This window comes from Peromyscus californicus, unplaced genomic scaffold (assembly GCF_007827085.1).
Source record: "Peromyscus californicus insignis strain IS unplaced genomic scaffold, ASM782708v3 Scaffold_5__1_contigs__length_169319896, whole genome shotgun sequence".
NCBI classification, from domain to species: Eukaryota; Metazoa; Chordata; class Mammalia; order Rodentia; family Cricetidae; genus Peromyscus; species Peromyscus californicus.
This window is the reverse complement of record NW_026294573.1, coordinates 101,670,762-101,741,847: the sequence shown is the minus strand read 5'-3', so window position 1 is coordinate 101,741,847 and position 71,086 is coordinate 101,670,762. Positions and strand designations below refer to the sequence as shown.

At 49.5% G+C, this 71,086-nt stretch overlaps 2 protein-coding genes across 3 annotated transcripts; one reads left to right on the top strand and one right to left on the bottom strand.

The window, feature by feature from the left end:
* The first annotated feature begins 39,509 nt into the window (after window positions 1-39,509).
* Window positions 39,510-44,368, top strand: Aldh1b1 (aldehyde dehydrogenase 1 family member B1). Of its 2 annotated transcripts, none has more exons than XM_052716021.1 (2): window positions 39,510-39,608; window positions 42,171-44,368. In XM_052716021.1, the coding sequence occupies exon 2, from the start codon at window positions 42,191-42,193 to the stop codon at window positions 43,748-43,750; it is 1,560 nt and encodes a 519-aa protein (XP_052571981.1). In that variant the 5' UTR covers window positions 39,510-39,608; window positions 42,171-42,190; the 3' UTR covers window positions 43,751-44,368. The 2 variants fall into 2 exon arrangements, with proteins under 2 accessions (XP_052571981.1, XP_052571982.1); XM_052716022.1 differs by lacking the exon at window positions 39,510-39,608 and adding an exon at window positions 39,646-39,868.
* An 8,281-nt stretch (window positions 44,369-52,649) lies between these two features.
* Igfbpl1 (insulin like growth factor binding protein like 1) lies at window positions 52,650-68,748 on the bottom strand. Its single transcript, XM_052718252.1, has 5 exons — window positions 68,242-68,748; window positions 57,520-57,629; window positions 56,692-56,808; window positions 54,746-54,903; window positions 52,650-52,970 (listed from the first exon to the last, which is right to left on the bottom strand). Exons 1-4 carry the CDS (start codon window positions 68,675-68,677, stop codon window positions 54,754-54,756), a joined length of 813 nt encoding a protein of 270 aa, XP_052574212.1. The 5' UTR covers window positions 68,678-68,748; the 3' UTR covers window positions 52,650-52,970; window positions 54,746-54,753.
* Window positions 68,749-71,086: the final 2,338 nt, after the last annotated feature.

The window sequence follows — 71,086 nt, the reverse complement described above, 5'->3', positions numbered from 1 at the left end:
GTCTGCCCCCTTTATAAGAACCCTTGTGTTGAGGCTGGAGAGACGACTCAGTAGGTAAAGAGTGCTTGCTCCACCAGCATGGAAACCTGAGTTTGGAGCCTAAAACCATAAAAGATCCAGGTCTGATTGCCTGTAAGCCTAGCGCTGTAATAAGTAGAGACAGGAGGATCACTGGGCCTTGCTGGTGGGCAGACAACTTAGCTGTAGCAGCTTCGGTTGAAGACTGTACCTCAAGGGAAAAAGGCATCTCATGCCCTCCTCTGGCACAGCCACCATATTCTCTCAAATGTAAACACATACACCACCACCACCATCACCACCCTTGGAATCACATTTGGGCCAAGCCGGATAATAACAGAATAATGTCTCCATCTCAAGATCTTCACAATCACATCTGTGTAGTACCTGTGGTGGTTTGAATGAGAATGGCCCCATTCGCTCATGTGTTTCAGCGCTTGGAACTGTTTGGGAAGGATTAGGGGGTGTGGTCTTGTTGGAAGAGGTGTGGTCTTGTTGAAAGAGATATGTCACTGGGAATGGTGGGATATGAAGATTCAAAGGCCCATGCCAGGCCAGTCTCTCTCTCTCTCTCTCTCTCTCTCTCTCTCTCTCTCTCTCTCTGGATCAGGATGTAAAGCTCATAGCTATTGCTCTAGCACCATGCCTGCCTGCTTACCATCATGATGATCAGGGACTAACCCTCTAAAATTGTAAGCCAGCCCCAATTAAATGTTTTCCTTTATAAGAGTTGCCTTGGTCACAGTGTCTCTTCACATCAACACAACAGTAACTAAGACAGTCCCTAATGCCACAGAAGGTCATACCCAAGATTTGGGCCATCAGGAAATGGCTGTCTCGGGGAGTGCTAATGGCAGTGTCATGTAGCTGGGACAATGGGCAACACAGAGATCTTTGTGATGCTGATGTTTGTCACCTTGACTACAGTGTTGGACACCCAGACCCTTCACAGAGGACCCAGTGCACACTCACAAATGGTTCCAGGGACTCTGGTGAGATCTGGGTAAGAGCTAGTGGTTACAGCAGGTCAGTGTCCTTATCATGGCACTGAGCCACAGTTTTGGAAAATGTCACTATTGAGAAAAACTTGTCTGAAAGCTCACTGTTAGAGTGTTAGTCTGCAGGTATTGCCTAAAAAATGTCCACGTTAAGAGTATGACCTAAGTTCAGTACCCAGTGCCAATATCAGGCAACTCACAACCACTTGTAACTCAGCTCCAGGGACCTGGCGCCCTCTTGTGGCCTCTGTAGGAACCTGCAATAAAGAAGCCCAATACACACACACACACACACACACACACACTTAAAAATAAGATAAACTTTTTTTAAAGTGCTGCTCAGCATGGTAGTGCATACCTGTAATCCTACCTCCTGAAAATTTGCATATGCAGGGCCAGCCTGGACTACAGAGCAAAATTTAGCCTCAAAACCACACGAAAAAAAGAAAAAGAGAGTGCTAAGCTGGGGCTATGGCAGAAGCTCACTTGGTTACTGGTCCCGTACCCTGGAGTCTCCCAGTCTTGCCTACCACTGCTGCCTTATGTCAGGAGGTGAGTTCACTTTCCTGAATACAGGGGACATGGCCAGGTACCCAACCAAGCAGAGCCCATTGGAGTACACTCCACAGCACTCCACTAATTTAGAATCAGGACACAAGAGAGAGCCATCCTGTGTGTGGCTGCTTTGTCCCATAAACACAGCACCTGAGCATCTGCAATCTATCTTGCAGAGGGAGAGACAGTTGTGTGATAAGAGCTCCCATGCCGAAGAGAAGCAGACAAGGTCTGGAAGAGGGCACTGGCTTCCTGCCAGCTCTCCACAGCTCTCTACAGGTCCTCTCCTTCAGGAGCACTGGCATTAGCCAGGGCTTGGATTCCACAGGATTCCTTTTGTCTTTATACCAATTCCTCCTCCACCTCCACCCTCCTGGGGTAGCTCACGCGTGGGGTGGCGGGGGCGGGGGGTAGCTTCTGTGATTCATAGCAAGGGCTCTGCACCCCATGCCTTCCCCAGCCTTTGGACACCGTGGGGAGGAAAGAGCATGTGTTATCCCTCCAGGACCTAGAATGAAATTCAAGAAGCCCTTTTTATCCTGGATTTTGAACCTCACTCCCGCCTCTACGCTCCCGACAAGCACACACTTGTCAGCCTGCATGCAAAAGGAGGGGGCAGTTGTCAGCCTGCATGCAAAAGGAGGGGGCAGCGTGCTGCCCCTAAGCTCTCTTCCCTCGCAGTCTCTTCTCTGAACTCTGCCCCGTGCCATGCACACACTAGGGTGTGGCGCCTGTTCCTGGGACTGGCAAACACCACCCCCTCTGTAGCAGAGGACAGTCTGGGGGAACTTGGGTGAGGCTTAAACCCTGTCACATCTCAGAGAAAGGGAGAATGAGAAGAGCCCTCAGCTCCCCCGGGCAACCAGGAAACAATTTGCAAGACGGAATTCAACAAGCAATGCCAACAGGACCATAATGACCATATTTATGGGAGAATGAGGAGGTCTGAGCTCGGGTTTTCATTATCGTGTGTACAAATGTGATCTTCTCTTCGCCGCCCTCCCGCCTCCCGCTCCAGCGGCAGCTGTTGGCTGGTGCGTGGTAATTTGATGTAAATTGCCCCCAAATATGGTAATTCCCTCCTCTGCCAGGGGAGCTTGAAGTCACAAACCTGGAGAGGTTGGCAGCAGATGTTTTCTTCCTGCTCTGCAGGCTGCTGGTGTTGTGGAAAAATGGCAGCAGACCCAGAGACAATGCTGCTTCTGCGTCTTCCTGTGGGGGACATGCCGTGGACTCAGTGTCCACACCTGTGAAATAGGTGCAATGCCCCATCTGCTTGAGGTAGCAGAGAAGATAAACATTACTCCACATGCTATGTCCCATGCCATGGACTGTATAGTCATTGGTATTATCATTTTGGATCTCAAAGGTGGTAGGTACGGGGGGCAGGGGGCGGGGGCTGGGAAATCAATGTCCACTGCTATCCCTTGGTCCTCAGTGGTGGCTTCCCAGGGGCAGAAAATAAGAATAAGGTAAGTACAGTGGGATTGAACGTGTAATCCCAGGATTTGAGAGGTCGAGGCAGGAGGATACCTAGGAGTTTGAGACCAACCTAGGCTACTTGGTGAATTTCAGGACAGCCTGAGCTCCAGGGTGAGGCCCTGTCTTAAAATAACAAAACAAAGATAAAATAGTAAACCAATAATGATTGTGCTAGGGAATGCCTAACCAAGAGCAGACAAAGCTTTGCTACCATTATAACCTAATGTCTCCCTGGAGTTTTTAAGAAAAAAAAAATCAATACTTCAATATGTAGATGAGCAAGCATGGCCAATTTCCTCAGAGAAAGACAATGAGGGACTTAAGGAAAGATGTGTTTTTCTCCGTTTTCTTTTCTGTTTTTCTTTAATCAAGAGTGAAAGGCACACTAAAACAACCTTGCGATGGCTTTATTCCAGGAAAACTACAAAAACCAGAATGCGTGGTGTGGGTGGCACTTCCAGGAGAGGTGATCTACCTGGGGGGGGGGGGGGTTGGAGAGTGAGGGATGGCAGCCTGCCCAGTGTGGACATTATGTGGGGCCAACTAACAATGTGTCCCCAAAGCCAAATCAAGATAAATGATGCAGGTGTCCCGCTAATGTGAATTTCTTTCGTGAAAATTGTCCAATAGAAGGGAAGAGGCCCGTGACAAAGAGCTGTGGGGATGTTTGGGAAGGAGGGCAGAACCCCTCCATGGCCGACAGGGAGGCAAGCCAGGACGATGCTGCATAGTGCACTCTGAAGCTCTCTGAGGGTAGCTGTGTTCTGGGGAGGGGACGTGCCATGTGAAGTTTAGGGTGTAGTTTTAATCCAGAGAAAGAGGACAAAAAGATTCTTTATATCTTTATATCCAAGGAATGCCTGGATGCCAGAGCCAGGACAAAAAACAGCAGGTGCCCAGCATGAGGCCTTCTAGGATTCAGCATGAGACTCTGCCTTTCCTTTGAAAAGATCATCACAGGGAGTGGCCCCCAGCCTTAGACGGGCTCTGGGAAGCTGCTTGGGTAGGGGGACCTGGAACAGGTGAGAGCTCAGGGGCAAAGATGTTTCTTATGACCAGAGCCTCCAAACTGTGGCCTGGGCTGGCTCCTTCAGAAAGCTCAGCGGCTGGAGGTATGCAAGCACAGGTTGGAACAGTCATGCATGACTGCACAGTGAGATTATATGTCTCCTAGGATGCCGAGATGATACTAACAAATGCCTACCCATTCCAGCCCATATGTCCAAATAGCCCCAAAGGAGAAAGAGGCAAATTCATTTATTCATGAACCACGGGGAAGGAAAGAGAGGGAGAAGGAAGGGAGGATAAAGAAGGAATGAGGGAGAGGGGAGGGAGGGAGGGAGGGAGGGAGGGAGGGAGGGAGGGAGGGAGGGAGAGAGGGAGTGGAGAGACAGGGGAGAAGAGGGGAGGGAGAAGAGGTAGGAGGAAAGAGTGGAGCTGGGCACACTAAGCGTAATCCCTTTGTAAACACGGGCAGAAACTTGTCTTCCTAATTGAAAAGCCCATGTGGGCCGCTTAATCCAGTCCATGTTAATGAGACCAACCACATTAAGGCGGTATCGACTGCAGTCGTCACGATGCCAAGGAGAGACCAGAGGGACTCTATCCACAGGAGTGCGGCCAGGACAGTTCTGGTCCTGAGGACAGCGGCTTGCCGCGTGTATGTTCTAACATCCCGTGGGACAGGCAATCCAGTCATACCGCAGGGACTGAAGGGGCGTGAGGGAGGGGGCACCCCCATGACCCGGGTCTTGTCCTCTTTAAAGGAACAAAGTGACCCGAAAATAATATGATAATTAGTAAGATAATGAGGTAAAAACACTCACCCACGCAGTGTGGCCAAGTGCAAATGTGTTCTTTGACTGATTTGCTTTTCTGTTTGATGACGTCAAGGATGTCATGACCAGGACAAAGCTGGGCCTCCAGGTGCTGGAGGTGAGGTTGGGCCTTGCTCTCAGCAGAAAGCCTCTTATCTGAGATAAACAAGGAAGCCAGTAGCAAATGTGGCTGTGAACCAGAGCCCAGTCATTTAGACCTTGTTGAGGCCTCATTGTCCCTCACCTAGACCTCATGACAACTGTGGGCTTCTTTAGCCCGTCACCCTCCGCAATCTGCCCTCCACCCGGGGCTACCAGAGTGTTTTCTCTGGTTCTCATCTCTGCTCATGCCTTGCTCCTACTGAACACCTCCCATGTTCCCCTCCACCCTCTGACAGAGCCCAGTGGCGTCTGACTTCACTTCACACAGGCAGCTATTACTGCACGGGAACTCTTGCCTCAAATCCCTCCCTGCAGCATGCACCCACGGCCCCTCACTCACCTCAGGGCTGGACCATAGCTGCCACTCCCTGGCCAATAGATGGAACTCCATCATCTGGTTCAAAGGATTTGGAAAGGTCTGGTATTAGTCCCGCTGCACTGTAACCAGTGTCCAGTTACAGAGCTGTTCATGTAAATGACCTCATTTCACTCTCCATGGTTGTTTGACTCCTGGGAGACCGGAAGTCTCAGGCTCAGGAGGCAGGGACTCTGCTGAGCAAGTTCAAAGGCACAGCTGGCAGTTCCCAGGATCCATAGAATTCCTCTTCTTTTACAAAAGAGGAAACAGAGGTACAGAGAGGTCACAGATCTGCTTGCATCCCAAAGCCACTGAGTGATGGACAGCATGGCTCCAGCTCCATCATCACCATGCTCAGCCCGCCCAACACCGGGCAACCAGCAAACTGCCACGCTGAAGCTGTTCTTTTGACCGGTCATCATTCTCCATGGGCCCCCAGGAATGGGATTTTTCTGGATCATTATTTACATACTGTGACAGGGAGCTGCCATTGACCCAGACAAGGGATGGCCTATGATTGAAGTGACTCCACAGTCCTTAAGGGGTGTCCCTCTTCTGGGGGCAACTCTGTCCCTGTGTGCACCAGGTCTGTGATAACTAATGGGACCTGGTGGCAGAGAAGGACCTGCATCCTAGAACAGGCTCCACAGTTGAGCTCTGGTGGAGTGGAGGGCTCTCAAGAGGAGCAGGGTGACCCTCCAGTAACGTGGGAAATCCCAGGCCGCAGACCAACAGGCACCTCCAGGCATTCGCTCCCATTTTTGGAGAAGTTACCCCACGGCAGGGGTCAGATCTGGAGCAGTATGCACTCCAGCCTCCCATCAGTACCTTTGGTCCAGTGGGAGAGAGACGACTTTCTATCCAAGTCCCAGCTATACCGCACAAAGCAGCCAGACCTGGGGTGGCCCTTCTTTGCTTTCAAAGAAGAGATTGGCTACCGTTTTGCATGCAAGCCAGAGACCTCATCTGGCCTGTGTTCAGGTGGAAGGAGTTGAAATGTCAGTTTCCCCAGGGTTTGACAAGGTAGTAAAAGGCGTGTTCACAAGAGAGAGAAGGAGGAAGCTGGCAGCCTTGGGCCTCTGTGGCTGTTTCTCAAAGGTGTTGCTTTGAAGCATTCAGGGTAGAGACGTCCCAGAGGGAGCAGCCTGTGCCTGGCCCGTGGTCCCCAGGGTGATGGTCGTGTATTTCTGCCTTCTAGATTCCTCCTCCCTCTCCCACCGTGGCACGTGCCTGCAGATCCTGGCAGGGGGCCAGCCTGGACGTGCTGGTCACTCAGCGGCTGTTAGACGAACTGACTTGTCTGTGTACTTCACCCAACACTCAGCTTCATAGTGATCAAATTCTAACACGCCCTCTGTTATTTCCCATTTTCTAAACAATCGTGTGATGCCCTGACTCTTCAGCAAATTTCACACAGCCTACCTTGACAGCCTCGTCCATCCCTCCTGTTCCCACACTCCTCCATCTTAGCTGATTCCTGATAAAAGTTTCCCTTGTTCCTAAACATGGTCTTTCCCCCATGCTGTTCCCAGGGGCTGAGTGCTCTTCCTACCTCCTGCTACCATCTTTCAAGTCTCTTCTGCACGGCCTTTGAGGCCAACATTTACCCATATGGATGATATCAATGTCTTTGTTTATCTATTTGTCTTATGGGCTCTACCATGAGGTGACCATTGGTGGGACGGACACTCACCCTTGGTGTCATCTTCCCATCTGTGACAGGGCAGATGAGGACCTATACATGAGTGTGGAGTCCCTTGTGAGCTGCGAAGGACGGGAAAGATGGCGGAAGGTCCCCTGGATCCAGTACATCTGCTGCAGAGAGACACTAGAGATTTGATCTCTATGCACTAGGTGCCCGCCCCCCACGCATGCTGCCAGCCAGCCGGGGCTCTAGATGGGTCAGCTGCACATACTGCTATGAAACTCAGAAAAGACGGGTGAGTTGGACGTCACTTTCTGAAGCCTCTCTTGGCAGGGCTGTGGAAATGTGAGGTCTCTTCCTAGCAGGGTTCTGCTGTCTGTTCTGCACATCCCTGGGTGCTGGGACAGTGGGGGAAGGGCTGAAATGTCTCATGTTAGTAATCAGGGTGAAACAGACAAAGAGCGGGGCAGAGCGCGCAGAGCACCATTCCACTGGTCAAGTGACCGAGGAGCAAGGCAGGCAACTCGGCCGACCCTATGACTTTGCCACTGCAAAAGAGGACACGAACAACTGTTCTTGTAACTGCCCCCTGGACAAAGACTGGCACTGCAGTACGGTAGGTAGGGTGCTTGCTTGCCCAGCGTGCATAAAACAACAACAAAACAGACAAACCAACAATGAACAACAACAACAAACCCTAGATTCCATCCCAGCGCCACATAAACCTGGCATGCCGTCAGACGCTTGTAAAACTCCGGAACTGAAAGCGGCAGGATCGAAAGTTCAAGGTCATCCTAGGCTACATGATAAGATAAGTTCAAGGCCAGCCTGGGCTACATAGCAGATTCAAACAAACAAAAACCATGAAGGGGTTGGGGTGAAGCGAACTGCTTCATTCTCATTTACAAACCAACTCCACAGTTAGATTCCCTTTCCACCAAGCACCTGTTCTTGCTTCTAAATCTCCACACCGTGGCTGTGTGTTGCCAGGGAGCCACAGTTTCTCATCAGGACAGAGAAATCTCCTCCCCACACAAAGAACAACAGGATTCTGGTAATGAAGACTGCTGCTGTGTGCTGTGAGCAGAGGGGCTGGTACCCACTCAGTCACAAAGCCAGCCTGGCATGCCAGCCCTGACCACATGGTGGGCCCGAGGGACAGCCTGTGCACCCCAGGAAATGGTCCCTCACGACAGTGTCGGGAATTCCGTGACATCTCCTGACTTTTAGAGGTAAAGAAAAAAGGACTCAGAGAAGTGAAGTCACCCATGAAAGGTCACACAACCAAGTGTGTGATCAAGCTTCAAAAGGAAGTAAGTCTATCTGGCTGTTGGAAAGCGTGCCCTCGTAGGTGGAGTCTCCCTTCAAGGTCAGGCTGGCTGGACTCCACTCTGTGGCAGGGCTAATGGACACACAACAGAGGTCTGGGGAGTGCAGGTCGGTGAACTGGATTGCACCTGACACTTGACGCTCGCTGATGGACAGGTGACTCACATCCCTGCCTCGGTTTGCATTGTCCCTGTGGTGGCTCCCGGGGAGTGGGGCAGACACTCTAAATGTTCCGGTCCCAGCGGGAGGCACGAGGGCAGACTCTTAGAAGGAATTAATAATACCCAAGGAATTCCTTCCGAACAGTGGGGGGGAATAAAGATTCTTCAAAAAAGGCCTAATAGCAAATTTTCTGGATTTTCCAGCTAATTTGAAGGTACCTACTTGGAACATTTTCTTGTCAGAAAAGATTTTAAAATACATTCATTCAGTGTGACATGATAATTGGGCCTGGCTGTCTGATGAATGCCTTTTATCTCTTCCTTGAGCTATTGTTCAGTGGGATGGAGCCAATGGGCTGCACTGGGCACTTTGTTAAATGCACCAACAGAGCCACAGGCGATGATTCTGGTCACCGGAGACAGCGAGGTCTCAGAGGTGCACATGGAAGCTGATATGACCAAGTGTCCAGAAGTGGGGGGGCATTTAGTGGTTAGAGAAGGCATTTCCTCACTGTGCACGTGAGAAGACCAGAGTCTAGGGAGGAACAGGGAGCTGCCAATGTCACTCAACTTGGGGGTGGCTGAGGCGCTACCTGGATCTGCATTTCCCGAGCCAGACTGACTCCAGGTCCCTGTGCCTGCCTCAGGAGGGGTCTGTGAAATAAGACACAGCAGTGGGCAGCTTATATCTGGGTCAAGCTGCCTCTGTCCCCACTCCCCTGCAGCAGAGAGCCTGACCTCCGGGCTGCAGGACCGGGTAGCCTCAAGGGTTGCATTATCATGGCCAGCTATTCTCTGCCGAGCTGTTGCAGAAGCAGCTATTTCCACGGGCCCTTCTTCCTCTCTATCTTTTATGTTTTCCTTTCCTTTAATGCTTTTGTTTTATCAAAGGCAAATTTCCAGGCCTGGCCATCTGACAGTCATCTGCAAAGGAACCATATTTCTTTATCACCCCTAAGAACGAGGGGCTTGTTTGGATTTATTGTTTTTCAACTTTACGTCTTTTCCCCCCTTATCATCATTTTTCTATTGAATTTGCTTCCAATTTATTTTTTAGAACCCAGAGATGCTGTGGAGTGTCTCAGAGCTTTCCATATGTTAATAAGGTGTTCATGGATGTGCAGCTTGGGTGTTTTCCTCCTCCAAGCAGGCTATCCTTCCTTCTAAGAGACAGCTTGTCCTCAAAAATGCCCTTCATTAACATTTAACGAATAGAACAGTTTCCACTGGGATTAAGAAGTTGACATTTCCATTGTTTTTCTTAGAAAACAGCACAACATTAATCGTGCCCTCAAGGGACTGAATTTTCCACAAAAGTGAGATAACAAAGGCTAGGAGTCCATACCTGGTTGCATGTGCTGTTATTTAGACACGTATGCCTCTCTGTGGCTTTTCATGCATAATCACATCTCTGTGTTTGAAAGTGTGTTTATGACATTTTACACATGGTGGTGATTGTCTGCCAATGTATAATTGACTATGTGTGTGTGTCTGGGCTAATGGTGTGTGTGTGTGTGTGGTGTGTGTGTGTGTGTGTGTGTGTGTGTGTGTGTGTGTGTGTGTGTGTGTGTATTATGGATATGTGCTGTACACGTGTGATTTATGTGTAAATTTGTGTGCATATGCTTTAGTGTGTCTATGCACATAGAGAGATGTGCGTACTTATGTGGCAGTGGGTGTTATGTGTTAGATATCTGTGAGCCTGTGTATCCCAGTGTCTGGATGTAAGCTTCTGCGTGTGGGTTAGTCTTTGTCCTGTTTGCTTAAGTGTTTGGGAGCCCCAAGGATGCCTGGCTTTGTGTTCAGAACCCATTATAAACATATACACAGCGCCCTCCGGTGGACATTGTTGGAATGCATCCACAAACAAAAACAGGCATGCTCAAAATCGTGTTGGATTCAAAACAGGGTTTCTGTTTCTGTGCAGGGCCAAGTTTCTGGGATGTTCATTGAGAAAAGGGGTGTATTGTGCTTCTGGACTAGGTACTCACTCAACAGAGAACCCCCATGGGCCCAGTGCAAGCACGTGCCTCATGGTGCCATGAAGGAGCTTTTTCTCTGGTTTGGGGACAGGATCACTGGGCTTCCTCTCAGTCGGAAAAGAGTTATCTAGTGTTCAGAAACTACCTTTCTGCACATTTCTGGGACCCTGTACTCTCTGTCAGCCTCCTCGGCCCCATTCCGAGAATAGATCCAGCTCCATTGCCTTTCAGGTACCATATGAAGTCCTCCTGGTCTAGGAAATGGGGACGGCCCCTTCACCAGAGACAGTGTGTTTGCTTCCCAGTGCCTTCCAAAAGTGTGTGTCACAAACTTAGAGGCTAAAATAGGTCACTTGTCTAAAATGGGACATCAAAGGCCAGATGCGGTGGCTCATACCTTCAAACCCATGCTTAGACAGCAAAGGCAGGTGGATTGTCAAAAGCTGGAGGCCAGGCTGGTCTACAAAAAGAGTTCCAGCCCAGCCAGGATGACAGAGTGAGACCCTGTTTCTTTCTTTCTTTCTCTCTTTCTTTCTTTTTTTTTTTTTTTAGATTTATTTATTTATTATGTATACAGTATTCTGTCTGCACATATCCCTGCAGGCCAGAAGAGGGCACTAGAGCTCATTACAGATGGTTGTAAGTCACCATGTGGTGGCTGGGCATTGAACTCAGGACCTCTGGAAGAGCAGCCAGTGCTCTTAACCTCTGAGCCATCTCTCCAACCCCTGAGACCCTGTTTCAGAACAAAACAACAACTAAAGGCAGGCTCAAGAGGCAGGAAGAGGATTGTGCCCTGGTCTCCACCCCTTCCAGATGTGGCCTGGACTCTGGATGACTGCTCAGGTCACCTCCACCTTCCACCATCACACCTCTTCCTCGGACTCCCAAGTCCTTCCCTCCCTTATGAGGACCGCTGGGAGTGCCTGGAACCCACCCGACACTCCAGATCTTCTCTCCATCTCCAGATCCCCAGCTTTAGCCCAGTGATGGTTTGAATATGAACAGCCCACACAGGCACATGCATCTGAATGCTTAGTCACCAGGGAGTGGAACTGTTTGGAAGGATTAAGAGGTGTGGCCTTGTTGGAGGACGTGTGTCACTGGGGGTGGGCTTTGAGGTTTTAGAAGGCAAACCAAGCCCAGACTGTCTCTCTGTGCCTAGGGGTCAGGGTGTAGAGCTCTCAGCTCCTGCTCCAGCACCATGTCTGCCTGCATGCTGCCATGCTCCCTGCCATGATGATAATGGACTAACCTCTGAAACTATAAGCAAGTTCACAATGAAATGCTTTTATAAGAATTGCCTTGGTCATGGGGTCTCTTCACAGCATAGAACAGTGACTAAGACACCCTGACAGCAAAGCCACTTTTGTTTGGGACGGGGATGCTTATGGGGTTGATGAGGAGGATGTGAACATCCTGGGGAGTATCACTTGACAAATGCCCACTCTGTGGGTTGACAGTATCAGGGCACACACGCAGGTGCTGTGTGTGGCATGTTCACCCGAGCCTGCCTCTCTCTGCACCCAACTGTCCTGTCTCATTCTACACTCTCAAGAGTCCAATGGGACAAGCACTGCTATTACAGCTGTGGAGTGAGTGCAGCTACTGCCATGGTTTGGATCTTGAATGTCCCCTCAAAGGATGCATGTTGAAGTCTTGCTCCCCAGCCTGTGGGGAGAAGATGGTCATTGCAGGAGGTGGGGCCAGTGGGAGGAAATTAAACTACGCAGGTGTGCGCGTGAGGGGCCTATGCAGACCCTGGCCTTGTTTCCTTTCCTCTTTTATAGTTTTTCGAAAGATTTGTTTAACCTTTATTTACTTAGTTACGTATTTGTACGTGTGCCGGTACAGGTCACAGCACACATGTCGAGGACAGCTGTGGCGGGCAGGTCTGTCCCTCTACCATCTGGGTTCTGGGGATTATACTCAGGTCATCAGGCTTAGAGGCCAAACCGCCCCTCTTTCTGCCTTGTTTTCTTGCTTCCTGGGCTCCACAAGGTGAGCAGGCTTCCACCACGACATTCTGTGCTACCATAGACCCAAAACAATAAGGCTGACTGTGGACAAAACTGTGAGGCAAATGAATTCTTCCTGCTTATCCAGATATTTTGTCACAGTGACAGATACCTGACGGACGCTTCTGCTAACAGTAAATGATACCCCAGTGTCACATGGGTTACATATCTGGGCTGTAGTGGAGACAGACTTTGAACCCCACATCACCAAACCTCAAAGCCAAATTCTCTATTAAAGGATATTGATATAAGAGTCCGTTTCCTGTCTTACAGATGGGAAAACAAGGCATTTGACAAAACTTTGAAATGCATCAATCAATACCTTGAGAAATGTGTACATGTGATAGGCAGCACATGCATGGGCAATCCTCGGCATTAGAAGTCAAGTCTATTGAGGTTTTATGTTCATTAAATTCCTTTCTTTAGGCACAGTCCTGGGGAACATGGATAGTCCTGCGTCCACCACTGCAATCAAGAAGTTGAATATTAGACAGCTATGGTGGCTCACACCTTTAATCCCAGCATTCAAGAGGCAGAGGCAGGGGCATCTCTGTGAGTTTGAGGTCAGCCTGGTCTATGGAGCAAGTTTCAGGACAGCCAGGACGAAACACACTGTCACTGTCTAAACAAAACAAAACAAGACACCAAAAACACCAAGTTGAGTATTTCCCTTACTTCTAAATGTCACTGTGTCCTTTCTCACATGTCCCCCAAACCCTTCCTCAGGCCTCAGCCCTTACAACCCCAGTCCAGTTTACATCCCTCAGCTTTGCCTTTTCCGAATATCACAAGTGAAAGTATAGATAACCTTTGAATTCTTTCTAAACTTTGAATTATTACTTAAACATAATTAAGTGAGGTGTTGTTTACATATATTTGCACATCATTTACATACAATGAACATGAGTTTGGGGGTATAGAGTTCTATGAAGTTTCACACACAGGCATGTGACCACAAGCTAGTAAGACCACATTCAAGACTCAGAACTATTCTATTGTCTCAAAAGGTTCAGGGCCACTCAGGCTGCACAAAGCCCCTGGGTTTGACCCCAACACTATAGAAACTGGGTGTGGCGGTGCACACCTGTAATCCAAGCATTTGAGAAGGAGAAGAATCAGAAGTTCAAGGTGATCCTTGACTACATAGCAAATCTGAAGCCAACCTGGGACACCTGAGACGCCGTCTCCAAGAAAAATCAGTCCCCTGGGCTTTGGGGCTGCAGCCTCTTTCTCCCTGACTTCAGCCAATGTCTGCTTTCTGTTCCCATGATGTTGTCTTTTCTAGACTGTCACATAGAGGCAATCATGCATTTGGAGGCCACTTTCCTGGGGTTCCACTTTCAGGCACTGTGAGCCTCTGTGTGGACTCGTGGCCTTTGTGTGGCCAGTTTCTTCTGCTTGCCTGGCGTGTCCCATTGTTCTGACACACCAGAGTGTGTCCGCTCGCCCCTCCACAGGCTGGCGGCCTCCCGCGGTAGCGACTCCCAGTGTGGCGGTTCTGGGTGATCCTTACAAGCACGGCTTTGATAGCTTTTTTTTTTTTTTTTTTTGAGGCTTTTTGCATCTGTACTAATGAGGAATTTTAGGCTGTCGCTTTCTTTCTTTAAGGAATGTCTTTGTCTGCTTTTGATGGGGGGAAAATGTTAGGCCTCTAAAATGATTGAGAAGTGTTTCCGCCTCTTTTATTTTCTGTAAAAGTTTGTGTAGAATTGGTATTATTTCTTCCTTAAATCACTCGGTATTAGAATTTTCAGCAAAGCCACTAGGATCTGGGGTTTCCTTTGTCGGAGGGGTTTCGGTTTTGAATTCATTTTGTGTAGTGGGTGCAGGGCTTTTCTTGTCAGCTTCTTGAGGGACGCTTTGGTAGTTTGTGCCTTCCAAAGAACTGGCCCTTTTCAGCTACGTTATTAAATTCATGAGAAAAGTTGAGGGGAAATTAGCGCTGGATTAAGCCACACACACACACACACACACACACACACACACACACACACACACACGAACCTAAGGAGACCCAGAACAAAGAACAGGAATTCATGAAAACTGCTAGGAATTTCTAAAGGGAAACAGATTATTAAAGACTCAATCATGCACAAAGATGTGAAGCAATGGAAGTCTTACTCTAAAAAATTGGAAATCACATAAGTATCAAAGAGAATGAATGTGCTGTATTCTCTTGATAGGAGAGAGATCATGGAAACAGTAAAAAATATGCACAGTGAATCTAGAAAGGAACATAACAAAATGATATTTTTTTGTCTGTGGAATATTTTTCTTCTTTTTATCCAAATTTCCAGTGTGTGTCTGAATCTCTCTCTCTCTCTCTCTCTCTCTCTCTCTCTCTCTCTCTCTCTCTCTCTCTCTCCACATAGTCCTGGATGACCTTGAATTTATAATCCTTCCGCTTCACTTTCTAAGTGCTGAGGTTACAGGCGTGTACCACCCTGCCCCGTTTTGTACAGTGCCAGGGATCAAGCGCAGGGCTTTAAGCATGCTAGGCAAGCACTCTGCCGACTGAGCTCACCCTCAGCCTCCTAGTATATTATATATATTTTTTAATGATGAAAAACCTAGTAAGGGGGAAAAAATCAGTATTTTCCTGTCTCTCGTGGGACATGGCTAGCACTTACCAAACAGGATCCAACATATAGAAGGCCCTCAAATTAATTAATTAATTAATTAATTCAGTGATGAGCTAAGCATAAGCAGCTCACATCTGCAATTCCAGCCCTCAGAGGCTGAGGCTTAAGTTCCCAGCCAGCCTGAGCTAGCTAGCTAGATTCCCGTCTCAAAAACAAAAATTAAAAGGAAACCACCACCCTCAAACAGCAACAAAGTAGCAATGTACCAGTGGTGGAGTCTGAATGATGCTGCCCCAAATGCTCATCCTTTCTTGAAGCTTCCAGTCTATCATGTCTGCTAATAGCCTCCCCCGAGCTTCTACCCTCTACTTGCTGGGTGCTTGTTTTCTCCTCTGCAGGCATGGACTCAGTGTCGCTTCTCTTCGATAACATTCTGCCCCACAAGCCTTTTGTGGGGGATTCTCCTCCTGGTTCCCAGTGGCCCACCTCAGGCACTGAAGCTCACTGGTCCTTCTTCTCTTTAGAAGGGAAGCTCTGTAAGATCTCAGTGCCTCAACTAGTCCTGCTTTTTCCAAGACTCTCACCCTTCCAGGGGTCGCCCTTAGGGCGTGTGGAACTGGTACTGGGCCACTGGCTAGGAGGCCCTTTAACTCTGTGTCCCTTTGCAGGAGGGAGGAAGTGGGGGGAGGAAGGGAAGGGGCAGGGATTGACGAGAGTAGAGGGGGAGAGAAAGGGAATGGGAGGGGACAGGAGGGCCAAGGAGAGGGGCCACAGAGAGAATCAGGAGACAATCCAAAGTCTTAGCTTGGTAGTAGAGCATTTGTCTCACAAGTGAGAGGCCCTGGGGGCCTGGGCTTGCTTACTACCTGATCTTTTTTTTTTTTGGTTTTCTGAGACAGGGTTTCTCTGTGTAGCTTTGCGCCTTTCCTGGAACTCACTTGGTAGTCCAGGCTGGCCTCGAACTCACAGAGATCCGCCTGGCTCTGCCTCCTGAGTGCTGGGATTAAAGGCGTGCGTCACCTCTGCCCGGCTAGAGGTATTTTCTTAATTGAGGTTCCCTCCTACGGATGACTTTAGCTGTGTCAAGTTGACATAAAACCTTTAAGCACACCTTAAAAAAATAAAAGCACACCTTCCTCTTGAAATGGCCTCTTCTCAAGCCTGTTAGCCACACTGTCAGAGAAAGACCCATGACAGCCATGCCCTCCCCAAACCACTGTCCTCTGTAGCATGCGGATGGCTGCCCTCTGCAGGGCCTGGCCCCCCACAGATGGACCCTGGGCTTCTCTGGACCTTCCTGACTCTTCATCCTGTGCAGAAACACTGACAAAGGCTCCCATCCTCTGACATGAGGCACTTCCTGTGGGAGGCTCTTCCTCCTGCTTCCCAAACCAGGGGGTCTGGATCACAAAGATGTCCGTCTGCTATGACCAGAGTGGACCCCATCCTGCATAATCCTACTCCATCCTATCCTGCACTGAGAGCCCAAGGCTCAGCACATAGGTTTATGGGGCCCAATGTAACATGAAAACGTGGAGCAACTAAAAAAGTAGAAAAATGTGCTGTTGAAAGCATAAAATGTACAATTTTCCCTGTAAAATATTTCATTTTAGGCCAGCAAGATGACTTAGTGGGTTAAAGCGCTTGTTGCCAAAGCTAAGGACCTGAGTTCAATCCCTAAGATCTACAGAGTAGAAGGAGAGACTCACCTCGTCTGAGTTGTCCTCTGACTACCACATGCTCACGTGATACAATGCACCCTCACACACACACACACACACACACACACCACACGCCACACACACACACACTCACACACACACACACACACACTCACACACACACACTCACACACACACTCACACACACACACTCACACACACACACTCACACACACACACACTCACACACACACACACACACCACACACACACACTCACACACACACACACACACACACTCACACACACACACACACACTCACACACACACACACACACACACAACTGAATAGAATGAAAATTTCTTTAAATTATTTCAGTTTAAATATAATATTTTTAATTGAAAATAGATTTTTTTTCATACACTATATTCTGATCAATTTCCCCTCTCCCAGTGCCTCCCAGATCCTCCCCACCTCCCTCCCCACCCAAATCCATACCTTTGCTTTTGCTTTCTCATTAGAAAACAAACCGGCATCATAAAAAGTAATGCTAGTAATAAAATAAAATAAGATTAAAAAAAAACAAACAGGAAAATAAATAGCCAAGGGAAAAGCACAAGAAACACACACCCACACACACACACACACACACACACACACACACATTCACACACAGAGAAATCTCATAAAACCACAGCTACAAAATTAGAAACCATAGTATATGAGCAAAAGACCTGCAAGATTTAAAAAAAAAAAAAAAAAAAGCCCAGACAGAGCATTATGGGGCAAGGAACCTCCAAAAATACTATTGAGTTTGTTTTTTGTTGGTCACTTACAGCTGGGCATGGGGCCTGCCCTTAAGGGTGGTTTGTGTACCCAGTGAGGCTCCATGAGAGTAAACTAATTTTTTCTTTACTAGCAGTTTCCAGTTGGAGACAGCTCCTGAGTTAGGGATGGGTGCTTGTGTGCGCTTCCCCTCTCAGCACTGAGACCTCATCCGGGGCCGACCTGTGTAGGCCCTGTGCACGCTGCCACAGTCTCTGTGAGTTCATATATAGATCGGTCCTGTTGGATCTAGAAGGCCTTGATTCCTTGGGGTCTTCTGTCCCACCTGGCTCTTACAGTCTTCCTGCCCCATCTTCCTCAGAGTTCCCTGAGCCTCGAGGGGAGGGATCGGATGGAGACATCTCATTTAGGGTTGAATGTTCCAAGGCCTCGTAGTCTCTGCACATTGTCAAGCTGTGGGTCTGGACTAGTGACCTACACCTATAGCAGGAGGAAGCGGCTCTGAGGACCGCTGAGCAAGACACTGATCTATGAGTATGGCAGAATGTTAGGAGTTATTTTGTTGCTAGGTTTCTTTAGCAGAGCAGTAGTAGTTCTCTGTGGTCCAGTGGCCTGTCTAGTCTAGGGCTCTTGGCTGCCTGCGCAGGGTCAGGCGTGGGTTCTATCTCACAGAGTAATCCTTAAATCCAGTCAGATGGTGGTTGCTCACTCCCACAACTTTCATGATACTATTGCACCAGGGTATCATGAAGGCAGGTCACCATTGTGGATCGAAGGGTTTAGAGCGGGGTTGGTGGTTACCTTTCTTCTCTAGTAGCTTGAGGAATATCTTCCAGTACCATGAGCCCTAGTCAGTAGGGGCGAAGGTTCTAGGTCGGCACTAGCTTGGCTTTTCCACGTTCAGTGAATTATGTAGATGTTGTCTTCAGTGATAGGGCCTTATCAGGTTGTTGAGAGCAACCAATAGCCTTGGCAATAGCCTGGGTGGTTTGGGGGGTATCCAGGCCCCTTTGGTCAACAATTCAATTAGATATAACCCGGCACTTGAGGTTTCGTTTGGTGGTGAGTGGTGTCTAGTCGGGGCTTTGTTTCCCCTATGAGTCAGTGATTCCATTTTAGATTTTGTTCATATATGTACATATTTTAAGAAGCTTCTACAGTAGTTGGTTTCCACAGGACCCCTCAATTGACCCTTAGTTTTAGCTGTCCTTCCCAATATTCCCCCCTTTCCCATCTCCATTTAATTCTCCCGTTCCAGTCTCTTTCCTCCCAGTCCATACGTAACTATGCATCTGTATGTTATATTTCCTGTTTCTTGGGAGAGCCTTCCCCCCCACATAGTCCCTTACTCTATACCTAACCTCTGCGGTTATATGGATTGTAGCCCACTCATCAAAGACGGCCCCATTCTTCTCAACAGACAATCCTTCCAGAAAAAACTAAACAGAGAAATTCTGGAGCTAAATGACATCATAAATCAATTGGACCTAACAGATATTTACAGAACGTTCTATCCAAACATGGAAGAGTACACCTTCTTCTCTGCAGCTCATAGAACTTTCTCCAAAACTGACCACATACTTGCACACATAGCAAGTCTTACCAGATAGGAGAAAACTGAAATAACCCCCTGCACCCTATCTGACCACCATGGGTTAAAGCTGGTTTTCAACAACAATAGAAACAACAGAAAACTCCCAAACTCATGAAAACTTAACAACTCATTACTGAACGAAAAATGGGTTAAGATAGATATTTGGGATATTAAGAAAGAAATTAAACTCTTTTTAGAATTTAATGAAAATGAAAACACAATACATCCAAGTCTATAGGACATGGTGAAGGTGGTTCTGTGAATATAACATCTAAAAAAAAGTTGGAAAGATGGGGCTGCAGAGGTGGCTCACTGTCAGGGCATTTGCCGCTCCACGGGAGAACCAGGTTCCCTCCTCATCAGGTGGCTTACATCTGTCTACGCGACTCCAGCTCCAGGAGATCCTACACCTCTGGCACCTACACTCACACACACACACACATGTCCACACGCAGACTGAGTGATCAGCAAGGAGTCAGGGTCACTTTACAGGCGTCACTGGACTGGGCTAAAGTTAGAATCCGTGTGTCAGTCCCTGGCCCTGTCAATGGGGACAGATTGCTGTCTGTCTCCACAGGTCTCTGTGGAGTCCATGGTGGGTCCAGGGCTCTTCCTTGAGTCTGCAGTCTCCAGCGCAGGGCTCTGGCTCCTAGCAAGCAATGGTGAAGTGCTCACAGAGCAGTGGGGTGAAAGGCTGGATGGCGGAGGATTAGCTTCTGGGCAGGGGTCGGCTTAATGGATTGGCTCCCTCAGACCTGCTGCTGCTGAGCCTCAGGATTATTGTGTATTTACAGGCCTGCTTCTCCTCAGCGGTGATTTAAAGACACTTATCTGCAAAGCCTTGTGGTGCTCAGGGGAGTTAAATCAAGAGATGAGGTCTGGTTTACAAGCCAGGGTTGGCCTAAGGTGGGGATAACAAGATTAAAACTTTTCTCTTGGAGCCTCTTGGTGCCCTTGGGTAGAAGAGACCCTGAAAAGACTCCACTATCATCCCCAGGGCTCTGCAACTTGAATTCTCTACAGGGGAGGGGATTGAAAGTAGGGGAAGGTATGTTTTGTCTGGCCTGCAGAAGGTGTTTAAAGTCATATTAATATTTAATATTTAATTAATATTTAAGGCTTAATATTTAAGCCTGGGGACAGTTGGGACCATAAACTCATACACTGCCGTTGGGGTGTAAGTGGATACACCCTTCTGAAAGGCTGGTAGATATTTTTCTATTAAAAGCCGAATGCGTGAATGCTTGACGTCCACCCAACAGAAACTTGTGCGTATGGGCACCGAATGATGAGCACCACAATGCTAAAATGGCACAGGGTGTAATAAACCCAAACTGGAAACAACCCATGTGTCCATCAACAGTTGGATGGATGAATACATGAATTGGAAAGTATAGCTATTCAAAAGCTAAGTCTCCACAGCAGCGAGCATGAAGTAACAGTGGCCCTGTGAATGAATCTGATACTCTGCTTAGCAGAAGAGCCAGACTCGGCGCCCTGTGAGTCCCACTCACAGAATCCCATGTTTATTAAGTTTGCCACCAGGAAGAACTGGCTTATGGTGTCAGAATTCTGGGCAGGCCCTTGCCTGCAGGGTGAGTGTGACTGGAAGGGAACCCCAGGCAGGTGGAGGCTCTTGGGTACTCAACTTTGACTTGCGACCTCTGTGATGGGTCTTCACATATCCAAAGAGTCCTTGAGTGACCACACACTTAAGATGTGTGAACTTGACTGTAAGGGCTGTTGAGATGGCTAAGCAGGTGTCTTGGTTTTTATTGTGTCAAAACACCATGACCAAAAGCCACTTGGAAAGCATTTATTTTAGCTTCCAATGCTGTGGTCACTCTCTATCACTAAGGGAAGTCAGGGCGGGAACTCAAGGCAGGAACCTGGAGGCAGGAAGCATCAGGGGAGTGCTGCTTACTGGCTTGCTCCCCTGGCTTGCTCAGCCTGCTTTCTCTTTTCTTTTCTTCTTCTTTTTTAAAAAAAATTATTTATTTTATTTTATGTGTGTCAATATTTTGCCTGCATGCACAGATATATGCACCATATGCATGCCTAGTGTGATGGATTTTCTGGAGTTGAAGCTACAGATAGTTGTGAGCTGCCATGTGGGTGCTGGGTATTGAACCCAAGTCCTCTAGAGGAGCAGCCAGTGCTCTTAACTGCTGAGCCATCTTTCCAGCCTCCTAGTTTGCTTTCTTATACAACCATACCAGGCTGTATAAGGACCTTCAGGACTGCCTGCCCAGGGGTAGAATCACCCACAATGAGCTGGGCCTTGCACATCAAGCATTAATCAAGAAATTGCCCCACAGACTTACCTACAGGCCAATCTGATGGAGGCATTTTCTCAGTTGAGGTTCCCTCTTCTCAGATTATGTCAAGTTGACCAAAAACACCCCAGCCAGGACAGTAGGTAAAGGTGCTTGCCACCAAGTCTGAGTGACCTGAGTGTATAATCACAGTGGAAGGAGGAAACTGACTCCTGTGTATTGTCATCACACTCACACACACACACACACACACACACACACACACACACACACACACACACACACATTATTAAAAATAAATAAAGCATGTGACAATGAGGGACTCACAGATGGACAGGACAATGCAGAATTTCCAGCACAGAAATCCCTAGCCTTTCTTCCCTGGGGGAACCAGCCATCACCCAGGCTCCGGGGCTGTCTGCAGGCATCCTTCTCTGCCTCTCAAGCCACAGTTATGTTTTCTCACCTGGAAGGATGTTAGTTCCAAATAACAGGGTCCCCTGAAATGTTTTAACTGTTGACTGCTCTGAGGACCCTGGCATATGATGATGGCAGCTGACCTCCGGGGAAGAGAGGCAACACGTTCAAGGTCACATGGGAAAGAAACATGATCTTGGTGTAGGAGACACAGGCCCTGAAGTCAGTACGTGCCACGAAACCTAAGAAAAGTGATTCCAGATCCAGAGCTACACAGAAAGACGTTTTCTAGAGACTTAAGGACATAGCTTGTTTTAGATGGCAACAAGATAAGGGGGTCCTTGCACCCCATGGTGGTGGGAAGGGCCACGGCCCTAAGAATACTTCCTGGTCTTTTTTTAAACACCTCTTAGTGTGTCCAACATTTATCAGTCCAGTTTCTGGCACACCACACTTAGCTGCTTGTCTTGATGGCTTCACTTATCACAACAGGCTTGGGAGGTGTACCCGGTCAGCTGTTGAACAAAACAGTGGTTGTGGCCAAGATGGCCGCAGTGGTGTCACGATGGATGTCCCTGTGCAAAGCCCTCACAGGCACCAGCTCTGAGATCAAATTTTGCACACAGCAGAGAGTAGATGGGAGTGGGATAAAAAAAAAAAGCCATGAGTTTTGACAAATGAGAGAAACGTGAAGGACCCCCAGGGCAATCAGCACCTCTCAGTGTAGACAAGCGCAGGGGAGCCGTGTACCTGAGCACAGTATAGTCTCAGCTGCTTAAAGGCTTGTCTGGGCCTGGAGGGTTCATCATGTGTGTGGAGTGCACACATGGACACTGACAGCCTGTAAGGAGATCTCAGCTCCAGGCACTGTAGTTATCTCCAAAGTCAGACGGGCAGGTCAGATGGTGAGGGGCAGTCCACCATGTGGTATTGGTGGCACAGATCAACCCTGATGTCTTAGTTACTTTTCTATAGCTATGAAGAGACACCATAACCAAGGCAATTTATAGAAGGAACAGTTTATTGGGAACTTACCGTTTCAGAGGGTTAGAGTCTATGACCATCATGGCAGGGAGCACAGAAGCAGGCAGGCATGGTGCTGGAGCAGTATCTGAGAGCTTACCTCTGATCCACAAGCTTGAGGCAGAGAGGGGAAGGGGCAGAGAGATAGCCGGGAATGGTATGGGCTTTTAAGACCTCAAAGCCCACCCCCAATGACATACCTCCTCTAACAAGGCCACACCTCCTAATCCTTCCCAAACAGTTCCACTAGCTGGGACCAAGAATTCAAACTTATGAGACTATAGGGGCCATTCTCATTCAAATCACCACACCTAATATAACATCAGAGAAACAATAATATATGGTTAGGGTTTATCTACCATAGGGCAGAGGGAAATGGGGGCCACATGGAAATTAGATATATCATTCTTGATTTTTTTTTTTAAACAGATATCGGATTCATGATATAACTTGGTGGCAGAGTGCTTGCCTGACATGCTTGAGACCCTGGGTTCTATTCCCAATAGAAAACAAAAACAAAAACTCTCAAACCAAAAACAAAACACCATTACTACCCTTAATAAAACATCAGATTGTCATATACACCAAACTATTGTATTAACCAACATGCTTATGATCTAAGTCCTTCCAGCCAAGTCCCAGATGACAGTGGAACCCGTACAGGAGCGTGGATGAGAATCACCCTGTTATGGTGACTGAGTAACAGCTCCCAAAAGCCTCAGGACCTGGGAATGGTACCTCAGATAGTCAAAGGGTCTTTGCAGACACAGTTAAGCCAAAAATCTGAAAATTAGGGCTGGTGAGAGGTCTAAGGGCATAAAGGTGCTTGCTGTTCAGCCGGATGACCTGAGTTCAATCCCCAGAACCCACATGGTAGGAGGAGAGAACTGAATCCCACAAGTGGTCCTCTGTTCGTCACACATACACTATGGCATGCCTGAGTACAGATGCACATACATATACACACACATAAATGAATAGATGTGGGTTTAAAAAGTTTTTTATTAATTTAAAAATTAAAAAAAAAACAAACTTTTTTTTAATCCCCCAAAGTTAGGAAGTCATCTTGCATTAGCCAGATGGAACCTGAGTGCAGTCACCCGTGTCCAAACGAAAAGAAAGGAGCGGGGAAAGAAACACAGACAAAAGACGCTGCTGCTGTATTTGGAGAGGAGGGAGTCACGTGTAAAGGATGCTGGCAAAGCGACTACAGCACCCGGAGAAGACAAGAGAACAGTCCTCCCTAAGCCTTAGGAAGGAGCATGGCTGCCCCCATGCCTTGGTTTTGGCCCAGAGAGCTGGATTTCTGACCTCTAACTTACAGGCATAAGAGATCAGGAGTTTGTTGGTGTAAATGGGAAGTTGTGTCTCCTCCTCCTCCTCCTCCTCCTCTTCCTCCTCCTCGGCAGCCATCAAAAAAGAATATTGTAGCTGGAAAGTTTCTCTCTGGGTCCTGCCAAGTCCCTACAGTCCTGCAGTCCACTTATAAAATAATCATTCAGAAACTTATATTAATTAAAACTGCTTGGCTATTAGCTCAGTCCTACCACTGACTAGCTCTTACATTTGAACTCAGCCCATTTCTGTTCATCTATATGTTGCCACGTGTTCCATGGCTTTACCTGTGTGCCATTACATGCTGCTCCCTAGACGGCGGACTGGTATCTTCTGACTCAGCCTTCCTGTTCCCAGAATTCTCCTTGTCTGTTTACCCCGCCTATACGTTCTGCCTGGCTACTGGCCAATCAGCTTTTTATTTGTCAACCAATCAGAGCAGCAACACATTCATAGCATACAGAACTTCCCACAGCAGACAGAATACACTGTCTCACCCCTTAGTACAAATGAGCAAAGCTGAGAGCAAGAAATTCCACCCAGGGCTGCAGAGCTGAGTGTGTCCAGGGTTCCAGGCCTGGAAGCTTTTATTGAAAAGGACAGAAAATGTTCTCCTCCAAAGCACCTTTGTGGAAGGTGATGAATTACCGTTTCCTGCATGTCCTAGTGACATCAAGTGGCACTGTCCCCCCGAGTCACTCAGTAGTGCTAGGCTTGGGGTAAGTTTGAGAGAGAGATGTTGAGTCAAATAGTCCTTCAGAAAAGACATTTATTGACATAGCTGTGGGCAGGCAGGGGAGGGGGAGGGGGCCTGAAGTAAGACGCTTCAGTCCCATCAGACAAAGCAGGAGGGCTATTCTTAAAGGTTTCCGAGGTGGGCTAGAGAGATGGCTCGGTGTTTGAAAGCACTTGTTGCTCTTGCAGAGGACCCAGGTTCGATTTCCAGCACCCACAGGGTGGCTCACAATCATCTGTAATCCTGGTCCCAGGAGAGCTTGTGCTTTCTTCTAGCCTCCATGGTACCAGGCACATACATAATGCATATACATACAGGCAAAACCCTCATAGATATAAAAATAAAATAAATAAGTCAAAAAAAAGGATACTGAGGGAAGGGAAGGTCTTTGCATGTCAGAGACGCAGTCTGTCTTATTGCTGTGATAAAACACTGTAACGAAAAGTAACTTAGGGCAGGAAAGGGTCTATTTCAGTTTACACATCCAGGCCATGGTCCATCACGGAGGGAAGTCGGGGTAGGAACTGAAGCAGACCACGAAGGAACACTGCTTACTGCCTTGTTCACTGGCTCATGCTTAACTAGATTCTTACACAGCCCAGGACCACCTGTGTAGGGATGGCACCACCCGCAGTGGGCTGGGTCCTCTCACATCAATCCTCAATCAAGACAGTCTCTCACAGACATGGTGGCAGGTTAATCTGACCAAGGCGATTCTTCAGTTGAGATTTCTACTTCCCGAGTGACTCTAGGTCGTATCAAGCTGACAATAAAACTAATCATCACAAGCTTAGTGAATATGTGACCTATGCTACATGACCAAGGCAGAGGAGCAGGGCACGTGTAACATAGGCTGACCGACAGGGGTCACTCTTCCTGGGTAGGAGAATGGGGCTCCATGCAATGTGACAGTAGCCAGGCTGCCTTCCACTTCTAGGTGGCAGGGGAGTGGGGACTGAGTTTGCTGCTACTCTGCTTGTAGTTCTAGGCCTGGGCTCTCTAACAGTTGGTGTGAACCAATTACACAACCCCGTCTTTTCAACTCTGGCTACAGCTAGAATCTCTGAAGATTTGACACCACACCCATAATCAAGTGCCACCTCTTGAGAGTCCAGTCAGGGGGTCTGGGTGGGGCTTAGGCATCAATGACTTATGCATGCCCTCAGGTGGTTGTAATATATAACCAGGGCCTGGGAAAACCTGTCTGCCCCTGAATCCCAGCGCCCACCTCTAGGATGGAGCTCTTAGGTGGCCACCCACCCATGGAGGTGCAAAGTCTCAAACAGGTCACCCATACAAAGTTCCTAGTGCATAGGAGTATTCCTCACTGTTGGACTTCAGTCCAGACAGTCAGTGCTGTGTAACCCCCTTCAAAAGCCTCAGAGTGAGGGGGACGTCCCATAGGTCACTGACATAGCAATATTTTCAGGAACATTGAAACCAAACTTCTCAAGCTCTCTGAAGACACGGGACAGGGACAGCTCAGGAGTCTGTGTCCCTCAGGCTTTGTCTGCGGAGTTCTGGTATCACACTCAAAGCTCAGAACAGGTGTATGGACAATGTCATCTTGATAGTTAAGTGTTTTTCTACCTCTACCACATGCTATACAGTTACAGGAGAAGCTGCCTATGTATGCTTATTCTGCTCTGACGGGCAGTGCAAAATTTCAAAATCCTCCTCAGGTTTTTCAAAGAGCAGCATTGTAGCCCTGAGTGTTTATTTGTTTAGGTATGAGTGCTCTATCTGCATGTATCGCTGTACGCCAGAAGAGGGCGACAGATCTCATTCTAGATGGTTGTGAGCTACCATGTGGTTGCTGGAACCTGAACTCAGGAACTCTGGAAGAGTAGCCAGTGCTCTTAACCCCTGAACCATCTCCAGCCAGGCCTGTTTGCCTCTTCTGTGCTTGGTGGTGCTGATGCTCTTCTAGAGAGACAGTTTTGTAGCTCTCAGGGACTTCAGGAGGAGACTGCAGCAGCTTTGATCCCAGGAATCAGGAATTAGGGGTGCAGCCCGGCCAGTTCAACTTGTACAGAACTGTGAAGCAGGTTCTCAGGCTTTGTGGAGAGTGGGGATAATTGTAACAGGGCCTCAGACCTTAGCACAACTGACTCCATGATGGAATTACCATTCAGGCGGTGAAACTCAGCACACAGACAGTACCACCGGACAAAATAAAAACAAAGACCTGATCCACCAAAGTCCACAGTTCTGGGAAAGTCTCCGAATGTACTAACCTTGCTTTTGGCTTCTGAAGTTCTGCTTCTGGCTAACTGTTCTTGTTAACTGAAGTATGTCAACCCAGAACATGGGGTTTTGTGTGTGTGTGTGTGTGTGTGTGTGTGTGTGTGTGTGTGTGTGTGTGCTTAAAAGCTCACCCTGGAAAAGGCTTAGTGCTATTGGGATCCTGAAGACCTAATAAAGACTGATGACGACTTTCTATTGGCTTAAACCCATGTCCCAGCAGTCTTCTCTGGTGACTACCCCACAACACAATGACTGTAAGAAGACAGTACAGGTGAAAAACCCAGCTCTGTTCAGCAAACCTGTGGGCTTGTTCCCTTCCGCCGTCCAGGATGGGTTTTGACTGAGAGTAATCTGGGATGCGTCTTCCATCAATTGCAGGGCTGTCCAAGCCCTCCATACCCCTCCTCTTCCATTTTCCTTCTACTGCAAAACAAGATTGAATGATGATCCACTCTCTCCCTCTGGGCACTGTGAAGCCTGTTAAATAAACATGTCTATTAAAGGCGTTGATCTGTCCCCAGCAGGCAGTAATTGCACCTCCAAGGCTGCAGATGCCATGGCTTGGCTATGGATTAACTCTCCTATCCACTCGGGCTTTCTGCCTGGCCAAGGGTAGGCCCCGTCCTTCCTAGGCTTTCCTGTAATCTGCTGCGTTGTGGGGGAGGGGAGAGGAGTATGAGGAGTGGGGGTGGGATGGGAAGATGAGGGGATGGGTGTCTTTAATAATATTGTTAGCTCCTCACACTCCTCTTATGCCTGTGAGGAACCTCTTTGGCTCAAGTCACATATGACCAGGCAGCGTTCCTGTATAGCTAGAAAAACCTCACTGTAGCCAGACAAGCAATTTACCACAAAGTGCGAGCAGCCAATGTCTGAGCCTGGGATGCAGCTCCTCCCCAGCTCAGACATCCCAGCCCCCTCCCCCTAAACCTCCACACAATTGGCATGTGAAGGAGTGAAGCCATGGAGCTGTTGAGATGGCTTAGTGGGTAAAGGCACTTGCTACCAAGTCTGAAGACCTGAGTTTGAACCCTGAAATCTACAGGGTGGAAAGAGAGAGCTGACCCCTATGAGTTGTCCTCTGACCTCCACACACCACTGTGGCGCATGTATGTACCCTACCCCCAAGTAAACAAATTCCAAATTAAAAAGTAAAATAAATGAGGGTGTTGGAGAGGTGGCTCAGAGATTAGGGCCACTTGTTCTTGTAGAGGACCTGGGTTCAATCCCAAGCACTCACAAGGTGGCTCATAGCCACCTGTCACTTGAGTTCCAGGGGACCTGATGCCCTCTTCTGACCTCATCAGGCATCAGGCACATCCACACACACACATGTAGACAAAACACGTGTACACATAAAGTGAACAAATCTTAACAAGCCAAAAACAAACTGATAGAGTGAAGCCTGGCCCAGTGTGGCAGAGAGACGCAGGACCAGGCTCTGTGCTTCTGTTGGCTGACCAGCCAGGGTCAGATATCCTGCGATTCAGTGTGTGGAGACTCTCACCTGGGTCTGGCACTGGTCCTCCACAGGCTGTAGCACTTTCCAGGCCTCCCAGGAGGCTATTCCTCCCATTAATGGCAGAACTTAGGGTGCCCTAATCTGTCACTACTGCCCCCCCCATCGGGGACTAGGGGGGGTCCAGCCCCTCGATAGTCCCTTCCCAGGGTCCGGGAAGAATCTACAACCAGCTGATAATTAATCTTTGATGAAAAGAAATGAATCTATGTACACCAAACTCCTTAGTTCATACACTTTATTTTTCTGTGATAGTTCTCTCTCTACACAGCTTCTATTCTGCTCTCATGTCTATCTAGCTCCTCTCTTGCCTGATTTCTCTATATTTATCTACTGTCCCCTCTAGGTTCTATCTTAATTCCTTCATCTAGTTCTGCCCCTTCTGGGTTCTCATCTATCTAGTTCTTTCCCCTGTCAGCTCCTCTCCCGTCTCCTTCTCTCTCATCTGGCTCTTCCTCATCTTGTTCTTCCCCATCTGGCTCTTCCTCAGCTTCCATCTTGTTCCTCTAGTCCTCTCTTCTAGCCCTTCAATCTAGTTCTTCCCCATCTCAGTTGTTCCTCTCAAGTTCTTACCCATCTAGTTCTTCCATTCTCTTTTCTCTTCTCTGTCCTCTGCCCTGGAAGTCCCGGTATATAAAAGGAGGGTCCGAGCTAAATTGTGTAAAGCTATTACTTAACATCCACCTGACTTAGGCGGTGTCTCCTTGTGGAATTTACCTTAAGTCAGGAGACTTGCCTGTGGGCTGCTATCATTGTTAATCCTCAGAAATTGGGCGACCACCTGGGTGGTGTCTCCTTGTGGAATTTACCTTAAGTCAGGAGACTCGCCTGTGGGTGGTTATCACTGTTAGTCCTCGGAAGTTGGGTGACCGCCTGGGTGGTGTCTCCTTTAGTCCTTGAAAATGGCTAGGGGAGATATCTGATTCCAGAGAAAGCCTTTCCTGAGGCTGTTCTCCAAATACCTGGAATGTGTATGTCCAGAGAGTGATCAGTCCACACTGTTAGTCCTTAGGGAAAAATCAATTGGGAAAACTATGAAGGCACACATGATTTTCATAACAGAATACAGCTGATATATAACAAGCCAAGTAACACCAAAAACTCCTTGGGATTTGGCTTCCTCTGGAGGAATTCCCTGATTCCTCCAGGTAGTGACTTTGCCATCATAACCAGCTGAGTTCTTATGATATATTCCTGCGGCCTGCAGCACCCCCCCCCCCCCTTCTAGCATGGAGTTTTGGTTGGAGAAGCTGGTTGTAACCCAACTCTTTCCTCCAGCACGTGAAGGATTTCACCTGACCTGGCAGAGGCCTCGTTCCTGCCTCCAGGTCTCTGTAGATCTCTTCCTCCTGAAAGTTTCTAGGCTCCCTCAGCCTGGGACCAGAGCTGGGAAGGAGGGGAAGCTGAGAGCCCTTTGACCTCTCAGGGGTCACCAAGGGATGGGGTCAAGTAGCTTCTTTCACCTAGTTTGTAGTCAGCCTTCTGAGAAAGACTTTATTCACATCTGAAATTCATCTCATAGCCTCCCCATGAAGGGAATAGAATACACAGTGAGGCTGATAGCCTGGGATCCAGGTGGCCATGCTCCCCCCACACCTTATGCCTACTCTCCTCTGTGGGTCTCTCTTTCCTGTCAGGCCCAGCATTCTGTTCTTGGGAAGAAATAGTCCATGATGTGTAACCTATGTAAACAGACGAGCAACGGGGAGCTTATATGTTATTCCAACCCTGGGACAATTCATTCTGTCAATCTGTAGCTGAAGCTTCACCAGGATGCTGGCTGTTTAAAAAGGTTGTCTAAACATCACACCAAGCAATGTGGAAGGATCAATACACTGCACCTGGTGCCCACAGTCCAGGCCCTTCATCACGAGCCCCCTACCCCACCCTGTGTGGTGGTCAACGCTGTCAACTTGATGAGACTTTAAATCACCTTGGAGACAGACCTTTGGGCACCTCTGTGAGAGAGTTTTCTAGATTGCGTTAGCTGAGCTTAGAAGCCCCACCCTAATTGCCTGGGTGAATGAAAACGAGAAGGCAGTGTGAACCCCATCATTCATCTCCCCTCTGCTTCCTGACTGGCAGACACAATGTGACCATCCTTCTCAAGCTCCTGCCACCATGCTTTCCCTGACACGTGGGTGGCATCCTCACACTGTGTCACAGAGGAAACTCATCCTTCCTGAAGGTTTTGATCAGGATATTTTATCACAGCTATAGGAAAAGTCACTAATACACTGGACCTCAGTCTTTCCATCTCTACCAATGGTGAGGTCTGGCCAGAAGCTCTCGTGGATCCTGGATCCCTATCTGAATCTACTGGACCAGGAATCTGTCATCAAGGGACTCCTTTAGGGACAGTGTTTCTCCTGATGGACCCACTGAGTCAGGGAACTCGGGAGCAGGATTTGACGAGATGACACCCAGCACTAGGGCAGTTGTCTCCACAGCTTGCCTGGTGCCTCTGAAGTGTGACGTGCAGTACTGAGCTCTAGAGGGACCAGTTGGGCTAACTGTCTTCTCTCTGAGCCTCAAGGGTCGTTCTCTGTCAGGTGAAGCTGATAACTCTGGTCCTCACAGCAGAGGAGAAAGGTCTTCGGCAAAGCTTCTTCTGTGTCCACAGAAATGCAAGTCCCAATGTTTTGGCCACCTCAAACAAAGACCACAGTTCCTAGCCTTCCTTATAGCCATGAAGACCATGTAACGAAGCTCTGGCCAATGAGAAGTAAGCGGGGAGAGTTAGTGGGAATGTTTCCTTTGGAGCAATTGGCTTGCGCAATTTGCTGTGTGCCTTCCCATCCCTCCCTGCATCCCGCCTCCTGGAAGGTGGCTAGCAGCTGTGCTGGGTCATGAAGACAGTGCCCGTGACTGGAGACAACAGCATAGTAAACTGGAGAGAGGGCATACCTTTTCAAATCACTGACCTATGCCTTCCGCCACTTCTGCTGTGGGCTTATTTCAAGACATCGTTCCCATTTGAAGTTAGCCATGGCTGCTGGGGTCTCTGATGCTCAAAGATGACCCTAACTCTCACCTCCTCCCAGTGTGACTCTCAAACACCTCAGCTTGACATATCAGGCCCTTCATGATCTGCTCTTCTCCTTCTTCTTCTTCTCCTCCTCCTCCTCCTCCTCCTCCTCCTCCTCCTCCTCCTCCTTCTTTTTCTTCTTCTGTTTGTTTTTCAAGACAGGGTTTCTCTATGTAGTTTTGGTGTCCTGGATCTCGCTCTGTAGACCAGGCTGGCCTCGAACTCACAGAGATCTGCCTGGCTCTGGATCCCGAGTGCAGGGATTAAGCATGCCACCACCACCGCCCAGCCGGTCTGTTCTTCTTACTGTCCGGGCCTGGGCTCTCTTCTGTCTTCAACCCACTGTCATGCTACACTACACTACCCTGCCAGGAGGAGCTCCTCCCCCTTCCAAGGACCCTCCCCTTTCCAAGGACCCCACCCCCTTCCAAGCCACCAAGCTCCCTCTTCCTCGTGGCCCTGGGTCCCTGCAGCTCTGTCTTCTCCGCATTCAGTTTTCCAGATTCGGCTGCAGCCTCCCTTCCTGCGGAAGCCTTCCCCCTGACTGCGCCAGGCTCTATGTTGTGGTTTGGTCTCACTTCCTATTTCTCTGCTTTCTTGGCACCACCGGGCTTTCTCACACCGTGAGAGAGAGACCTGCTAATTTCTGCGTCTGTCTGCCTCCTAATCTGTGAGCTACCTGAGGACGGGCTCCATCTCCACACTGCCAATGCCTGGCTCAGGGCCCAGCCTAGGCACACCGGCAGTGACAGGAGCTGAGGGAAGGGAGGCGCAGGGATGGCAGATGCTTGCTAATGTGGAAGCTGCTGGGTCTGGTAGGGGCTGGGCCGAGGCAACAGCCTTTGAACCAGAACGATCTAGCCGGAGACCACCGTGGAAGGGAAGGACATTCTGAGTTGCCACTCACTGCTTTCCCGCTGACACCTCCACTTCAGCTCTGCTGGATCCAAAAGGCCCTGGCAATGCCGTTAGTGATAGAGCAGCCTTTCAGGCCAGCTCAATCAGCAGATGTGTAAAGATACACTGGGTCCCTGCCAATGCTTTGTACTTCAACCAGGGCCCTAACAGCTCCTGATAACGGGCTGGGAAAGTCAGCTGGCAGGGTTTCACAGGCAGCAGATGTGCAGGGTTCAAGGTGTCTGACCTCGGGGCTCAGCCTGCAATGAACATTTGTTAACAGCTTTATTTTGCTGGGCCCTGGGCTTCTAGTGGCTCTTTGTCCCTTTTTTTTCCCCCCCCACAGTGGTAAAGAAGCTGGAGAGGCTGCTGTGGGGCCCAGGGCCCAGGCGCTGACACCGAGCCTCCTGCCCGTCATGACACTCTGTCTATTGAGTCATTGTTATATAATAGTTAACTTTGGATTTAAATAAAGACTGGACCCCCAGGCATAATCATAAGGCTTGCAAAGGTAGCAAGTCTACCTTTGAGCCTTCACACAAAGAGGACACATTTACTGATTTGGAGATTATAACCTTTTCTTTTCTGTTTGTTTTTTTGTTTTGTTCTGTTTGTTGTCTGTTTATCAAGACAGGGTTTCCCTGTGTAGCTTTGGCTGTCCTGGAACTCTCTCTGTAGCCCAGGCTGGCCTGGAACTCACAGAGATCCACCTGCTTCTGCCTCCCCAGTGCTGGGATTAAAGGCATAGCACCACTACCGCCACCCAGCCTTTTCTTATTTTTTAATACTTCTTAAGAAGAAGTTTAAATATTCTCACAATTAGAAGCAGTCCCATGAGCCCCTCTGTGCCAATCAACTACCAGCACCACTCCTTCTCAACACTTGCTAGCCTGGTGCCATGACGGAATCCCCCATCTACCTAGGGAACAAATAAGAGACACAAACAGCAACCCAGGTGATTTTTCCAGCCTGCACTCGGGATTAAGGCACCCGGCCCTCCTCCTTTCTCAGACTCTGCCCTCAGATTTGGGGTGGGGCAGACCCACCTTTGAACTTCTCCCAAATGACAGAAAAATGCCCATCTGTATTGGTGACTTGGTCTTATGGCGGTAGTTGACAAACCTAGCTGCACCATGGAATCTACAGAGGAGCTTAACAATCCAACTAGAAACCAGATGCTCACCCTTCCTAAAGCTGTCCAGGGCATAGGAGCATACAGAATAGCCAAGGACCGTTAGTAAATGGTTGATTCTGATTGATAGATGGCTTGGCTGAGAGGTTATTGTATTAGTCAGGGTTCTCTAGAGTAACAGAATTTATAGAACGAATCTCTCTCTCTCTCTCTCTCTCTCTCTCTCTCTCTCTCTCTCTCTCTCCCCCCAACTGCACACAACACACACACACACACACACACACACACACACACACACACACACACACACACACACACACACACACGAGATTTATAAGAATGACTGATTTATAGACTGTGGCCCAGCTAATCCAACAATGGTTGCCTATGAATGGAAGGTCCAAGAATCCAGTAGCTCAGTCCACAAGGCTGGATGTCTCAGCTGGTCTTCAGTATATGCCAGAATCCTGAAGAATCAGACTCTAAGAACTTCCTTCTTCCATGTCCTTATATAGGCTTCAAGCAGAAGGCATGGTCCAGATTAGAAGTGGGTCTTCCCATCTCAAAAGATCCAGATTAAAGGCATGTATTCTTACCTCAAAGATCCAGATTAGTTTCCCAGCTCAAATTAAGCAAAAAATCCCTCATAGGTGCACCCCTATATTTTGGGGTTTTAATTAATTCCAGATGTAGTCAAGTTGACAACCAAGAATAGCCAGCCATCAGTCATCTTCTCCAAGGTGTCCAGGGATGAACTCAGGATCCTTCTGCTGACACAGAGCATGGCATTCATCCCTACTAGATGGGGTGTTCAGTTCGGAATATAAAACACAGGCTCATGTGTTGGGATACTCGAAGCCCACATAGCAGCACTACTTGGGGAGGCTGTGGATCCTTTGTGGAGTAGGGCCTTCCTGGAAGAAGTGGGTTGGAGGAGACATTGAGGGTTATATCTGGTCTCAGCTTCTGTCCCAAGCTCACTACTTCCTGACTGCTGGTCTGATGTAAAGTTACACTTCACTGCAGTTAAAAGTGGCACTCACTGCTACGGCTTCCCAGTCATGATGGGTCAAACCCTCTCAACCATGAGCCAAAATGGACCCTTCTCTTTTGTTAAGTTGTTTGGTCACAGCAGTAAGCAAAGAAACTAGTACAATTTGTCTCATAGATTATTGCATTTCTTTAGCTCGGCTTTCCACTGTCCTTCCAGCTCCTCCAGGGTAGGATCACCAGTCAGAGCTCTTGTCTCATCTCCAGGGTCCTCCATGGTCTGGTCCCCCTCCCTCTTCTTCTAATTGGCCTCTTCCTTCTGGATTCTACCACAACTGTCTTCCCTCACTTCCTTGCATGCAGCCTGGCTCCTCCCACTTCAAGGCCTGTGCATCAGCCCTCTCCTGCTTCTCTGGCCCCTGCTTGTCCTTCAGCATGGGCATTGCTGGGGAGTGGGTTATAAACGCAGAATAGGAAACTTTAACAAGTTACCCAGAATGTGTAGGATGGGGCATTCTCACCAGGTGTATGCCTGAGATAAAGGGGACACACTATTTCCAGAAGAAAAGAAAGGTGCCGGACAATCAAAATAAAGGCTTGTCCACCATAATCATCGGTGTGTCCCCACAACAGAACTCTGTTGACTAGCTGCCTTGTTCTGCAGTCAAGGCCATGCATTGTGGAACATTCCTTTACACTGTGTAAATATATGTCACTGTGATTGGTTTAATAAAAAGACGAACAACCAATAGCTAGGCGGGATCTTAGGGGCAGAGAGAACCCTGGGAAGAAGAAGGGCGGAGACAAGAAGCCAGCCAGAAGCAGAAGAGTCGGACACACAAAATGGGGATACCGGTAAAAGCCACGTGGTAGATAGACCGTAGATTAAAAGATATGGGTTAGTTTAAGTTATAAGAGCTAGTTAGAAACAAACCTAAGCTATCAGCCAAGCTTTCATAATTAATAATAAGTTTCCGTGTCATGATTTGGGAGCTGGCAGGCAGGACAGAAAAAATCCTCCTATAGCCATGAGCTCAGATGTCTACAAGCCCTATGAATGAATCAGTGTCCTAGTTTCTTTGTTTGTTGGTTTGTTTAGTTTTTGAGACAGGGTCTGGCCTCAAACTCAGAGATCTGCCTGCCCTCTGCCACCACACCTCTGGATTTTTGAAAGCATCTTTATTTTAAAAATGTCCAGTCCCTGCAGAATCCTCAGTGTCTTGGCCCAGCTGCTCATCCTGATTCTGACACAGAGAATAATGGGGTCAATACAGAAACAACCATGGAGTTCACCGGCCTTCTTTGTTTGGATTCTGATCTGCCCACGAGCCTCAGAGCTGGAAATCTTCAGTTATTTCCTAGACTCAGAAGGCTCTAAAAGGCTGGGGAATAGAGATTGTTGCCCTCCCTGAATCAGCTCAGTGTAAACACACCCTCAGTGCACATTCTCTGGTGTTATGACTCCCCTGGGGCTCGTGTTAGCTCACCCTTTTCCCATCAATCCTTTCAACCAAACACTGTCAGTGGCACCAGGCCCAATATCTGTTACAGGCTTTTTAATAAGAAAAAAAAAAATCCAAAAATCCCTGAAAATAGCCAGTCTACTGCAGAACTAATTTGTGAATTTTGTCTTCAGCTGCTTCAAGGTCATCATCTCCAACCAGGAAGTGTGATCCTGAAAGCCCGGTTAATTAGCATCTGACTGTGATGAGAAATCTTAAAATCCCGGTTATGTCCTGTCAGGAAGCGCTGCTCCAGTGTACTTCCAGACCTGTCTCCTCTCGTGGTTCATAACGCGGCTGAAAACCTCGGGCTAACCTGGTTTTGCACATTTTTCTTTTGCACCTTTAGCTATTTTCATTGAGTTTTATTTTTGACTTTTCATCTCGAAGTCATTCACCTTTCTTTAGTGCTCATTGTATAAATTTAAATCTAAGAAACATTTAAGAAAAAATGTTCTTTTTTTTTTTTTTTAAACTTGTTTAATGCTTTTACAAGAGAACCAACCACTTTGGTGAATTCTGATGCCCGCCCACTTATGAAGTGTTTGGGGTGGGTGTGCTGGAATTTAAACACAAAACATTCACAGGAAAAAATCTTTTTCTGGAAAAATTACGATGCACTCACAGAATCCACAAAGAACACTTAGACCTGTACTTCCTAAGCATGGCTACACATCTGATCATCAGACATATATGGGGAACTTAAAAAAAAAAAATCCTTGGCTCTCATCTCATCTAGTGACCTTGAACCTGAAGATAAGAAACAAAACCTACAGATGAAGATAAGCCTTGGGGATGATAATTTGCTCCGTTTCCTCATGCAGCTCTGACCCACAGCTGAGCTGAGGAGCCACTTGCCTAGTTCATCCTTGTTTGATGTTCCCTTCCGCAGGATTCTAACAAATAAATGTCTATCTGTAGGGATGTCTAGATTTCTTATTCTCCTCCAATGAGGAGAGCATCCACCTTTTAAGGCAGACCTTCCCAGGCCTGCTTTGTTTGATTTTGTGTTTAGTTGTGTGAAGGATAGGAAGACAGGCCAGAAACCTCTCCCCCGGGGATCCAGTTTGAGTGTCCTGCTGGCTGAGAGTCAATAAACTTCAACACTACTGATGGAACCCAGAATGCCTAGAGAGGCGATGCTCCTTTTCCTGAAGACATCCCAAACAGGATGTTCAAAACAACCAAGAATTCTGCTTCCTTAGGGCTGGAATGTCCGTGGCCTTGAGCTGAACTGTGTTAGCATTCCCTTCTCATCTCTAACTCCTAGCAATGCAGCTTATAAAACCATCTTAGAGTTTCATTTACAGAGAAAAATTCTTTAAGTCAAGGTCACTATGTAGATTGGCTCAAATACTCCTACTTGTTTTTTAAACTTTTCTTCATCTTTACGCCTTATTGTAAATTACATCCTTTGAACAAGGTAACTTGGACCACAGAGTCATATCTATCTATCTATCTATCTATCTATCTATCTATCTATCTATCTATCTATCTATCTATTATCTATTATCTATTATCTATTATCTATCTATCCATCCACCCATGTGTGTATGGCCATTGTAGAGACACCTAATGAGACCCTTCCTTGAGAATCCTATATCTACACTTGGGTGTGTTTGGTCCTTTTCCTGTGAGTCTTTCTCTCTGAAAGCCTCCACTTAAATATAAAGCATGTCCTAACTCTTACCTACATTGAAACTCCCCTCTCCTTCGTAGTCAAGGGTCTAGCTTTAATTGAGTGGAAGTCCCCAAGGAGGGAAATTCCCCAGAGTGTTGGGGGCATTTCTGAGCTCTGTCCCATCACCACTGGTGCTTCCACTCAAAGCTCACATGTACCAGGTGAGCTACATGCCCAGCCCTGCTCTTGCTTTGAAGTTTTTCTCCTGGTGCCCCGAAACGCCCCTTCACTGATCTGGCTTTGCCCTCTGGCACTCCACAGACCCTGTCTGGTCTTGATTTTCAGAGACTTGGAGGGCATAATTTGTTTCTTGATTCTAAAGGGTGAATATTCCAGGGCTTTCACCCCCCAGGATCTTGCACCAGCCTCTCCTTGCCTCCCTGGTCCTTGTGACTTCCATGGAAAGATCTAGAAGAGACACACCAAGTGTAGAGTGTTGGTAAAGTTTATCACTGAGCAGTACGGGATTAGGTAACGGCCAAAGGAACCATGGGAGAGCAGAACGCTCCTAAGGGTGAGAGCAGGACAGCGGTCGGAGACCACTGTGCTGACCCATCTCTGGGGAGGCTTTATAGTATTTCTCAAGTCTCTAGAGCAGGCAGCTGTTTCTGAGAAATGTCTGTCCAGGTGATAGACAAGTCCACTTGGATTCACTATTAAAAGAAGGGAGAATGGTATGTCTTTGCTCTTTACCAGAAAGCTTGAAGCTAAGCAATATCTTGTAAGATAGTTGTTTAGATATCTATTAATGACACCCCACCCCAACCCCAGGCGGTGCAGAGTACTGTCTTCACCCAGGATCAGAGCTATGACAAAGATCACACTCCTATGACCCGTAATAAAGTCCCGCAGTTTCAAGTCTGATCCTATAAGCTGTTGATTATGAGGGTGGTGTCCCCATTCCCGATGACCTTCAACTCTGCTAATTTGTAACTAGCTACCTAACACATCCAGGGCTCTTCACACGATATGGCCTCCAACCTTTCCCCATGGGAGTCACTTCCATTGTCTTCTTGACTGCACTGTAGGTTGGTTTTTAAATGTGTGTCATTTTTAAAATTTCCAGTTCCTGCAAACCTCTCAGTGTCTTGGCCCAACCGTCCATCCTCAGTTCAAAAACAGAGACTAATGAGGAGTGTAGAATAAACAACGTTGCCCGTTTTTGTTTGGAGTGTCTTCGATCTGCTCGTGATTCTCAGAGCTGGAATTTTCAGTACTTTTCTAGTCTAACAGGCTCAATAGTGCTGATCAATCATCACTCCATCAACTAGGTCTGTCAATGATTGACATTTAAGGACTGGTCTCCAGGATGGAGCCGGGCTGTGATCCTGGGAAAACCCTGCCCCTCTTTGGGTCCCTCTTTCCTTTGCCAAAGTTATGTCCTTCGGCTCTCAGACATGAGCCTCATACTTCAAGGGAGACCAATCAGAGACCTCTGGAGGGTGCAGGAGGCTGGGCCTAGGATGGCGAGAAAGGAAATCTGGGTGCCGGGCCAAGTCTCCTCAGTAGTGGGCGGTGCCGGGAGCGGGCGGAGCTTAGCAGGCAGCGGAACCTCATTGGTTTCCCAGCGGATGCTCGGAGGCGGGGCCACACCGCAGCAGGACAGACCCGAGAACGCTAAACCGTGCTAGGACTTGATCCTGAGACTCCGATTCTGAGCCCGAGCCAGCCGCAGGTAGCTACCGCCGCCCTCCCTCCGCGCTGGGGCACGCCACCCCTTCGGTCCCCGAAAGGCAGGTCTCCCCCGGGTGTATTTGCAGGGCCCTTTCCCTCCCCGTTCCTATCTGTCCCTGGGGGACACTGGATGGGCTGGGAGAACACAGACCTTCCAAACCTCATCTTGGTTCTGTTCCTTCACCCTCGCCCACCTGGCCCACTGTCGCGAGAGCCACTGGCCATAGTGGAGAGGCTGGGACCCGAGCACCCTTCGCTCGGGTGGGTGTTCCCGGGTCCCCGACTGCAGGCCTTTAGATCAGTGGGCACCGAGCATCCGGTATTCGGGAGGAAACGCAAACTTAGGTCTTTGGGAATCTAAGGATTAGAGGCTTCTGTACTTTCTTAGAGTAAAGTGGAATAACCTGTGACCAGCGATTTTACTATGCGCAAAATGAAAGCAGTGGCTTGGATCCTGAGCGCAGAGTCTTGGTGTGACCTAAGAGGCTACCCTTTACCTGGGACCACCCTCGTTCCTGTCCCCTTAGCCCTCCTCCAACCTCACTTCACACACACACACACACACACACACACACACACACACACACACACACACACACACACACAGAAGGCTTTCGGATCAACATTGATTTCTGTGTGGCTAGGGACCTAGCTGGAGTCTTGCTTTCCTGAATGAATTCTTTGTTCCTCTCCCTGCACATGGGAGAGAGGGTGGAAAGTGCTGGGGGTCAGGGGTCAGGTTGGTGCAATTACATTTTGCTGCTGGGTGGAGCAAGACTCACGTGAGACAGAAAAGGCACAATGATTCTGTCCTGGCCAGAGATTAACTGTATAACTGAGTAGGAACTAGAAACTCTACTTAACAGTCGTTGAGGGAATTATCGCAGTTGTTGTAAAGTCTGCTGTTTTCAGAGGCTGGTTGACAATACACAGACCTGTCTCAGCCACTTATTGACTTGTACCCCAGAAGGCTCAGCCCCTTCCCACTGTGATTCGGGCTGTGCCAGGCTGGTTTCCAAGACCTTGAGTAGTCCGATGCCCACCCGAGTGAGGTGTGTCAGATTTTATACAGGGAAGACCCCATTCAACGTCACCCTAGGGGGCTCTACAGGTGAGGGAACCAAAGTCCCAGATCTCTAGGGTTCTTGCTCAGATCCCAGGCCAGTTCCTCAGTGGCCTTTGTGGAAATCTCTACGTTCCCTTGCCTGTCATTCTGTGTGTCTATTGAGTAGCTACCGTGTCTTGGGCATTATTCTAGGCATCAGGACCAAACATAACCAGAGGCCTGAATCTGATGGGAGAGCAGAATTAGTAAAGGGATAAATAAGTGTTTGTGTTGCTGGTTTGTTTTGTTGAGACGGAGTCTCTGAAGACCAGGCTGGCCTTGGACTCCCAAGTGCTTGTTTGGTTATAGTCGGGAGTTATAGCATCCAGCCAGATTTAGCCAGAACTAAGGAAAGAAAAGTTCTTAGTTTCTCTTGGCTTTGCCTGTAGCCACACTAAAATTTTATAGGAAAGGTGAAGCAGAGGCCAGGAGGTGTGCTTATGCAGATTTTAGCTGTGATACAAATTATTGGAACTCTGAGTATCTTCTGAGGCTCCAGAGTATTGTCATTCTCAGAATGGGGCTTCCGGGGGAAATTCTGTTCCTCAGTGTCCCTTCCCTCTGAGTCTGTAACACTAGCAGTGGATGGAATGACAGCAACAGAGATCCCTGCCCCGGAGGAGCTTAGCCGTACTAACACACACATGTAAAATCTGTGTGTGGCCTGTGAGACTGAGAAACAACAATGTGGTGGGCCAGAGGGCAGTTCCGGTGTTCCAAGGTTGGTTTGTTTTTGTTATTGTTTGTTCAGACGGAATCTGTCATGTGTCAGAGTTTGTCTTCAAATTCACTATGTAGCCAATGATGGCCTTGACCTCCTGATCTTCCTGTCTCCACCTCCTAAGTGCTGGGGTTACAGGGATGAGCCCCATCAGTGCCTGAACCCAGGGCTTTGTGCGTGTTAGGGAAGAATTCTTAGCAGCTGGGCTATATCCCTGTCCCAGTTCCTGATTCTTGTGTTCCCAGACAGGGAACTGAGCAGAAACACACAGTTATAGCAGAAGCAGAGGCAGGCAGGCTATTAAGGGACGGCTCATTTCTAAAGAGGAGGGGGCAGGGCTGGAGAGAAGAGGTTTAGCTGCTCAAACATAAAGGTGCACAGAGGACCAAGGGTTTCCATAGTGTGGGCTTTTTCTCAAACGCTCTATCTATCCACATACAGCTTCATGCCTAGCATGCCTCATTAGCACCTTCAATTTCCATGCAGAAATTGTGATGAGCCATAGGTCAGCTCTAGGTCCCGGACACAGCAGCAGGAGGACCAAGAAGGACCTTGCAGAGCAGGTGATGTTTGACAAGAGACCCAGAAGAAGTGAGAGAGCGGGCCAGACTTGAGAGGCACATGATGGGTAGCCTAGAGAGTTATTCAGGCCTTTGGACCCCACAGCCTGTGTTTTAGGAGGCCACGCCCCTTGGTTAGCCCCGCCCACTCTCACCTGTTCACCGTGTTTTTTCCAGTCGGCTCCAAGTTTCTCAGCATGTTGAGCATCCGACTCTTGACTCCCCGGCTGCTCTGCCTCCAGGGCAGAACTACCTCGTACTCGACCGCAGCTGCTCTCCCGAACCCAATCCCAAACCCAGAGATTCGCTACAACAAGCTGTTCATCAACAATGAGTGGCATGATGCAGTCAGCAAAAAGACCTTCCCCACAGTGAACCCCACCACAGGCGAGGTCATTGGGCATGTGGCCGAAGGTGACCGGGCAGATGTGGATCTGGCTGTGAAAGCCGCTCGGGAGGCCTTCCGCCTGGGGTCCCCGTGGCGCAGGATGGATGCCTCAGAGCGGGGCCGGCTGTTGAACCGCTTGGCTGACCTTGTGGAACGGGATCGCGTGTACTTGGCCTCACTGGAGACCCTGGATAATGGGAAACCATTCCAGGAGTCTTATGTCTTGGACCTGGATGAAGTCATCAAGGTGTACCGTTACTTTGCTGGCTGGGCCGACAAGTGGCACGGTAAGACCATCCCTATGGATGGGGAGCATTTCTGCTTCACCCGGCATGAGCCAGTGGGTGTCTGTGGCCAGATAATCCCATGGAATTTCCCATTGGTCATGCAGGGCTGGAAGTTGGCCCCAGCACTTGCCACAGGCAACACCGTGGTCATGAAGGTGGCAGAGCAAACCCCACTTTCTGCCCTGTACTTGGCCTCCCTCATCAAGGAGGCAGGGTTTCCCCCAGGAGTGGTGAACATCATCACTGGCTATGGCCCCACGGCAGGAGCAGCCATAGCCCAGCATATGGATGTGGATAAAGTCGCCTTCACCGGCTCCACCGAGGTGGGCCACCTGATCCAGAAAGCGGCTGGTGATTCCAACCTCAAGAGAGTCACCTTGGAGCTGGGCGGGAAGAGCCCCAGCATTGTGCTGGCAGACGCTGACATGGGTCATGCTGTCGAGCAGTGTCACGAAGCCCTTTTCTTCAACATGGGCCAGTGCTGCTGCGCAGGCTCACGGACATTTGTGGAAGAATCCATCTATCCCGAGTTTCTCGAGAGAACCGTGGAGAAAGCCAAGCAGAGGAAAGTAGGGAACCCCTTCGAGCTGGACACCCAGCAGGGGCCTCAGGTGGACAAGGAGCAGTTTGAACGAATCCTGGGCTACATCCGGCTTGGTCAGAAGGAGGGGGCAAAACTTCTCTGTGGTGGGGAGCGTTTTGGGGATCGTGGCTTCTTCATCAAGCCCACAGTCTTTGGGGACGTGCAGGATGACATGAAGATTGCCAAGGAGGAGATCTTTGGGCCTGTGCAGCCTCTGTTCAAGTTCAAGAAGATTGAGGAAGCGATTGAGAGAGCTAACAACACCAGGTATGGCCTGGCTGCGGCTGTGTTCACCCAAGACCTGGACAAGGCCATATACTTCAGCCAGGCCCTGCAAGCTGGGACTGTGTGGGTGAACACCTACAATATCGTCACCTGCCACACACCGTTTGGAGGCTTTAAGGAATCCGGCAACGGGCGGGAGCTGGGGGAAGATGGGCTTAGAGCCTACACGGAGGTGAAGACTGTCACCATCAAGGTTCCGGAGAAGAACTCCTGAGATTGGCCACCTTGGAGGTCCAGCCATGTCCTGTGGTGCCACAACATCTAGCCAGGGGATGGAAAAAATTGATTTTAGCCCGAGTTCCAAATGAAGTGTTCCAAGGAGTGTCAACAAATAAAGTGGTTAAATCAGAGCTCTTCTGTTTAAAGCAGAGATGGTAGCTGGGCTCAGAGTGCTACCCACCTTGTCCCCAGGTCCCAACCTCACTGATGACTTTCAAGTTATCGCCAGGAAACCTTAGGAGTCTCCAGAAGGTATATTTAAAGCCGTTGACTGTAGCCACAAAAAAGGAATGATGGATTATCCAGGTGCAACCTGAATGAGCCTCAAAAGCAGAATGCTAAATGAAAGGAGGCAGCTTCCTGTTGAAATGTCCAAACCTGTATCCGTAGTAGAAAGCAGATCCGTGGTTGGCAGGGACTGGGGGACGGGAATAGGGCAATGACTGCTTATGGATATCGGCTCCTCTTGAGGAGGTTTTGAAAATGTTGTGGAATTGGGCAGTGGACATGGTTGCACAACGTTGCAATTGTACCGATTTACTGTCAAATTATACACTTAATTAGGGTGTGGGAATTAATTTCATTTTAAAATTAAAATAAGCTCTATTTGCAAGTCTGTCTCAATTTTTTTCTTTCTCCTGAACATTTAATGTCTCTGGCCTCAGTTTCTAGGCTTCTCTTTGATTTCTTTTGGCCGATGACCAAGTGCAAAGACCCATGGGAAAACGCTGTAGTTTCTGCCCAGAGCAAATTCATATCATTTAGGGGCCCCCACTGTCACCCTCCTAACCTCTGCTGAGCCACCTCACTAGGAGGGGTTTGCTAGCTTCATTCCTCAGAGTTCTCTATTTATTGCCACTCTTGTTGCTTACACAGACACACACACACACACACACACACACACACACACACACACACACACACATACCATGGTAGTAGTCATGGCAGATCCTGGCCTGCATTTCAAAGTCAGAAGCTGAAGCCCAGCTGCCTCCTTGTCCTCTGTTGTCGTAGATCATGGTGCTTACAAATCACTCCATGTTTTTAAAGTTTGCTCATAGTGAATGCCATACCTGTGAACGCTTCACTCTGTGAATGCTACAGTCTGTGAATGCTAGTTTGTGAATGCTACACTCTGTGAATGCTGCAGTCTGTGAATGCCACACTCTGTGAATGTTACACTCTGTGAATGCTACACTCTGTGAATGCTACAGTCTGTGAATGCTACACTCTGTGAATGCTACAGTCTGTGAATGCTAGTTTGTGAATGCTACAGTCTGTGAATGCTAGTTTGTGAATGCTACACTCTGAATGCTACAGTCTGTGAATGCTAGTTTGTGAATGCTACACTCTGTGAATGCTACACTCTGTGAATGCTACACTTTGTGAATGCTATACTCTCTGAATGTCATACCCTGAAAGCTACTGTCTGTGAATGCTCAGGGAATGCTATGCCCTGTGAATGCTATGCCCTGGTTATCTTTTCAACAACCTGTCATCAAAATGATTTTGTTTTTCAGAACTTGCTATGTAGCCGAGGATGCCCTTGAACTTTTGATATTCCTGCTTCCACCTCCTGAGCGCTGGGATTCTAGGTGTGCACCACCTCAGCCAATGTCAAGAGGTGCTGTGGATCAAGTTCAGGGCTTTGTACATGCGAAGCAATCTCTACCAGCAGAACTGTATCTCCACCTTCCTTCGCTATTGTAATGATGGCCATGGCTTGGGGTTGGTCTGAAATGGCTTCTTGAGGACTGTGGGTTTGTTTGGGTCTCTCTTCTCCCTTCCTAGGACCCCCTTCCTGTGAGATTTCTCTAAGGCAGACATGACCCTGGCTCAGTATCCTCCGTGTATTTCTCTTAAGATGGCCATTGCAACCATCTCTGCAGCCATACTGCAGCCATACCCCGTTTTGCACGGTAGTGAAGGTTTCTTATGATGATGGTTCATCCTCACTGTCACCCTGACTGGCTGTCTCAGCCTCCCAGAGACGTTATAGCTAAGTTGGGAAAACCCACCCTAAACACAGCTAGTACCATCTCAGGGCCTGGGTATCCAGACTAAATTAAAAAGGGAAAAAGAAGAAGGCCGGATGAGCATGACTATTCATTTCTTCTTCCTGACTGTGGACACAGAGTGACAGGCCACTTCACACCCCACTGTCATGGGTCCCCTGCCAGGATAGACTGTATCCCCTCAGACAAGGAAAGGGAGTTTCCTTGGTCATCAACTTTCAGTCCAGCATGTGGCCCGCAAGCCTGAACCGTGAGAGCTGCTGTAGTTTGGGAGCCATCCATGCCTCCGTTCCTCCTTTCCACAGACTCCCACCACGCTCGTACTTGGTCAGGTGCTGTGCTGGGCGCCTTCACACGCTGCTTCGACCTTAAAACAGGACTGTAAAGCGAGGCAGTTGATTAGTGTTTGTTTATTTTTCCAGTAAGCAGCGGTGGAGATTGAGAGGTTTACTTTTTTATTTAAAGACATATTTATGTGTATGTATGTGTGCCTGTGTGCGTGTTTGTCCCTGTGGGTGTGGGTGCCTGCAGAAGCCAGAAGAGGGCATCAAATGCCCTGGAGTTGGAGTTACAGGCTGCTTGACATGGGTGCTGGAACTGAACTCACATCTGCTGGGAGAACAAGTGCTCCTAACCATGGAGCTATCTCTCTAGCTCCGGAAGGTTTAATAAACAGCCTGTTGAGGTCAGTTTTCCATGAGCATGCTCTAGGGGCCAGACAAAGGGGTGTATTTAGGAGTCCATCTAATCAAACCTCTAAGCTAAAGTCTGTGGCCCCCAATCCACACTGGTGCTCCAGTCCCACCTGCCCTGACCAGCTTGATGCCACTGAGGAACTTTCACTTGGGTTGGTATCATTATGGGTACAAGGCTGACCTCTGGTGGTCCTCACTTCTAATTTGCTCAGATCATTGATTGATCTGAAGGAGGAAAAAAAGTCCTCTGGGACCCTTGGGAGAAAGCGAATCAGACAAGACTGTTGTGGGAGCTCAGTCTGTAAGTAAGACTGCTACAGAATAGGGCGACAAGTGCAGAGGCCAAGATGTCATGAGCCATGACAGGAAAGGAAAGTACTTATCAAGCACCCACAAGGCACCACTCATCCAGAGCTCCCATCTGCTCTAAGGGGTTCCCTGGGAGATGCACCCACAGGCACCACTCATCCAGAGCTCCCATCTGCTCTAAGGGGTTCCCTGGGAGATGCACCCACAGGCACCACTCATCCAGAGCTCCCATCTGCCCTCAGGGGTTCCCTGGGATGCCACCCAGCATTTGTTAAGCAGCTAGGCAGGGCTAACACAACCTGGGCCACTTCCTCTCTGCCGCCTGCTGCACTCCGCTCAGCCCAGGGCAAGGCCCAGCACAAGAGAGACACAAGATCCTGGTGGATGAGAAGGAGGAGACACAGCTACTGGGAAGGGGCAGGCCTTTCTGGGAGAGGGAAGGCCAGAGCCTGCAAGAAGCACAGAGATGGAGAGACAGGTAGGCTGTTCCCACAGGAGCAGGGAGGCTGGGAAGGGAGGTAGTCAGGTTGGAGCACTCTGCCCCACACCCTAAGGAAGCCATGCCCCACACTAGGAAGCCCTGGCAGTCGGGGTTTTTTTTGTTTGTTTTGTTTTTTGTTTTTCCGAGACAGGGTTTCTCTGTGTGCCTGTCCTGGCTCTTGCTCTGTAGACTAGGCTGGCCTCGAACTCACAGAGATCCTTCTGGCTCTGCCTCCTCAGTGCAGGGATTAAAGGTGTGCACCACCGCTGCCTGGCACCCTGGCAGTCTCAAAGGGATAGGATCATATTAAATTTTTAAAGATCACTCTGTTTCCATGTGGACAATGGACTTGGGGCAGATTGTGTAGGATACTGTTGCTCTGCCCACGTGATACTAAGCCGAACAGGGTGTGGCATAGTGGGAGATCCTGATCAGCCAGGACAGATTGGTGCAAGAGGAGAGTCAAAGGTACCCCCTTTGGTTGGGGCAACTAGGTGTGTTTGTGTGGGGGTGCCAGCTACAGCTACTGCAAAAGGAAGCCTTGGAGCTGGGGATATAGCTCAGCTAACAGAGCATATGTTTAGCATGCATGAAACACTGGGTTTGGTCCCCAGTACCACATATAATCAGGCATGGTGGCACATACCCATAATCCAAGCACTCTAGAGGAGGACCCTAAGTTCATGGTCATCTTTGGCCATATATCAAGTGTCAGAGACCAAACATGGACCATGGAAAAGTACTAGCTAGGCCAGAGAACAAGCCCCTACCCTAAACCAGATGCCCCCCGAAGATAAAGAACAGGTCAGGCAGGTCAGGTAGCATAGCAACAGAACAATGGGCCCTGACCAGTGACCTTATCACCTAGCAGCCTCACGACTTGCACGACTTGCACGTAGCCCTTCACCTGCACGTACAGCAGGTCACGTCGTGCACCCCTTCCCTCCTTCCTGCCCCCTCTCATGCTATATAAGCCCTGCTGAGGAGAATAAAATTTGCAGCTTGATCAGAACACACTGTCCTGCTGTCCTCCTTTCGTGTCTCCCCCGTCCCTCTCATTCTCTCCCGCAGGTGGGTCGCCCCCGTTGACACCCCGCTGGCCGGGGCAATCAAGTCTGATATATCCTAGACTACATGAGAACCTGTCCGGGGTGGGGAAACACACAGGAAACCTTGCTGGAGGAGCATGCTCAGGAACAAGGGGAAGGTGACCTGCTTGTCCATTCATTTATTCAACACAATTACTAAGTGTTTCACTGTGTGCTGGGAATGGTGCTAGGTGCTGGGGATGCAGCAGGGAACTGGACAAACAGTGTATGCATCCCAACTGATGGAGGAGGGAGACTGGAAGAGAAATACTCACAATACAACCATCCCTCACTGACCACAGGGCACTGGTTCCAGGACCCTAGTGGACATACACACGTCTCTCCTGTCAAATGGTGCTGTGTCTCCATCTAGCCTGACACATCTTCCCAGGCACTTTATAGCCAGCCAGTGATGGGCACTGCAAGAACTCTCTCTGTCTGTGGGGACCAGACGCTTCTCACCCAGGAGGCCACCTAGTCAGAGCTCACAGGCAGCCCTGACCTATAATGGAATTCACACTCCAGGGGAGAGAAGTTGCCCCCCTGCCCCAGCCACTGTGGCAAGCATGGCGCTGGGCTCCATGTCCTGAATTCATTAAGCCACAGACACCAGAGCAATGTGGTTTCCCTTAATTAATTAAAATATCACATAATACACACTCTCTGGTTTAACGTTCATGAGGCCCCAGTGAAGGCTGAGAATAAGGGAAGTCATTAGAGGAGACTGGTCCCCGCTGGATGACTCTGATTGTCTGGCCTACATCCTCAATCTTGGGGGGCAGGAGGGCGGCATTTTCTAAAGATAGGAATTAATTTCATTGCAAAACCTGTTGGAAAAATATCCATCATACTAAAACCCAGCTCTTCAGTGGTTTAGCACAAAAAGTGAATACCTCTGGAGTTGAATACAGGCTTCAGCACTACTGTGGCACCCCTCCCTGTGGAGAATACTCCAAGACTCCACAAGACACCTTTCAGACTGTTTCATCTGTGTGTGTACACATCTGTGCAGATAAGTAAGTGTAAGGTACACGGTATGCAGGTGCACCCATGAGTGTGTGTGCCTGTGGAAGGCTGGGGACCTCAAGTGTCATTCTTCAGAACTGACCTTATTTTTTTAGACAGGGTCTCTTATTGGCTGGCAGCTTGCTGATTAGGCTTAGCTGTCTAGACAGTGAGCCCCAGGGATCTAGCCATCTCTACCTCCCCAGTTCTGGGATTACAGGCTTGCACCACCATGGCCAGCTTTTTAATGTGGGTTCTGTGGATCAAACGCAGGCTCACACACTTGTGCAGCAAGCACGTTAATCTCCCAGTTCACTTATACTATGTTTTTTTTCCTATACATGCCTATGATAAACTGAGTTTATGGATTGGGCATAGTAAGCATCAACAATAATAATAAAAAACAAGTTTAAAATATGTTATAATTATGTCAATGTTATCTCTTTCTAATTTCTTTCGGGCAGCTGGTGGCTTAGCCTTCAGAAAGCTCTCACTGGGCACCTGGCGGGAACCTGGCTCACATTCTATCCTCCTACCTAGTGACTTGCACCTTCCGGTACTCCATCCCCTCCCTCCCTCTGTCTATGGGATGAGAGCACAGAGGCGTGAGTGAATACATCACTAAAATGTATGAAAATACAAGTTCAGGAGACTCAGATGGACCAGGCTGGGAATAGTGGATGGTTAAGTCTGGTTAAAAACTACAAGTAGGGGGCTGGAGAGATGGTTCAGCAGTTGAGAGCACTTGCTCTCACAGAGGACCTAGGTTCAGTTCTCAGCACCCACATGGTTGCGCACACCATCTGTAACTCCAATTTCAGAAGAACTGATGCCCTCTTCTGGTCTCGGTGAGTACTGCATGCAGGTAGTGCTCAGATACACATGCAAGCAAAATACCCATACATATTCAAAACAAAAACCCTGCAAGCAGGACTAGGCGTGGCGTGGCGCACGCCTTTAATCCCAGCACTCGGGAGGCAGAGGCAGGCAGATCTCTGTCAGTTGAGGCCAGCCTGGGCTACATATGGAGTTCCAGGTCAGCCTAAACTATACAGTGAGACCGTGTGTCTAAACAACAACAAAACAAAACAAAAAACTGAAAATAGGGACCAGGCAAAGAGGCAACCACAGCCCAGGTGGGAGAGGTGAGGAGGGTAGGGTGGAAGTAGCTAATGTAAGCAGAAAAACGGGGGCAAGATGCACACAGGATGACAAAGATGGCTGGGTAGGACCTGGATCTAGCATCTGAAGCAGCATTCCCAGGGTGGAGGGAGCAAGGAGTCCACCCCTAAAGACATTTATTATCAGGGTGCAGGGGTGCAACATCATGAAATCTACACAAGCAGGGTTGAGTGCGTAGGTGGGTAACTGTGCTTCCAGATGGTGACAGTCACGGCATGTGTTCTGGCTCTCAGAAGGGGTCCTTGAAGCTCCCAGAGTGAAAAGCCACTGGGCGGACCAATCATGCTGATCCACTTTTTTGGACATTGGTGAACACTCCGGACAATGTAGCATGCATTGTTTACCTACGTCACTCAAGTGTGACACATAACCCAGCCCCAAAAGGTCCCGACACTCATCCCTTCCACCAGGGGCTCCTGCATCCAGCGCAGAGCTGAGGTGACCATGTGATTCTGCACGCTGCAGTTACTATCATCATGTAAGCAAAGTGTGTCTATCACCTTCTCCATAGCCAGGTGTCTCCAAGGTGACATCCTTCTGACGTCATTCCACTAAGCATCTGAACATGTCATCTCCTATCCACTCAATTCACAGGGACATTGACAGCAGACTCTCACACATTATAATAACCATGATGGGGGAGCTGAGAGGGGCAGGAAGGGCCAACTCTGGTGTAGACACAAGCAGATCCCCTGGCAGTCCCAGCCCCTGACAGCAGCTTCGAATTTCACTTCTGATTTTACACAAAGAAAGGGTTCCCACATATCCACTGGAGGACACAGGGGCCCACAAGTGAAGGGGACTTGCCCAGGGTCATACAGTGAATATGCACATAGATAACATGTTTCCAAATTCTCAGGCTTGCCTCCCCTCTGCATGTACAATACACAAAGGTGACATCTCAGCATTTCAGAGGCAGATCTGCTAGGATTAAAGGTAGAAAATGCAGTTCTAACAAGAACTCCAAACACAATGCCTGACGTGAGCAGCTAGAGTGTGAGCAGAAGCTGAGGAGAGCCTTAGGCCCAGTGGGTGTGGCAGCAGTTCCTCTCCCTGGTTCAAGGTCATCCTGGGGAAAGTGAGCCAGGGAAGTAGCTCTGAGTTCTGTCAGTTCTGTCCTGCTCAAAACCTCTGGCAGAACATCTGCTCCTGGGCCTGGCTATTGCATCGAGGCAGGGAGGGCAGAAATCCCTGCTTTTCCAGCTGTGGCTGGGCCCATGCAGGGGACGGTGTCTTGTGAACTTACAGGCCTGTCCACAGTGAGGGACCCCAACCCTGATGGTAAAAAACTGCAGGCAGCCGGGCGCCTTGCTGAGGCAGAGGCAGGTGGGTCTCTGAGTTCAAAGCCAGCCTGGTCTACAGAGTGAGTTCCAGGACAGCCAGGGCTACACAGTGAAACCCCATCTCAAAAAATAAAAATAGAAAGAAAGGAAGAAAGAAAGGAAGGAAGGAAGGAAGGAAGGAAGGAAGGAAGAAGGGAGGGAAGGAGAGATGGAGGGAGGAAGGAAGAAAGAAAGAAACAAAGAAAGGGTGTGCAGTCACCTAGAACCTGCAGAGCAGAGAGCAGATGCTCTCCTTTTTCCTTTTCCTCATTAAGGGGGTCGGGATGGAGAGTGGGGGCTTCTGCCTGGGTAAGGACTGTACTGCAGTGTGATTCCGCCACCTACAGATGACACCCGGTTTCCTTTCTTCAGTGTGACAAGCAGACGTCAGGTATCTACTGCCCATCTGCTGGGAGAATGCTGGGTTAACAAGTGCACATCTTGGTCAAGCAGCTCCCGAGTCTGGCAGAGGGTCCCCCCCCACCCCCCGACAGCTAAATCTCCTCACAACGGGGAAGAGGAGGAGCAGAAGAGCCACCGGAGCTGTCCATGGCAGGAATGAAGTGATAACTTTAAAAAGAATGCCAGGGCCATAGTTCCCCAGGGCCATGTCACTCTAGGATGGGGCTACAGGGAGCATGAGGAGCATTCGGTCCAAACGCTAAGGTCACAGATGGAAACCATGGCCCAGAGGAGGGAAAACACCCATCCCAGTCGCTTAAGGAGAGGGGCACAGGGACCCTCCTCCCTTCATGACACCCAGTCACAGAGCACCCAAAGTCACAGACACCAAGTCATAAGTCAGTCGGCATGTGCCTTGTTTTGAGCCCTTTAGCATTACAAATGCACAGTGTGCGACCCATCCTGGGGCAGCAGAGTTAAAAAACAATTGTTCGAGAACGATTCATTCCAAAAATATAAAAAAGGTGCATGCATGTCTGTCTCCCCAAGGTCTGCCCTGCTAAAAACTACATCTGCGTAAGAATCTAGTTTGCATTCCTTTTTTAAAAAAACATACAAAAAGCAGTCATCTACAGGCAGTTTCCCCAGATTTTCACAGAGTGAAATGATCCTCTCCTTGATGATGCCATCACGTTGTGACCAGTGTCTCCAGAAGCCTGCGAAGGAAAGGGGGGTCATTAGAGGCAGAAGCTTGCTCTGCTGTAACGACCTGTGTGTTAAATTCGAGGTGGAGGATGTGATGCTGGGGTCCAAATCCCTCCTCAGTGAGGGATGAAGCCAGGGCTGATGGGGGGCGGGCACAGTCCTGGGGCCGTGGGAATATTCAAGACCAAAGTCGGCCAGATATTCCAAGGAGGCAGACTCCAGGAATAGGAAAGGCCTTCTCAAGCCCTAAAGAGTCCCAATATGGCTGTACGGTGGTGGTAAGCATTTCATTCCAGGAGGCCCACAACCCAGGGCTAGCCAATAGTGCATACTGTAGAGGGAGCTCAAGATGTGGATGTGAACCACGTTCTTTTTTTTTTTTTTTTGGTTTTTCGAGACAGGGTTTCTCTGTGTAGCTTTGCGCCTTTCCTGGAACTCGCTTTGGAGACCAGGCTGGCCTCGAACTCACAGAGATCCGCCTGGCTCTGCCTCCCGAGTGCTGGGATTAAAGGCGTGCGCCACCACCGCCCGGCAATGAACCACGTTCTTATAAACGATATAAAACAATACATATAATCACGTATATCATGCATAATAAAAAAACTTGAGTATTGGAAAGACAACTTGTAAGATCTGATTTCCCAGCTTTGCTGAAGTCCTATGGTTTCACACGTCCATGTTTTTCTCTCTATGATGACCTACAGAGACCGTCACCCCCAGGGCCACTTCCTCAGTGATTCCTTCCTTTCAACTTCCATGGTGTAGACTCTCCTGCCTCGTGCCCATTGCGCGCCCTGGACTGTGCTGATGTCTGTCATCTCTCTGTACATGCTCTCTCTTTTTAAAAACGTATCGATTTATTATGTATCCAGTGTCTTTTAATTATGTTTACAGTGCTCTGTCTGCATATATCCCTGCAGGACAGAGGAGGGCACCAGATCTCACTACAGATGGTTGTGAGCCACCATGTGGTTGCTGGGAATTGAACTCAGGACCTCTGGAAGAACAGTGAGTGCTCTTAACCTCTGAGCCATCTCTCCAGCCCTCTCTGTATATTCTCTACAGAACTGATGGAAGGCAGTCCAACAAAAGCAGTCAAAAGGATCAAGGGTTTAGAACCACAGCAAAATCCTTCTGCTTTTAAGAATGTCTATCACAGATGGCTCAGCAGCTACGAGCACTGGCTGCTCTTGCAGAGGACCTGGGTTCGGTTCCCAGCACCCACAGGGCAGCTCACAACCATCTGTAACTGCAGTTCCAGGGGATCCAATGCCCTCTTGTGGCCTCCACTGGTATTAGGCATTCAGGCAAATATTCATACACATAAAAAATTTCAAAAATAAAAGAAAGTCAATTATACTTATTTCTAATTCTTCCTGTTCTATCAGACCTTGCTGTTCATGATGGCAACTCTGAAACCTGTGAGAGGATCATGCTGCCTTCTGGCTCTAGTGAGTGGTGTGTGTGTATGAGTGTGTATGTATGTGTGTGTGTGTGTGTGTGTGTGTGTGTGTGTGTGTGTGTCCGTGTCCCACTTCATCCACCTAGCACAGTTGTGTGACTTGCTATGGCCAATGATCCATCAGCGAATGTGACATCACTTTTGAGCGGAAACTTGAGTGAGACTACGCACACTTCCTGCTCCTCCTGTCTGTCATAAGAACGGACATGATCCACACTGGGCCGCTGCTCCGACCTGGTTTTGATTGGGAAATCAGTGGGACAAAGTCACAGTCACGTCTCTTATGCCACAGGGAGGGAGACAGAAATGACTTGGGATGTGTACCATGTTCCTCACAGGAGGTCGGCTGGAACTGGGGAGTGGAGGCTTTTGTATCTGCTCAGATCGAGGACCGTCACCGTGCTGTGGGACTGAGCCTCTCCGATGGCATTGGCCGCGTGACAGTGGTACACCCCCTCATCTTCCTTCCTCAGAGGGTTGATCTAGAAACACAACGGACAAGTTTACAGGCTTGCACACGGCACGCATCGCACTCAAAACTGACAACCTTCTTCAGGTTCCTTCTTTTCAGGCAGGCTCTCAAACTCACTATGTAGCTGACGGTGATCCTGAACTCCTGATCTTCCGGTTTTCACTTCCCGAGTGCTAGGATGAGAGGTCTGTGCGACCACGCAGGGTTTCTGTGGCGCTGGCAAGCCAACACTGGGTTTCCTGGGTATCAAGCAAGGACGCCACCAACTGAGCCACACCCCAGCATGTACCCAGTTCACACCGACAGAGCTGCATGGTTGTTGCTTTTCAGAATCTGACAGGCCACCTGGTTTCTTTTCTTGCCATGGAGACGGGCACACAGCGACACCGCCTTCTTAGGGACGCTCCTGAAGGGCCAGGCCCTTGCTGTGGCTCCAGCTCCCTCTCTACCTGTGGCCTTAGGCAGGGGCATCAGCTTCTTGTGGTTGTTGTCACAAATAGTTCCAACTTCAGCAGCTTAATACAACACCAACTTATCAACCTTCAAAATGGGTCCAGCAGGCTCAACTCAGGGTATGTCCGGCATCCCTACACCTTGAGGGGACAATGTGTTTTCTTGCCTTGGCCAGCCTCCAAGGGACACCAGCACCGTATGGCTCTGTCCCCTGCCTTCAGTTCAGTTACGGTGGGAGCACCTCTCTCATCCTGCCGTCCCTTCTGCCTCCTTCCTCCTCATACAGACTCACCTTTAAATTAGACCGACCTGGGTAATCCATTAAGTTTCTTGTGACCCTAACAGCATGTGACTTACTTGCAAGTCTCCCTAGGCAATCTCATCTTAAAGCCTTAACGCCCACTTGCCACATAGGGTAGCCTATCCACAGCTGGGCACTGGGACATCTTTTAGGGCCACTGCTGCAGATCACTTATTGGGGTGGTTTGAATGTAATTGGCCCCCATAACCTCACAGGGAGTGGCACTATTAGGAGGCATGGCTTTGTTGGAGTGGGTATGGCCTTGCTGAAGGAAGTGTGTCACTGTGGGGGCAGGCTTTGAGGTTTCTTATGCTCAGGATACCATCCAGTGTCTCACTCGAATTCCTGTTTCCTGCAAGATGTAGGGCTCTCAGCTACTTCTCCAGCATCATGTCTGCCTGCACACTGCCACGCTCCAGCATCATGATGATAATGGATGAAACCTCTGAACTCCTCTAAAGTGAGCCACCCCAATTAAATGTTTTCATTTATGAGAGTTGTCACGGTCATGGGGTCTCTTCACAACAATAAAAACCCTAACTAAGATACTTATACTCTTGGGAGCTAACAAACCTGCCCCGCCTACTCCAGAGGGTCCAGTGGGACAGACAGGGACAAGCTGGAGCTGGTGGCACATGCCAGTTATTTTGTGGGCTGGAGCAACAGGTTAAGAATTTGAGGTTAGCCTGGGCAACTGAGTGAGACCTTGTCTCAAAATTTTAAATGTTTAAAAATTACATTTATTTACTTATTTTGTGAATATACACATATATATGGAGACCAGAGGACAGCTTGCAGAAATCAGTTCTCTCCATCCTCCATGTGGGTCCTGGGGATTGAACTCAGGTCAAGCACCTTTACCCACTGAGCCTTCAAACTAAAAATTTGCCATCAGCCTTCAAAATAAAAATTTGAAGTGAGGTCCTGGGTTCGATCTCCAGCCAAGCCAAAAGAAAAGAATAGGGAACAGTTTTAAAAGCATAACATGTCATGGGAAGACAAAGGGTGGTTTGTTGATAATATCCAATAATCTGAAACACTCACCAAAATCCAGGATGTGGTCTCATGGTCAGAAGGGCCCCCACGCACCTGGACAGCTATATTGACATGGTCTCCGGGCAATTCCTCCAACTCCTCAGTGCCCTCAGGAGAACCCACGACCTATGTGAGGCAGAGAAAGCATGCACAGTTTAGAAAAATAATTCTGAGCCTGGCTGACCCCCCCCCCCCCCCAGGCCTCTGGCCACCTGCATCCTCCCTGAGACTCCAAGGCAGAAATCCAAATGCCTGTCATTCTTATGCAAATAACTCAGCCGTCTTTTAAATCTGTGTCTATTAAGTCTGTGTCTGTTTGGACAGCGCCACCTGCTGGACAGTGAGGTTGCCAACTTCGCCAAAGGGTGGAGGAGGATGGGAATAGCTGTGGATTTCACAGTCCTTATCAGAGCTGGCGGGACAAGGGGTCAACTAAACTTGTGACCTTTGCCAGTCTCAGAATTGGCCCTCAGTGTTCAGGACATGATTGAGTCTCGGTCACCAGTCTGTTTATAGCTCCGTGCCACAACAGAGCAGGGTCTTAGGACCCAGCAGCTGTTAGTACGTCCCTAGCAGAGCTTTCTAAGGCACCTAAAGTGACCAAATGAACAAGTGGTATGGGAAGGAATACAAGCCCGCCTTCGGAGAGAGCTCTAGGGGGGCAGCTTTGATGCATGGGGCTGGAGTATCTTTGTCTAGTCCTCTGGCCCACATACAAACACACCTAAGGAAAAACTGTTCACCACCCGCGGGTCCTTCTGTTTCATCCTTCTCTCCCACGCTCACAACAGGTGCGCATGCACACAGGCAAACGTGCAAATGCTTGGAGAAATTTACCTTCTTCCAGGTGATGACCGGCGTGGGCACAGCCTTCACCTCACACGAAAGGAACACTTGAGCCCCGGTGACATTGTGAACATCTCGAGGTGGCATGAGGACCACAGGAGCTAGAAGACAAAGGAACCATCCTTCACCCTGGCAGGAGTCCAACCCTGACCTCTGAGGGCCTGCAGCAAGTCCCTCGAGGAGGGAGTAGTGGGTCCTCTGAGGAAGTATACTCCTAGGCCTGGGATCTGCAGGTCTACCTTTGTTTTTACCACCAGAAAAACAGAACCAAAGGGGAAAAGTGATGTCCAGATGTCCGGCGGTCAGTGGTGGAGCTCGGGTCTCAACACACGCTCTCCCTGAGTACCCCAACACCTCAGCTACCATCTGTGTATTTATTGCTGGCTCCATAGCCCCTGGCTGCTTCCTAGACTCTCACTCTAACTGTGGTTCATATAAGTGCCCGTGGGGGATGGGGTCCCGAAAATCTGGTGACAAAGTTTTCTGAACACATGATGGCCAAAATTTAATTCCAAGTCAAAGAGGGATGAATCTGGGGTGCTCTGATAGTGCTCACACATGTTGTATCATATAACTTCATGGCAGTTTTGACTTCAGAGCCCAGGAGCTCTGCACCATAAATGCCATCCATTGCGCCACACCCCCTAACCACACTGTCGGACACACCCCTAACCACACTACCGGACACACCCCCTAACCACACTGCCGGACACACCCCTAACCACACTGCCGGACACACCCCTAACCACACTGCCGGACACACCCCTAACCACACTGCCGGACACACCCCTAACAACACTGCCGGACACACCCCTAACCACACTACCAGACACACCCCTAACAAATCTGCTGGACACACCCCTAACGACACTGCCAGACACACCCCTAACGACACTGCCGGACACACCCCTAACGACACTGCCGGGCACACCCCTAACAACACTGCCGGACACACCCCTAACCACACTGCCGGACACACCCCTAGCAACACTGCCGGACACACCCCTAACAACACTGCCGGACACACCCCAACACTGCCGGACACACCCCTAGCAACACTGCCGGACACACCCCTAACAACACTGCCCGACACACCGAGGACCCACGCCCCAAACGCCTCAGTTCAGATTCTAGACAGCCGTGTGTGATGAGCTGCGGCGGTTTGTGGGAATTCTTTGTTTTATTTTTACCGTGCATGCTCTCTGCTCTTACAGAAACATGACCGACTTACAGAAAACAAAGCCTTTTTTTTTTTTTTTTTTTTTTTTTAAGATTGGGCCTCTTTAGCCCAGGCTGACCTCAAACTCTCTACGTAGCCAAGGATAACTTCAAACTTGCGATTCTCCTGCCTCCAAGTCCTGAGTGCTGGGATTACAGCTGTTGACATCAGTTGGCCTGTGGGGCTGGGGGTTAAATTCAGCGTTTTATGCACACTAAACAAGCACTCCAACTGAGGCACATTCCCAGCCCTCTTCTGCCAGTTTGTACTACGTAATATTTATATGAAGAGGTTCAATAAAAAAAAAAAAAAAAAAAAAAGCCGGGCGGTGGTGGCGCAGGCCTTTAATCCCAGCACTCGGGAGGCAGAGCCAGGCGGATCTCTGTGAGTTCGAGGCCAGCCTGGTCTCCAAAGCGAGTTCCAGGAAAGGCGCAAAGCTACACAGAGAAACCCTGTCTCGAAAAACCAAAAAAAAAAAAAAAAAAATCAACTTTGGAAAGTGTTGAAGATACCCTACATCCGGCAGTATGGATGTCAGAGAAGATTTCGTTCTTTTTTAAAAGAATTTTAAAAAGGTTTAACTTTCTGTGTATGTTTGTTTTGTCTCCACGGATGTCTGTGCACCATGTGTGTGCCCAGTGCCTGCAGAGGCCAGAAGAGGGTGTCACATCCCCTGGAACTGGAGTTACAGAGAGTTGTGAGCTGCCATGTGGGTGCTGGGCATTGAACTCAGGACCTCTGGAAGAGCAGTCAGTGCTCTTAACCCCTGAGCCATCTCTCCAGCCCCCAAGATAGAATTCTTTATGTGAAGATAAACAAGCACACCATTGCATTAGGGTACAACACTGCTCGTACCGTCAGTGAATGGTAGAAATCATACATACACCAAAGAACTGTGCTGTGGGATGGTCTGTATGTCAAATGTGTTGCTCTGATTGGTCAATAAATAAATCACTGATTGGCCAGTAGCCAGGCAGGAAGTATAGGCAGGACTAACAGAGATGAGAATTGAGAGAACAGGAAGGTGGAGGGAGACACTACACATGACAAGCAGTATGTGAAGATGCCAGTAAGCCACAAGCCACGTGGCAAGGTATAGATTTATAGAAATGGATTAATTTAAGATGTAAGAACTAAATAGCTAGAAGCCTGAGCCATTAGGCCAAATAGTTTAAATAATATAAGTGTCTGTAGTTTATTTTATAAGTGGGCTGTTGGACTGCCGGGACTTGGCGGGACCCAGAGAGAAAACTCTCCAGCTACAGAACTGTTTAAAGTGTATTTCTCTATGATTTATTACCAATGTTTGATGCGTATTTGCATGCTTACTTTATAGACTCTGTACTCAGGGTTACCTAGGGATTTTTCAGGTCCTACAATGGAAAAGCTTTAAGAACCCTGAGGGGTGGTGTCAAGTTTCCAAGGGCAGAGACACTTTTCTGCCTCTGTGTAGAGGGGTTTCAGTGAAGAGGGACTTGGGGTTTTGTTTGTTTAAGAACCTGAGAGCCTGCAGCACAGGTTAGGTTAGACCCTTAGCTCACCCTTTGCACGGTGCTTCTTAACTCACTGGGGATCTGTTCGACTAGCATCGTCTCATCCAGAGGTACCTCGACGCCCTGGCCTTCCCTGTGCTCAGGACTTACTGCTCCTACTTTTGCCCCAACTCCACAGGAGGATTGACTACCAACCCTACAGGCCTAGCCACACAATCAAGTCCTAAACAGGGTTCTGTTCATATTTGACCAGCTGCATCACAGCTGGCCTCGGGGGCCAGGGGTCTCTACCTAGTCTCACCCATACCAGACAGAAAGTCCAGCCATGAAGTCTGGCAAGGTGGAGGCCTGGCCAAGGGAAGGCTATCAGCTCTTGCCTCTTCTCTGGTGACTTGAGGAGACCCCGGCTTCCCCGGGCTGTAGAGTGAACCAGTCATGGAAGGAGAAAGCCATTACTGCGGTAGCTTGACATGTAAGCAAGAGTCGGGCAGATGTGGCAGACAGATCACTAGATGAAGAGAACATGGCACATAAAAGAGAAATACCACCGTTCTGGAGCCAGCAAACCGAACAGTATGGTAGGGCCTACGCCCACTGGGATCCGGCTGCAATAAAACAGCAGAACAAAGGGAGAGAGGCAAGGCTGACCGCGGTGAAGGATGCAGCGGCGGAAGGCCACAGAAAGGAATCACAGATGGTGTGGGCCGCCCTGTGGGTGCTAGGAATCAAACCCGGGTCCTCTGGAAGACCAGGCAGTGCTCTTAACTGCTGAGCCAACACAGAAAGGAGACTGGTATGGGCCCTCCAGACACAGTGAGGGCAGACCTGAGCATTTGCATTCCATACCCCAGGAATGGAGCGCTCACTGCAGAGCTGGGCCCCTGGAGGGCTCTGTGAGCAATCTCATTCTCATGGGAGCGGGTTTTTTCCTTTTTTTTTTTTTTTTTTTCCGAGACAGGGTTTCTCCGTGTAGCTTTGGAGCCTGTCCTGGATCTCACTCGGTAGCGCAGGCTGGCCTCGAACTCACAGAGATCCTCCTGGCTCTGCCTCCCGAGTGCTGGGATTAAAGGCGTACACCACCACCACCCGGCTGGAGAGATGGCTCAGCCATTAAAGGCTAGGCTCACGACCAAAAATATAAGAGCGGCTTCTTTCCTGCCGTCACCACCTGATGTTGCCGGGGCTGGAGCCCTTGGTACAATGGCTCTCCGGTGAGTACAGACTGCCTGGCCCACGCCAGGCCACCTACCCCTTTCAATGAGCCACGCTTTCAGATCTGCCCACGTGACTGCTCTCTAAAGGGATGTCCAAACCCACACCCAGGAGTGCAGCCGGTGCTCCGGGGAAGAGAGCCCCCCAACTTCCAACACGCCCTGCAGCCACAGACCCACACACGGGTTGTCTGGCAGAAGCCCCATCTGCAACAACAAAGAGGGGCTAATTTATTCCCATCCTCCAGCCGGCACCTCCTCACAGCCACACAGGCGAGTCCAGCTGCAAGCCCTTCCACCCACAAGCCTGTCCCCAAACTGCTGTGGGACAGTCATACCGCCCCTGACTCCAGGGCCATCAATAGGTTCCAGAGGGACGCTCCGTCAACGTGTTTCACTTCCCTTCAAGTAAAGTCATAAATTTTAAATGAGACTTCATCACTTCCCTTTCAGGGCTAAATGAATAAACCAGTAAATCACATTTCCTCCGCACTCCTCGAGTCTCCCTCTCCCTCTCTTTCAATAACTACAATTAAGAAGGACTGTCTAGGGAAGGCTGCCCTTGCCACCGCTTTCACGGCAGGAAACACCATTTCTTTTACAAAGGAGCCCCCTGCTCTCAGCGTTAAAGCAACATTTCCCAATACATTTATTTATCTATAAATTCGCATGCTGCATACAGCTCGTTCTGGTGCACGGATCCACGTTGAAACCGATGCATACGGCTGGGAAGTCACCGTTGGAAGCAGAGCAGTGCTGTGACCTTGAAAGGTTTCCTCAGGCTGCCTGTTGTCAGTCATCTTCTTTTAATTTCAATGTATCTGGCGTTAAATTTGTGTTCTGGGCCATAACCGCTCTGCACGGTCAATAACAATCACGGTAATAGCAAGGATGCCACAGCTAAGGCGCTGTGTCAGTCGGCTGGCTGCCTACAGCTCTCAACGCCCTCCTTTCCAGCAATCTTAACGCGCGCCAGCAGGGGGAGCTGGCCAGGGTTAGCCCGACCTCAGTGGTGGGAGGTGGGATTCCTCTTTCTGGTTGTGCCTTTCCCCTAGAGGACTCTTCTGCCTCTCACACCAGCCCTGGAAGGGTGGCGTTCTAGCTCCCATTTTACAGCCAGGGGACTAAGGCTTAGGAAGGTGAAGGGCCTGGAAGAACACGGACTCAAACTCCCGCCACGGTTCCATACCATTCCACTCTATTTTTGAAACTGAGACAACTGTTATTTTGGGGGGGGGGGGCTCCGTCCCAGAAGAAGAGAGAGAGCATCTCTTCAGAGACTGTGTCAAGGGTTCCCAGGCACAGTGGTTTGCCGGGAGGCCCTCCCAGCGTACAGGGTGTAGTCACGTAGTCACAACCCATGTCAAGTCAAGGATACAGAGCAAACTCACCCGAGAGGAGAGTCAGGTAGGGGATCCAGGCGCCAGCGACCCGGGGAACCACACAGGGGACAGCCGTGGATTGAGACACTACCGTGAAGTGCTGTGTAGTCGGGAAGCCCACGAGGGGCTTGGCACCAGGGTTTAGTGGGGGCTGATCACACAGGGATTGAATTATGAACCAAAGTCTCAGATCCCTAGATGGGTGGAGAAGTGACCCCCAAAGCTTATGTGCTGGAGGCTGCGTTCTTAGAGTGTTATGGGGTGGGGGTGGTAGTGTAACTGCCCATTCAGGAAGTGGAGCCCAGCAAGAGGTCTTTAGCTCACTAGAGGTACTATTTCAGAGGGGACTGTAGGGTTCTGGTACCTTCTATCTTCGGCTTCCTGGCTTGGGAGGTAAGCCACACACTCCTGCTGGGCTGGGCTGTTCTGGCCAGGGGTGAAAAGAAAAATGCGGCTATGGATTCTGGACTGGGACCCCCAGAACCTGGAGCCAACAGAAAGCCATTCTGTCATGGTCACTGCGTTATTCATGGTGATGAAACATCAACATGGACCACCCTCCGCCTTTCAGGCAGTGAGCCACGCCCGCCCCTCAGTTCTGGGAATGGTTTCCTTTCCTCAAGTCCAGGCTCTCAGAAGCCAGCCACAGGCCACCCTTGCCAGTTGATCATTCTGAAGTGACAGTCTCAGGCCCAGTTATTTGAGCTCTCTTCTGCACAGGGAGGAAACATTCCACATATCACCTCCCAGCCATGCCCACCAGAGACTCCCCATAACACTAGCAGGACATCTCTGGTCCTCACACTACTCAAGTGTGACAGCGGGGTGCTCAGTGACTACCAGAGCCTGGAAGAACGGTACGGTGGGCAGGGAGGGCTTAAGGAAACCCACTTCAAGTTCTGTCTAGGCTGTGTGTCCAGTGTCATGCTTCAGTTTCAGCTGTGGCTTCTTCAGAATGGACACAGGCGCCCATCTGCCTTGGGACCTGAGTCAGTCCACGGCTGGCTGGCTGGCGCTGTTCCTATTAGGTCTGTGGCAAGACATTATAGTGGAAGGGCAGAATGGAAGAAAGCTGTTCACCTAATAGCTGCCAGGGAGCAGAGCGGGGAACAGAGATGGTTCTTGGGACAAGACTTCCTCGAAGGCACGGATGCCCACTTGCTTCCTCTAGTGGGGCCCCACCTCCCGAAGACTCCACCAACCCCAATAGTGCCAGAGCTGGGGACTAAACCTTTAATACACAAATCTTCCCAGAACACTTCGTATTTAAGCCATGACATGCCCGCTGCCTGCCCTCCACAGCGGAAGTGAGGAACAGTTGAAGACCCCCTGCAATCTGCCCCGGTGTCCTAAGGAGGGACCCAGGGACACAGCAGCTCCTGCGACCCACAACAGACCTTTCTATTGTACTGTGTTTACAGCTCTCTGCTGACTTCTGGTGACAGGTCCTATCTGATGCTACCAGAGGCCATGACCCTCAACCCTCAGGATCTCCAGAGTTCAGAGGTCCTGCAGTGGTTCCATGCCCTGCGGGCTAGGGATGGATGGCAGTGATCTTCAAAGAGCCCAGGACATAGCTTCTCACCTCAGTGTTGTCAGGGCCACCATTATCCTGGGAGGAGCAGGGTTTTCCTTCCCATCTACCTTTGGCCGGAATAAAGTGACTTTTCAGGAGGGCTGGCGGCTCCTGGCCGGTCCAGTCTTCTAAATGGATCAGTTCCATCTTTCTAAGTTTTCCCTGCTCAGTACTTGCTTTCTTCTCACGCTCACAGCAGCCCAGGAAATCCAGGATGGCACGGCTCCATCCATTCCAGGGCTAGACAGGAGGTCACAGTCACTCAGCTGCGTGTGGTCAGAGGATGTAGGGACCACTGCATAGGCAAAACAGTACCGGGGAGACTCAGCTGCCTGGGAGTCCAGGTGCTGTCAGCTGCTGCTTAGGCGGGCTGTGAACCATTGTCTGCTTGAGAAGAGAACACTGCCCCACACCCTCTGGCATGCAGAACATAATGATGGTGTCTGTGTCAGCTGTGTGGATCTGCACAGATCAAAGGACCTGTATTATTATTACTGCATGTCGTAGTCTGTCTCCCTACCCCTTCCATTAAATGGGTCCTTGGTGGCTGAATGAAAGATCGTTCTACATGCCTCAGAGATTTAAGTTAATGGTGTCATGGAAAGCAAGAATAGCCAAAGTCATCCCCCAGGACCCTATCTGCTTGTATTAAGACACACACAAGCAAAGAATTTAATGATCAACGTGCCGAACAGGCTTGATAATTTATGCTTATAATCACGGTTGGATGTGGAAGGAGCCCCAGCTTAATCCCACTGCCTGCAGCCTGCGACTCAAATCCCCTCCCTCGGCATTCATGAAAGGCTTTGGAACACGAGGCCCCTTTCTTTGTCCCTCTCACAAAGTGGCATTCACCGCCTCTTCTGTTACCTGGTAACACGTACCTCGGGCTTCTAAATGGAGCAGGAATTCCAACCAAGGTGAATTTTCTAAGATTCAGGAGCTCAAGCTCTCAGAGAAGTTGCTAGGGCTCAAAGGCTGGAGCCGGATGGCAGGGATCTGTCAAGAACCAGGCAAATGGACCTGGGGCCCTGTCTCAGCTGGGGCCAGCCATGCAGCTTCAAGAAATCCCCTTTGGTGTGCCTCAACGTTCCCTTTTATTAAGGCAGTGGTTCTCAACCTGTCGGTCGAGACCCCTTGGAGATCGAATGACCCTTTCCCAGGGGGTCACCTGAGACCATCGGAAAACACAGATATTTACATTACAAGTCATAACAGTAGCAAAATTAGAGTTATGAAGTAGCAATGAAAATAATTTTATGGGTGGGAGTCACCACAACATGAGGAGCTGTGTTAAAGGGTCGCAGCATTAGGAAGGTTGAGAAGCACTGAATTAAGGGGATAGGTAAGACCTCTCCCCTCCTTCTGGTGACTGCAAAAATCCAGGACAACAATGCATGCAAAGCAATGTTTAACAACAAAATAGTCACACATACGTCTTCCATGCACAAGGCTCAAAGGACGCTCTCAATACTAGGCAGCGGGCAATTCTGAGCAAAGGCTTCTGGGAAGGGCAGCATCTAGACCCAAACGCTGTTTGCCACCACTGTCCCATGGAGGCATCACTGGTCTCCACTGGGAAGGAGCTAATCAATATATGTATGAGTCCTCATCCCATTAAAGCGGAGGTACCTGGGTGCTGGAGGAGTCTTGTGGGGGAGCTGAGGAGGAGTGACTGTCACCAATACTGAAGTAAAACTGTCTGTTTCCCTTCAAACGGGGTCCCCTGGGGCTTTGTTAAAAGTGCTCCCGCTGTGTCTTTTGAATTAAAGATGGCTTCAGGGCAGCCCAGAATGAGGTGCAGCCAGAGTGGGAAACAGCTCCCTGTGCAGGAGCCCATGCCTCCCTGAGCTACAAGGCAAGGACCACACAAGCTTGTGAAGACAGAGGTGACAAGTAGAGAACACCAGGTCTCAGGTGGGTGACACAAACCCTGGTGGAGAGGCCAGCTGAGCTCAGGAGTGCCACTAATGAGGGCCTGGAAATTGGCTTCTGAATTGCTCCCTTTGGCTCGGAGGACCTCTTTATTCTCCAGGCTGGAGCCCAGGGCGGGGCTCAGAGCCCATAGATCAGAGCCGAGGGGCTGGCACATTTACTTGTCATTTGGTAATTTTCAGTGAATTAGGGGTGTGGGTTTTCCATCTGCCATCTGTCTGTACTCTGGTAACCATAGCAACCACCATCTGCCTGACTTAATATTATCAAGTCCACTCCTGAAAGAGTGCTGGACAAGGGGTTGGGACCTGGGAGGTGGCAGCCTTTCGTGGACATCTTGGACAAGTCCCCTGCTTTCTCTGGGTCTGAGTCTCCCTGCATAACAACAGCTTTGAGCCACATGCCTTGAAGGGGTCTTTCTCCCAGGAACAGAATGCCACCCCGGGGAAAAATTCCCCGAGCCCATCAGCACTGAGAAGCTTTGGGTGGCCTGGTCAGCATTTCTTCTGTGTCCTGTGCGTGTGCCATTAGTGCTACCTGTCTCAGACAAAGGGAGCTGCCTGTGAGCCAACTGCTGAGAAGGCAGATTGTAAAGACAGAGACAGAACTACCAGAAGGAAAGACGGGATGGTGTCGGTGCCTCGGGCACAAGCATTCCACGCAGAGAGGGGCATCAACCATGCCCCCCTGGGGCCGCTGTGGCTGAACAGGAAAACAACTGGGCTTAATGTCACTGGGGGAGCCAGGAGCTACCCAGGAGTAGCTCCCCCCGCCCATCCACCCCCAGCCAGCACTGTCCTCCATTGGAGCCTGAACTAAGAAAGAGCCATGGTGACTTTTCTGTGTAACCCAGAAAAGGGCCTGCTTCATCAGCCTCTTATTGTTTCCCTGTCTAGCGGGCTTCCTGCCCCATCGCCAACAATCCATCAGAATCCTGGGTTTGAGCACATTTCCATGGAATGTTTGGAGGGAGAGGAGAAAAACAATACCAAGAACTATTTAAGGCCTGGGAAAAGAGCCACCAGGTGTCTTTCCGGAAGCTCTAACTTGGGCATTTGGTGTAGACTTCATCTCCCAGCTCAGGCCAGAAATCTCGAGAGGCCTGAAGCACAGGCCGCATGGCAGCATCCCGGGGACCAGCCAACCATCACACTTACCACACTTACCATCCAGACAGACTAGATGGGTTGTTCTCTGAAAGCTCCTGGCCATGTCAAACCCACACACGGGCAAACCAGGCTAGCTTTTCTCGACATCCATAATCACTGACTGATGTTTTGGTTTTAAAAAAATTACCCAGGACAGTGATCAGTTAGGGCATCAGTGGGTGGGCAAATGTTAAGCTTTGAAGACCCTGTCAACTGAGAGTTTTTTTACTTACTTCTTAAAGCAGGACACTTCAAATTACGTGCACTTCAGACTGGGTCTGCCTCTTTTCACAGCTCAAGTTTCCAAAGGTCTCCACCGCTAAGGATGGAAGTTGCCTGAGGGCCTTAATCTGGGTCTCACTGGATACCCAGTATCCTGGTGCTCTGTCTTGGTGACTCTTCAATCCCTTGTGTGACTTCTGCTCTCTGGGAATCCTCACCTTCCCTTCCTCTCTATTCAAACAATCCACTTGGCGCGGGAACCACTCCAATCCCCATTTTCAAATAACTGCAATAGCAGGTTCTTAAGCATCCACATCCCTGTTTGCTCTAGGGCAGGCAGGGTGTAGATTTCGCCCCAGTCTCCCCAACATGAAATTAAGATGCTAAATACTGTCCCTTCAGGGGAGACTGAGGCCCCGGTGGTGTCGTCCACTTCTGTGCAATAAAATTCTTTGTCCCACACCTTAGAGCATTGGGTTCCCGCTTTTTCCATCTGCCCGGGCCTTTCGGGGTCAAACCCCACTCACCGAACTCGCAGGGGCCATCGCGTGCCTTGTGCAGGTGGCCAGGGTGCATGCGGGGTGCGTGCCGGGCGCGCAGACGTAGCGCGCAGATGCTGGAGTAGGAGCGGCCGTCGGAGCCGCAGACCGTGCCTCGCTGCGCGCACACGCAGAGCCCGGTGCCCTCGGGCGCCGTCCCCGCGGCGCGACTCGCGCACACCAGACCGGGGCCACAGCGTGCGCCCACCCGTCCCCCGCAGCTCGCGCCCTCTGCGCCCAGGCAGCGCGCGCAGCAGCCGCACTCGTCGCGCGCGGCGATCCAGGGCGCTGGGCAGGGCGAGGGCACGGGGCAGCGATCCAGCCGACACGGGCTGCACTCGGGGTGTCGTCTGCCCGCGTCGCGGAGCCCGAGGCCCCCGGTCAGCGACGGCAGCAGCAGGAGCAGCAGCGGCAAACGCGGCATGGCCGACTCCCGGACGGACGGCAGCAGCGCCTCTGCTCCGCTTAGCGCTCGGCGCGTGCAAAGCCACCGCGCCCGCCCCGCGCCCGCTGATTGGCCCGGCCCGCACCGCGGGGCGCCCCTCGGCCCGGGACCGACGCCGCGCGGCCCTACCGGCGCGCCGAACTGCAGGGAAGTCTCCAGAACAGCTCTGCCACCTCCGGATTGAGCGGTGGGGATGGGGGCGGTGAGGTGGGGGAGCAGCCCGGTCCAAACGACAACTTGTCCACCAGTCTCAAATGTTATGACTCTCAATCCTCCCACCAGGATGCCCTATTTTATTTTGCTCTCTTTCCAGTTTTGTTTGGTAAAAGGAATTTCTAGTTTAAGATGTCAGATTTTTTACAAATGGATGGCTAGATTTCCCTCTCAGCTGGAATCCCAGTTCCTCAGCCCTGTTCCCAGAGGCTGCTCTGGCTATCAGGTTCTTGGGTATGTTTTTAGGAATTTTCTCTGCCTGTACTACCCTGGGTGAGCACATAGCCCAGTCCCCTCATGGAAAACACCCACTGACTATCCGCACGACTTCACACTTGGGTTTTTCTGCCTACAGAATTTCAGGTTTCCCACCTTTTATCATCTCTGAAACCCAGTCTCTGGTCCAAACAATGGGAGCACAAGTGAAAAAGCTGTGTGCTCTCACGGGTGTTTTTTAACGCTACATACAGCCGTGCACCTTACGGCTGACAGCTAAGAATGTTGGGATGGGGTCCCGCAGAACAAGTGTCAGTACACCTATGGCCTAGCGGGTAAAGCATGTTAAAAAGACAGGTTCCTGCTGTGCGTTATACATGCAGGCGCCCAGCCAGGCTCTGAGCACCTCATCCCAGAAAAAGGGGCCCTGTCGCTGGACATTGATGTGTGGCTAGGGGGATACCCTCAAGGGAGAGGAGAACTTACCAACCGGACTCCCCAGGAGCCCAGGAGCCGGCACTTACTACCCTTGAGTTGGCTCTTTCGTATATTGTTGACTTACTTCTAGAGATGAAGGAAGCCTCTCCGTGCCTGGGACGAGCTGCTGCAGATCTCCTGAGTTGCATCTGTTTTCCTTTCTTAGCCCAGTTCTGCCCAGTTTGCAGTCTTCTGGGGGAGGTCCTTATCCCTGAAAGAAGCCCCTGTGGAGGCCGCTTTGTGTGGTGAGCAGAGCAGAACCCTGTGGCCGGGTCACTCTAGCTCTTACCTTACAGTGGGCACATAGAGCAGAGACGGTCAGGTGCCTTGGAGAAGGGAGGGGAAAATGGTGACGAGGAGAATGCTGGGAAAGCTCTCAGCACATGGAGTACTAACGTTCCATTCACCTCAGAGACTGCTAGCTTTACCTGGAATGGCCTTTTACCCCATTCACACCTCCTGACTCCTAATCCCATCTGTGACTCTTTCCTAAGAAAATAATTGCTCCATCTGAAGGTTCCATCCTAGAGTTGGCCACTGCATCAAAAAATTGGAAACAAGCTAATTGCCCATGGGCAGGCCATGATTAAGTAAATTATGGTCCATCTGACAATAGAGAACTAAGCAGACACTGAAAATGAGCAAGAGGTAGGCTCATGGAAATGCAAAGATGTTTATATGTTGCTTGGTGAGCTGGCCGTTATAAAATGCACATCTATGTAATGTCATATGTGCACATGAATGTGGCAACTGCTGAAAGAGAAAGGAGAGAGAGAGAGAGAGAGAGAGAGAGAGAGAGAGAGAGAGAGAGAGAGAGAGATGGGGGGAGTGTGTTTAATGCTCTGGAGGAAGCACAGTGTTCATGCAACCAAGCAGGGTTTGGAAACAAAAGCGATAAACTGTTCACTGCCTTTCAGGGACAACCTTCCCGTAACTCCATGCTCTCTAATGGCTCATCATTGTCCAAGCAGACAGTAGTCTGCTCCAGATTGAGTGGGTGCCCTGTCAGTGGACGAGTTCAAGGTGAACCTTGGTGAGCATCACGGAAGGAACCAAGGCATTAGGAGTCAGAAGAGGTGATCTGAAAGTCCTTCACACTGAACCATCAATCCCAAGGTCCAAAGCCTGGCTCTGAGACCAGGAGGAACCAGACGTGGCAAATGTATACAGAACTGAATTTGTCTGCTTTTTATGCAGACGCTGAGGGAGCAGGCACTGAATGATGTCACTGTGAAATTCATGTGTGCTTAATGCAGGTTGGGATATACAATTCCACAGAGGCGCATTTACATACGATCTACATTCCTTTTAAATGGTAGGGAAAGCATTATGTATGCAGAATGACCCTGAGAATTAAAGAAAAGGATTCATTTTCCAGCCCTGAGCCTGAGGCATCAAAGTCTGAGTGTGTCTGGGTGGAGAAAACATACCAGGCTTTGAAGATGCTCAGCTCTGTCTCTTTTTAAAATTGCCCCAAGTCCA

Coding starts and splice junctions, on each gene's coding strand:
- Igfbpl1 (XM_052718252.1), bottom strand. CDS start 68,677: ATGCCGCGTTTGCCGCTGCTGCTCCTGCTGCTGCCGTCGCTGACCGGG. Junction 57,630..68,241: donor CGATGGCCCCTGCGAGTTCG/GTGAGTGGGGTT, acceptor TTTGTCTTCTAG/CTCCTGTGGTCCTCATGCCA. Junction 56,809..57,519: donor CGGTCATCACCTGGAAGAAG/GTAAATTTCTCC, acceptor TGCCTCACATAG/GTCGTGGGTTCTCCTGAGGG.
- Aldh1b1 (XM_052716021.1), top strand. CDS start 42,191: ATGTTGAGCATCCGACTCTTGACTCCCCGGCTGCTCTGCCTCCAGGGC.